This window comes from Sorex fumeus, unplaced genomic scaffold, assembly GCF_029834395.1.
Source record: "Sorex fumeus unplaced genomic scaffold, SorFum_2.1 ptg000001l, whole genome shotgun sequence".
Taxonomy (NCBI): Eukaryota; Metazoa; Chordata; class Mammalia; order Eulipotyphla; family Soricidae; genus Sorex; species Sorex fumeus.
Genome location: NW_026606058.1, coordinates 2,464,745 through 2,532,973, shown reverse-complemented (window position 1 = coordinate 2,532,973; position 68,229 = coordinate 2,464,745). Strand labels below are relative to the sequence as shown.

General features: G+C 57.9%; 3 protein-coding genes across 4 annotated transcripts; 2 read left to right on the top strand and 1 right to left on the bottom strand.

Moving 5' to 3' along the window:
- The first annotated feature begins 6,184 nt into the window (after positions 1-6,184).
- On the top strand, positions 6,185-11,713 carry RFX5 (regulatory factor X5). Its single transcript, XM_056117735.1, has 10 exons — positions 6,185-6,208; positions 6,833-6,961; positions 7,194-7,227; positions 7,587-7,669; positions 7,895-8,014; positions 8,277-8,396; positions 8,489-8,570; positions 8,764-8,965; positions 9,120-9,220; positions 9,368-11,713. Exons 2-10 carry the CDS (start codon positions 6,846-6,848, stop codon positions 10,343-10,345), a joined length of 1,836 nt encoding a protein of 611 aa, XP_055973710.1. The 5' UTR covers positions 6,185-6,208; positions 6,833-6,845; the 3' UTR covers positions 10,346-11,713.
- Positions 11,714-29,048: 17,335 nt separating this feature from the next.
- PI4KB (phosphatidylinositol 4-kinase beta) lies at positions 29,049-46,772 on the top strand. Of its 2 annotated transcripts, XM_056127340.1 has the most exons (11): positions 29,049-29,997; positions 34,752-34,793; positions 37,325-37,552; positions 38,435-38,662; positions 41,540-41,649; positions 41,996-42,100; positions 42,246-42,369; positions 42,837-43,102; positions 44,933-45,065; positions 45,227-45,347; positions 46,009-46,772. In XM_056127340.1, the coding sequence occupies exons 1-11, from the start codon at positions 29,080-29,082 to the stop codon at positions 46,188-46,190; spliced, it is 2,457 nt and encodes an 818-aa protein (XP_055983315.1). In that variant the 5' UTR covers positions 29,049-29,079; the 3' UTR covers positions 46,191-46,772. The 2 variants fall into 2 exon arrangements, with proteins under 2 accessions (XP_055983315.1, XP_055984067.1); XM_056128092.1 differs by lacking the exon at positions 34,752-34,793.
- Positions 46,773-46,976: 204 nt separating this feature from the next.
- ZNF687 (zinc finger protein 687) lies at positions 46,977-53,990 on the bottom strand. Its single transcript, XM_056122063.1, is given in 11 exon segments — positions 46,977-47,775; positions 47,852-47,993; positions 48,097-48,209; positions 48,289-48,630; positions 48,721-48,883; positions 48,953-49,129; positions 49,224-49,402; positions 49,493-50,486; positions 50,488-51,203; positions 51,205-51,539; positions 53,877-53,990. Coding segments are annotated over 10 exon segments (3,603 nt in total). The 5' UTR covers positions 51,523-51,539; positions 53,877-53,990; the 3' UTR covers positions 46,977-47,316.
- Between the last annotated feature and the right edge of the window lie 14,239 nt (positions 53,991-68,229).

Genomic DNA, 68,229 nt, shown 5'->3' with positions numbered 1-68,229 from the left:
CAGACCCCCAAAACTTGGGGCAAAGTTTACCAAGAAAGTAAATGGCCAAAAGTTAGGTATGTGGGAGACACACCCACAAACCACCTCCGGCTCAGCTATATAATTGGAGGCATGGCCTCTCTGGTTCCTGATCGAACTGCTTAATGGCCATGATCCCAGAGTCTCAGAAACGAATCTCGGAACCCAAAGGCTTTGGCAGAAATGCGTCCGGTCCCTGCAGTAGGGTACTGGCGCTGGGCCACTCCAGGTGGGAATAGGTTTCGTGCCTTGGCCTGTTCCCCCTGGTGGCCTGGTGACCACCATCCTCCAGAGGCCACTGGACAGTCAGGTTTGGGCCTGCAGTGACGAGACACATGGGGCCTCACCACATGGGGGTGGACTCTTTCTCCCCATCCCAATGAGACCCCGAGTCGCCGCCCACAAGCGGCCTCTCTGGCTCCTGATCAAGCTGATTAATGCCTATGATACCGAAGACTCAGAAACAAATCTTGAAACCCAGTGGCTTTTGGCAGAAATGCATCTGGACTGCATACAAGGTGGTTGCCAGCTCAAAGCTTATTGGAAAGCCAGGTATGAGCCGGTGGTGAGGGGGCAACTGCAGTCTCATGGGAAGCTAGGGCGGTACCGGCTTGTCCTTCACGCCCTACCGAGGTCATGAGTTGCCCCCCACAAGCAGCTCTCTGGCATAGCCATGGCTCCAGAGGCAAAAGCACTTAATACAGAACCCGGCAGCTTGCGGCAGAATGGACCATGCGTTAAACTACGGAGCCATGCCTCCCCAGGAGGGAAAGGGTGTTGCTCCCTTCTGCCTTTTTCCCCCCTGGCAGCAAGGTGGCAGCCACCTCAGAGCTTATAGGAAAGCCAGGTACAAGCTGGCGGTGACGGGGCAACTGCAGTCTCATAGGAAGGGGGCGGTACCAGCACGTCCTTCACGCCCTATCGAAGTCACGAGTTACCCCTCACAAGCGGCTCTCTGGCATAGCCATAACACCAGACACACAGAAACCAATCTCTTAATTATCTGGCTCTTTGCCGAAATCCAAAATCATGGCCGCGTGACATTATATGATTCTCATAACCAGCTATAGAAAACAGAATATTTTGCAATGCCTTTTCAGTAATTCTGATTGTTTGGAGGGAAATTCTAAACAATAATGATGCATCTTTTGTCAAAATAATGAATGGAATCAATGTAGAGAAGACTTAAGTAGAAATCATCTGCCTCACAGGCATTTGGAGAGGTGGGGGGGGTATACTGGGGTTCTTGGTGGTGAAAAATGAGTCCTGGTGAAGGGGAAGGTGTTTGATCATTGTATGACTGAAATTTAAACCTGAAAGCTTAGTAACTTTTCCCACAGTGATTCAATAAATAAATATAAAAAGAAAAAAAAGTAAGGTGGAGTTCATGCCCAATTCAATCAGCTAATCAGTGACTGAATAAATAGCAGTAGTCCTATAAAAAAAAAAAAGAAGTATTATTTTTCTCATCTTATTCAAGCACCATGGTTTACGAAATTGTTTATGATGATCTGTTACAGACATTCAATGTTCCGACCCCAATCCCGCCACCACTGTTACCCTCCTTCCACCATTGTCCACATCTTCCCAACCACCCCTCAAAGGCTGCCCCCTTAGCAGCCCCACAATAACTTATTTCATATTGCATTTGCAGCCGCACGACCTCTTATTCTCTAATTCTTACTCTCAGAGAACCCGGCAGGCTACTGAGAGTATCCTGCCCGCATATATGCCTGACTGGGAACACCTGTGAAGGTGATTCGAGGCTGCCCCAAAGGCCTCCATCCCTCTCGGAGAGCCTGGCAAGCTACCAAGAGTATCCCACCCGCACGGCAGAGCCTGGCAAGCTACCCGTGGCATACCTGATATGCCAAAAACAGTAACAATGATGGTCCTCATTCCCCTGACCCTGAAAGAGCCCCCAATATGCCATTGGACTACACTAGCACATGACAGGGATGAATGGAGATGTTAATGGCACCCACTCAAGCAAATCGATGAACAACGGGGTGATAGTGATAGTGGATAGTGATATTTCTTTTACTGCTAAGTGATAATAGAATGATTAAAAAATACTTTGATAAAAGAAAATTTATGAAAATTGTTTTATCTCAGTATGCGGACTTTAAGTCCTTGTCTGAGGGTTTGCTAAGCTGTTGTTGCTAGTTGAACCTTCTGTGTTAATGTTTTTGTTAATCAAGCTTAGTTGGCTTCTATATTACATTTCTATCCAGTCTGGTGAGCTCCCATTGGGATGTTAGTACTGTAGAATTTGGAGATGTCATCCAGAAAATCCAGAATGTTTAACTGGGCAGGGAGCTTGTTAAAAATGGCAGAGTCGGGGCTGGAGTGATAGCACAGCCGGTAGGGCGTTTGCCTTGCACGGAGCCAACATGGCCTGCCTGGGTTCGATTCCCAGCATCCCATATGGTCCCCCGAGCACCGCCAGGAGAATTCCTGAGTGCATGAGCCAGGAGTAGCCCCTGAGCATCGCTGGGTGTGACCCAAAAAGAAAAAAAAATGGCAGAGTCAGTGGGACATGGGTGTGGCTTCTGGGAGTATAGGACGTTGGAGGAGGTCGCCCACCCCAACTCCAAGAAGGTTCAGAGTGTTCAGTCAAAAAATAAGGGTGTACCTGAAGTTTCTGGAAGTTCGGCATCTCTGTGGAGCTCAGTCATGCAGTGGTGCAGCCTGGCCTTAGGCATAGCGGCTGCTGTTGGGGTGAGAGTGTAGCTGTCAGGGCTTCAGCCTGCCCCCACTAGAATGGAAACTATTTCCTGGGCAGAAGAATGATAACATAGCAGGTAAGGCACTTGCCTTGCAAATGACCGGCCAGAGTTCAGTCTCTGGCACCACACAGGGTCCCCTGAACATTGCAAGGTGTGATCCCTGAGCGTAGAGCCTGAGCACATCAGGTGTGACAAATACTCATTATAATAAAATAGAAATGAAAAAGAGACCATTGCTTATTTAAAAGCTGACAAGCTGGGGGTTGGAGCAATAGTACAACGGGTAGGGTGTTTGCCTTCCGTTCTGCCAACCTGGGTTTAATTCCAAACACCCCCCATGTTCCCTTGAGCCTGCCAGGAGGAGTGAACTCCGAGTGCAGAGCCAGGAGTAACCCCTGAGCACGGCCAGGTGTGACCCAAAAAACAACACACAAAAATTGTGTTTTTTGTGGAGCTGGAGCAGGGAGCCGGTCCAGGGGCCAGAGAGCTGGTCGTTCCTTGCACAAGGCTTAAGTTCAACTTTCAAGTTCCTGGAGCTCCCCAGGCACGACTGGGGTGCCCTGACGAGCCTCAGTGGTGCTGAGTCCAAGCAGCACTGGGCTGGGCACTGGGCCCTTGAATACTGAACACCTACCACCCTACCAAACACAATGGACAACATTTCTAAAGGTAACCTGGAAACAAATGCAACATCTTCCCAGTATCCGCTACAGTGTAACACCGTTTTTCAAAACGGCAGCTTAAGGCAATGGGAACATTCCTTTGCTCAGAAGTCCGTGAGTTCCCGGGACCCTGTGGACAGTTTGTTCTGCTCTACTGGGTGAGAGCATCTCACGGCTTGCTCTTAGCAGCTGTCCCCAGCGATTCTGGCTGTCCCCTCAGAACTTGCAGGGCCATGTGTCCAGAGAAGCCCTGTTCATGGCCTCCTTCAGCATGCGGAGAGCTTCAAGGGTGTGTTCTGACCAGAGCAGAGAATCGATTCCTGGAAAGCCAGCCCCAAAGCGACAGCCACAATGGTCTTTTTGGGTGCAAAGGAACTGGAAAGAGAGAGTGCCTCTTTTTTTTGGGGGGGGGGGACAGTGTAGATTCCCAAGCAGTGTCAGAAGGTTCGGGGTGATCCTCAGTCAAAAAGCCCGGGGTAGGGCTGGAGCAACAGCACAGCGGGTAGGGCGTTTGCCTTGCACGCGCCCGACCTGGGTTCGATTCCCAGCATCCCATATGATCCCCTGAGCACCGCCAGGGGTGACTCCTGAGTGCAGAGCCAGGAGTAACCCCTGTGCATCGCCAGGTGTGACCCAAAAAGCAAAAAAAAAAAAAGCCTGGGGTTCAATGCAAGGGTCCAAGGATTCTGCTGGGGCCCTGCCTCTGGGGTCCCACCCTGAATTGCCCGGGGGACAGAGTAGTGCTGGCAATCAAACCCAGGCTGGGAGCATGCTAGGAATGTGCACACACGGCCATAGTTTCTCTCCGCCTCAGGTTCTACCCCTGGATGGGAATGTCAACATTCCTCACTGGTCCGTAGAATCAGCAGTAGGGCCATGTTCAGAAAACTCTATTTCCTGTATGTTCAAATCCTATTTTTTTTTTTAATTAACAAAAACTAAGAGCTGGAGAGAGAGAGTACGAAGTTTAAGGTATTTGCCTTGCATGAAGTCAACCTGCTTTAACTCCCTGCAGTGCCAGGAGCAGCCCCTGAGTGTGGCCAGGGGTGGATAATTAAACAGACTAGGTGTAGGAGGCCCGGGTTTTTTTTGCTTTTGAGAGTCACTCAGTGTTTGGGAGTCACTTGGGGGTTCCCACTGGGTGCTCAGGGGAGCATGTGATACTCAGAGTCAAACGGGCTCCAGCTCTCAGGGTCTTCCTACACTCTCCTTTTTTTTCCCTTTGGATTTTGGGTCACACCCACTGTGCTCAGGGCCTACTCTCTGTCTCTGTGCTCAGGGATCACTTCTGGTTGGCTCAGGGGATCAAACCTAGGTCAAGAACATGCAAAGCAAGCACCCTACCCATTGTGCTATCTCTCTGGCCCTCTGTTTATTTTTTTTAATGATCCTCCCTTTCAAGTGCTCAAAGGTTGGGAAGGGAGGAGGCAACATAGGTCAGGACTGCAAATTTAGTTTGGTGGGGTGTAACGTACACCTACGATGTAAAACAAAAGACTTCCATTCAAAAAGTTGTCATTTTCGGGCTGGAGAGATAGCACAGTGGAGAGGGCGTTTGCCTTGCATGCGGCCGACCGGGGTTCAATCCCCGGGATCCCATATGGTCCCCCAAGCACCGCCAGGAGTAATTCCTGAGTGCACGAGGCAGGAGTAACCCCTGAGCATCTCTGGGTGTGACCCCAAAAAGCAAAAAAAAAAAAAGTTGTCATTCTGCAGGGGTGACCTCTGAAGTCAGATGCCAAGTGTGGACTACACTTGGAAAAAGCTTCATTGTTTTCAAATGATCCCTTATCTCCAAAGTCTTCCTGAAGGGAGAGGGTGAAGAATCCCTGCCTCCCTGGGCGTTCCTTGCAGTCAAAACTCATGCGGGCACAGAGCACCTTCAGGGGGAGTCAGTCAAAATTCCAGTGTTCGCTGAGTACTGGACCTGGGTGGGGGGTTGCTGGCTGGCCGTCTGCAGGAAGGTAAAGGACACTGGGGAAGGCAAGGTGCGCGCCTTTCCTCCAAACGCTGCCCTTTCCAGACCTCCTTCCAGGAACCGGAGCCCGTGTCTGCCTTGTCCTGGGCGCTTGCTGTGCACAGGGCGTGGGCAGTGGGGGTTCAACCTGGATTTTTTTTTTTTTGGTTTTTTTTTTTGCTTTTTGGGTCACACCCGGCGATGCACAGGGCTCTGCACTCAGGACTTACTCCTGGCGCAGTTCAACCTGTTTTTGATCAAAGGGGGGGGTCAGGAGACAGTACCGCGAATGCCCATCAGCACTCCCCACGCTCTCCTGGCCACTTGGTCAGCCGTGGACTCTCCTCTTCCAGGAGCCCCGATGACCCAGGGCAAAACGGAACCGCGGGAGAAGGCGATGCCAGGGACGCACGAGCCAACGCCCGGCCCTCTCGCCCCGCGGTCCCTTTAAGAGCAGCACCTCCCGGGCCCGGCAGGCCCGAGGACCCCAGTTTTAACCGAAACCCAGGCCGGACTTCCCCCTCCGGGCTCCGAGCGGCCCAACTTCGGGGCTTCTCCGCCCGCGGCCAATCGGAGCCTGTTGCCAGGCAGACTTGCGCGGCCGCGGGCCGAGCGCGGCGCTCGGGTCTCCGGGCGGCGGCGGCGGCGGCCAATGGCAGGGCGGATCGCCCGAGTATCCGGGCAGATCGGGGCGACGCCAGCCAATCAGAAAAAAGGAACCGGAGCCGCGCACCGGCCGGCCGGGCCGCGCGCGGGGCTGGGCCGGAGCGAAGGTGGCTCCGAGCTAGTTTCTCTTTCCGCCGCACCCGGGGGGCGCCCGAGTCGGGGGGCGCCCGAGCGAGGTAGGGCGCGGGGATCGGGGGCGCGGGGGGCGCGCGGCGGCCCTCCCGGCCCCGCGCGCACGTGCCGGACCCGGGACCCCGCGCCCCCCGCGCCCCCCGCGCCCCCCGCCGGGCGCGCGACGCCCCGCCCCGCAGGGCCGCCCCCCGCGCCCCCGAGGAGCGCGGGGTGGGCGGGGAGCGCCCGGGTGGGGTGTCGGCGTGACGCAGGGGCCGCCTGGGCGCGGGCCGGGGTCCCGGGGCTCCGTCCCGGCCTCCCTGGCCAGTGCGGCCGGGCGGGGGCCGGTGGGGCGCGGGGAACTTTGTTCGGAGGGGCTGGGTGGTGGGGGTCGCGCCGGGAGCAGGGCTGCCCGGGTGCGAGGGGGCAGCGTGGCTGGGGACGCGGGTCCGGCCGCTCTGCGCTGCCCGCTCCGGCCGGCCGGGGCTCTGCGGGGAGGATGGACGTGGCCCGGGCCTCCTTGGGGATGCGCGGGCCCAGGGGTGCGGGTGTCCGTGCATCCTCCTCTCTCTTCCCGGGGGGGAGGACCGAGATCGCTAGGAGGTTTTCTGCGCCCCCCGGGAGGGTCCCCGTGGGGCGCCGGGGAGGGGGCAGGGAAGTTACATCTTCCCGTCCTGGGTCCTCGCTAGCCCTCCTGCTGGGATGGCAGAAGATGAGCCTGATGCCAAGAGCCCCAAGTCCGGGGGAAGGGCCCCCCCAAGCAGTGCCGAGGCTGGCGAGCCCACCTCCCTTCTCCAGAAGCTCCGGGGTACCATCTCGTAAGTACTCTGCGCTGCTGCGCATCCTCCGGTACCCCCCGTAAAGTGCCCAGTCGCGCAGCACTTCCCTTCCTCTGCCTGGGACCTGCCGAGGGGACACTCGAGGGGACACTCGTGGGCTTCGTGGTGGCACCTCTGGTCCACCTGCTGGCGCGTTGGCATTCTCTCCCTCCCCCCAGCAGGGGTGCAGGACAGTGCCCGCCTGACCTCTAGCCTTTTCTTCCTTCCACAGCAAGGCTGTGCAGAACAAAGTGGAGGGGATCCTGGTGAGTGTCTGGGGGCTGCTGGAGAGATGGGGCTGGTGGGGGGCCAGGAAGGCTCAGAGTGGCGGAGGTGGCCCGGGCAGTGCCGTCTGCCCTCGAAGAACATACTCGGCCCTGCTGCTTGCCGCTTCCTCTGGCTGTGACCTCTCAGGCAGGTGCAGGGGAGAAACACAGTCACGGCACCTGCCCCAGTCCCTGCTCCCCCCCGCCACCCCCCAGAGCCCTTGCTGTTCCTCCGATCCTCGAGTCCGTTTCTCTCATCATCTTCAAGCTGGCCAGGCAGGCTGGACATCCGGCGGGGCCTGCCTTGGGTCCTTCCCGGCCCCATTGGGTCCTCTGTCTCTGTTCCTCCCTGCCCCCAGCAAGATGTCCAGAAATTCTCTGACAATGACAAGTTGTATCTCTACCTTCAACTTCCCGCCGGGCCCAGTGCTGGCGACAAGAGGTAAGCTGGGCGCTGGGCTTCTGGCTGTCGGCGGTGCAGATTCTCTTCATTCCAGCTTCTGGAGGAGGGGAGGAGCGAAAGGAACAGTGGTTCCTGCCCAGCGGTCCCTGCCTTGGCATACTGGGAAAAGGCGGACTCTGGATGGACCGTGTCCCGCTCTCTGACATGCTCGGTCTGGTCTGGGCCAGGGCAGCCCTGAGACTCTGGTCCCCTGTGCTCCCACAGCTCCGAGCCCAGCGCCCTCAGCAACGAGGAGTACATGTATGCCTACAAGTGGATTCGCAACCACCTGGAGGAGCACACTGACACCTGTCTGCCAAAGCAGAGCGTCTATGACGCCTATCGGTGGGTGGCGTCCCACACTCCACGGACAGGACTCCAGGCTCCTCCCTGCTTGGGGGTGGGGAGGGGGATGGTTCTTCTCTGCAGAGAGGCTCACCCAGAGTCCACAGCTGCCTCCTCCCTGCCTCGTTGCCCCTGCTGTGGGAACTGGGGTCCCCCCACGGCCATCCCGGACATGCCCCGAGGATGCTCTTCCCCCACCCATGGCTTCCTTCTCTGAATATCTTCTGCATCTGCCCCCCTCTCCATGCCCCCTCTCGCTTAGTAAGTACTGTGAGAGCCTGGCCTGTTGCCGCCCCCTCAGCACAGCCAACTTCGGCAAAATCATCCGAGAGATCTTCCCCGATATCAAGGCCCGGAGGCTTGGCGGCCGTGGCCAGTCCAAGTATCCTTGCTGGAGAGGTTGGGGGGGAGCAGGGAGCCCGGGTGGAAGCGGCTGCCTTGAGGCTCGGCTGCTCCTTCCTTAACTTGTGTCAGATATTGCTACAGCGGCATCCGGAGGAAGACCTTGGTGTCAATGCCGCCCTTGCCTGGACTTGACCTCAAGGGCTCTGAGAGCGTAAGTGGCATCTTTCCCGCGTGGACGTGTGCAGCCACGTTGCCCGGGGCCCTGTGCCTGCGTGGACGGCTGAGGATGGGGGCAGAGGTGGGGCTGCCCCCGAGCCACGCAGGTCTGTGTCAGTGTGTGAGGGGGTGTGAGGGTCCGGACTGCTGGCAGTGGCATGTGACGGGGCCTGTTCTTTCTGCTGCAGCCGGAGGTGGGCCCCGAGGTGACGCCAGCGCCCCGGGACGAGCTGGTGGAGGCCGCCTGTGCCCTGACCTGCGACTGGGCCGAGCGCATCCTCAAGCGGTCCTTCAGCTCCATCGTGGAGGTCGCCCGCTTCCTGCTGCAGCAACACCTCATCTCTGCCCGCTCCACGCACGCACACGTGCTCAAGGCCTCGGGGATGCCCGGTGGGTGCCCCCGCCCCGACGGCCTCTGCTCCGGAGGCTCCCCAGTGCTGCCTTTCGGTCCCTGGCCTCCTCCGCCGGTGGCGCTCAGAGTCACCTCCCCGTCCAGTCTGTGTCCCCCTCCCCTCACCGCTCCCTTTCTCTGGCACTTCTGCAGAAGAGGATGAGCATTCCCCTCGCGAACGGTCGACTAAGTCTAAGAACGGTGTGGAGAGCCTGGGGGGTGGCACCCATAAGAGAGCCGAGAGAACGGCCCCAGTAAGGAGGGTGATGCCTGGGCTGGGCTTGGGTTTGCCCTTCCGAAGGGCGGGGGGGACTCCGTGCTCTTCCCCTCCTGACCCCGTTTCCCACCACGTCCACCCTCCCATCCCACTGACCCCCGATCCTCTCTCTGCACGTTTTCAGCCTCCTAAAGAGCTGGAGTCCCGGGCTGGGACCACGGTCCCAGCACGCGGTGAGCGGAAGAAGAACGTAGCGGAGAGCCCAGCGCCAGCAGCCAGTAACCCGCAGGTGAACGCCCTGGTGGCCCGGCTGCCCCTGCTGCTCCCCAGGGCCCCGCGCTCACTCATCCCGCCCATCAGAGTCTCGCCGCCCATCCTGGCCCCCAAACTGCCTTCGGGGACTCTGAAAGTGGCCACGCTGCCCCTGGCCAGTAGGGCAGGGGGCCCCCAGGCACCTGTGCCCATCATCAACATGATCTTGCCGACTGTTCCTGCTTTGCCTGGGCCGGGGCCCGTTCCAGCCGGCGTCCTCGCCCAGCCCCGGGGCACAGAGCAGAGGGAGGTAGGCGTGAGTGGTGACCCAGACGCCCGTGACAAAGGTGTCAAAAGAACAGCCGAAGTACTTGTGGGTGAGGCCAGTGGGCAGGACCCAGCAGCAAAAGCAGCAAAGCAGGAGACAGAGGAAGTAGGAGGCGATGCCAAGAGAAAACGGGGGCGTCCGCGGAAATCGGGTGGAAGCAGAGAAAGGAATTGCACCCCAGACAAATTAGCAGCTAGCCTGGACTCTGCCCGGTCCTCAAGCATCCCACAGGCACCGGGCACCACCGCCTGGGAAAGCGGCCCAGCTGGAGGCACGGAGAGACCAGGACCTGCAGGGGAAGCCAGGAAGGGGACGCTGCCAAGGCCAGGTCAGGAGCACGGTGCTGCTTCCAGAGCAGGGAAGGGCCCCGGCTCCCGCCATGCCAAAGATGCAGGAGAGGAAGTTCCTCTTGTGGCCCCCAAAGTGAGTGTCATCAAGGGCAGTAGAAGTCAAAGGGAGGCTCTCCACGTGGGGAAGGGGGAGGCAGACAGGTCAGCTCAGGGTAATAAAGACTTGAAGGCACACGTGCTTCATACTTCCTTGTCCCAAGAGCGGAAAGACCCCAAAGCAATACCCCCGTGAGGAGTCCGCGGGGACGTGTTTCTGTCTGCGTATTAACTCCGCCTGCCAGCCTCCCCGAGGCCCCTCGCTGTCCTGCATCTCATCCGACTCTTCCCTGGCCAAAGGAACCCCTGCCCGTCCGTGGAGATCGCCGCCGCGCCCTGGCTAGTTCCACAGTGCCTGCTTCCTGCTTCTGATCTTCGCAGCTCAGTCTGCCCTCTGCTTTTGAGTCACTCAGAAATCAGCCATGGCCTTCTTGCCCAGTCCCTGCTCTCTCCCGTGGAAGGACGGGGTTGGCATATGATGAATGTATAGATCAGAACTATTTTGACTCGAAATCACAGGAAATCTGAGACTGACTGGAAGATCCATTGGCCCGCGTGACTGGGAAACCAGGAGCTAATGCTGGCTCCAGGTAGAGTGGACCCAGTGACCCAGCATGCGTGGCCTAGCTCCAAGTTCTGCCTTTGTGGGTCTTCTTGAGCCCGGGCTACCTCGTGGCTGCAGGGAACCCTAGAACCACACATCCCCCGTGACACACCAAGATGGTGCCAGGAACCCTTGCCAAGGCCTGTGAGGCACTCGTGACTGGGGCCCAGGCCCGTCCCAAAGCAATCACAGGCCAGGAGGTGACCGATGATGGATGCTCCTTGGGGTGGAGGGCTTGGCTCAGCCCCCTTAGAATCAGGTGCCTGGGAGGGAGGAGTTGTCTGGGCTGGGAGCCAGCGACAGACAGCCGTGCCATGACAGCGACAGACAGACATGCCCTAGGCTAGGCAGAGGACAGCTCCACCTGCTCTTTGGACGACAACTGGAACCTCTTCCCACCTTGTTGGCAGCCTCTGAGGAATGAGGGACTTCTCTCAGTGGACTCTTCAGCTTCTCCACAGTACAGCTCAGAGCTGGAGCTCCTTCCTTTCCCTTCCAGAGTGTTCGTTTCCTCCTGCCTCCGTATCCCCTCTGTCTCCCTGACAGTGGCAGTAAGACAATAGGTTTACTTCCCAGTCCTCTTATTAAATGCATTCTGTACCCACCAGGTGTCAGTGTTTTGTCATACATGCATCAAGATGTAGCCAGGATTGTGGGATTCAGGTGGGGTGGAAGGAAGGCAGTGCAGACTTCCAGGTGCTTCCAGAAGAGGAGAGGAGGCTGCAAAGCCATCAGTACACATGGGGGACTTCCTCTGTAGCACAAAGGGCAGCCAGTAGGGCATCTCGATTCTCCAAAAAAAAAAAAAACAACACAGACTTGTCTTTCAAGGAGGCTTCATCTGCTCACTTATTTCCACCACAAGAGACTTTTCAAAGATTATCATATGTAATGCTTGGTATATATATAAAGAATATATTTAACATGAATAAATTATGAGGTGTAATAAACAAGAGCTTATGACCCGCCAGCCAACATTAAAATGGTCTAGTTTCCTGTGTTCCTCCCCTGTGTCCCCCTTGCAGTGATCATGGGCCTGACTTTGATTAATTGCTAAATATTTAATGACGTGTATGAATCCTTAAAAATGTATTTTCAGTTTTGCTTTTTAGGTTGACAAAATGTTCTAGTAATCTAACAGTTAATTTTCTCACATTATTTCTAAGATTCACTGCTGTAGCTATGATGCATTCATTTTCATATATATATATATATAACTCCATCAAGGGCTTAAACCACAAGTAATTTACTTATCAATGGACCTTTGAGTTGCTTCCAATTTTTTGCTATTATAATGCTGCTATGAACATTCTTGTATATGACAGTGCCTTTGTTTTTCTTAAGATTTCTAAAACGGTTTCTAAGATTTTTTCCGTTCATCTGTATATCCTCTGAATTGGAGGCTGTGCCCACCCTCTCACTCTCCGGAAAAGTTTCCATCAGCTTGAAATGAACTGTCAATAATGAACTTGAGTATTTGGTAAAACTTACCTGGTAAGCCATGTGAACCTGGTATTTCTTTGTGGGAAACTTACAAACCTTGACACAGTTTCTTAAATAATTACAGGCTACTTGAATTTTGTTTCTTCTTGAATCAATTTAGGTAAAGTTTTTTTAGGATTTGGCGCACTTCGTGTCTTTATGAAAAGAAGTTTAAGCCTCTGCTAAGTATTCATGTTCTGTTTTCACTTCTATTAACTTGTGGGTTGGTTGGTTGTCCTTCTGATGCCAGGGACGGACCACTGGGTTTTGTGCCTTCAAAGCGTGAACCCCAGCACTGCACCATAGCACCAGCAGGGCTTGAACCTTGTCCCTGCTTAACCAATTACCGCCAGATTTATTTTTCTCTTTGTTGATTCTCTCCTATATGTATGTATTTTTGCTTTCATGAGTGGATCTTATCTATAGTTATTCCTTCTGCTTTCTTTAGATTGAACTTTGGCGTGAGTTTTTGTTGTTGTTGGGGTTTTTTTTTGGGGGGGGGAGTTAAGTTTTTGGACCACACCAACAATGCCCAGGGATTACTCCTGGCAGTGCTTGGGGGACCATATAGGATGTCAGGAGTTGAATTCAGGTCAACCATCTGTAAGGCAAGCGCCCGCCCCACTGTGCTACCACTCTAGCCTCTGAAGTTTTGTTCTTTCATAACTTTTGTTTTGTTTTGGAGACACCCAGCGATGCTCAAGGGTTACTCCTGCCTCTGAACTCAGGAATTGTTCCTGGCATGTTCAAGGGAACTTTTGGGATGCTGGGGATAAAACTCAGGCTGGCCACATGAAAGGCATATGCCCTATCTCTCCAGCCCCCATGCCTAGATATTTTTAAAGATATCTTTTTGGTAGTCGTCGATTTTTATTCGTCGATTGCCTCGAGCAGGCCCCAGTAACGTCTCTTTCATCCTAGCCCTGAGATTATATTCAAGGCTCTTTAGGAGAATGAGACCCATCATTGTTACTGGTGTTTGGCATATTGGGTACGCCACGGGGAGTTTGCCAGACTCTGCCCTGTGGGCTTTTTTGGTAGTAATTTTCATTTAATCATTTGTGTTCAGCGAACAAGGCCTCTCTGGAATTCACTGACATTCTTTCAAATTCATTGGAATTGTTTTCTGTATCTTGGGCATCTAATCCCTCTTCTTATTTTTGACTCACTTCTGCCTGTTAGCTTGTTTGTATCTTTCGTAGTTTTAGGTTTTAAACTTCATTTACCTAAACTGAATCCGTGGGGTTGCCAGGGTTTAAATTGGGAGTATACGTTCTCTAAAGATCTGTATTTGCTCTGCCAGGAGCCATACAAACCCTGCCTTGTGTTAGCCCCCTAAAGACTTTGAGTCAAATGCAGGTATCCCAAGCGATCTCCCCTTCCCAGCCTTCAAGTTTATCCTGTTTGCAATACTGACTCTGGCATTTGCTTCCCCTGAAAATTTACCACTGCATATTTTTATACTCCCCAGTTTTATTTACTGTGGTTATCATGTTTTATGATATTATTATTACATTTATGCTTACAACTGCATCACACCTGCTAAGGAGTGCTAGAATCCCCCGACTGCTGTTCCAAAGATACTGACTCTGCCTCCCTTGGCAGCCTGTTTCCAGCCCTGTTGGTGGCATCTACAGGTTCGTTTCAATTAGGCACAAGCCATTTCTTTGCTTTGCTTCTTCGTACTCCTCCTGCAAGTGAGGGATCACTGGTGTTTGTCTTTCTTCTGACTCACTTCGCCTTGAAGCACGAGACCCTGCACTTCCATCCACGTTGAAATAAACTGCACGCTTTTATGCTTTTTTAAGGTTGAATAGTAGTCTACCGTGGGTATATGCCCCAATTTCTTTGTCTGTCCATCGGTTGTTGGACACGAGTTGGTTCCAGATCCTGGCTATTATAGAGTGCTGCAGTGAACATGAATATGCAAACATCTTTACAAATTCATGGGGGTTTTTTTGTGGGGAGGGGCACCATACGTGGCAATGTTCAGGGCTCACTCCTGGCTCTGCGCTCAGGGATCACTCCTGGCGGGCTTGGGGAACTACATGGGGTGCGAGGTATTAAAGCCAGGTTAGCGGCCTGCAAAGCCTTACCCATTGTTGTAGATTTCTGGTCACTTGTTTTTTAAGTGATAAGCACCGTTAAAAATCAACTTACACTTTGGTCCTCAAAACAGTAATAATCACTGCATACGTATGTGTATGTTTTGTTATAGCTATGTTAGTAATAAGCTCACACAACTGTAAGAGCCCAGAGGCATGGTTTATAGATTAAAAAGACAGGGTGGGACTGGAGCAGTAGTACTGCGGGTCGGGCGTTTGCCTTGCACGAGGCCGACCCAGGTTCAATTCCCAGCATCCCGTTTGGTCCTCCAAGCACCGCCAGGAGTAATTCCTGAGTGCAGAGCCAGAAGTAACCCCTGATTTCTTGGTATGAGAAAAGTATCTGCCGCCGCGTGAGCGTTGGCCCCCTAAAATTAGGCCACGCCCACTTCTACCGAAGCCACGCTCGCTTCTGAAGAGGTCATGCCCCCACGGGTACCTGGTTGGGGGGGGGGGGGTGGTAAAGGCTGGGTGGGAAAGAAGCCCGGCACAGCGCTGGGGACGAAGAGAAAGAGGCTCTGGGCTGCTTTTGTTCCAGGGTTCTAGAGGATGTTAGAAAAGATGAAGTCATGACATTTACACACAAGTGGTACTACATGGAAAGTATCATGCTAAGCGAAATGAGTCAGAAAGAGAGGGACAGACATAGAAAGATTGCATTCATCTGGGGAACAGAAAGTAACAAAATAGGAGACTAACACCCAAGAATAGCCGAGATAAGTACCAGGAGGTTTACTCCATGGCTTGGAGGCCAGCCGCATACTCTAGGGTTAAAGGCAGCTCAGATAGAGAAGGGAGCACCAAACAAAGGGTGTTGTGAGGATCCTCCCAGGATGGGAGATGCATGCTGAAAGTAGACTATAGACCAAACATGACTGTCACTCAATGCCTCTTTTGCAAACGATAGCACCCAAAAGGAGAGAGAGAACAAAAGGGAATGCCCTGCCACAGAGACAGGGTGGGTTGTGGGGGGGTGGGGAGTGAGAGGGATACTGGGACCCGTGGTGGTGGAGAATTGGCACTGGTGGAGGGATAGGTATTCGATCACTGTATAACTGAAACCCAAGCACAAAAATTTGTAAGTCTACAACTGTACCTCATGGTGTTTCACTAATAAAAACTAAAAAAAAAAAAGAAGTAACCCCTGAGCATCTCTGTTGTGACCCAAAAAGCAAAAAAAAAAAAAAAAAAAAAAAGACTGAGGGTGAATTATTTGCAGTAAAGATGAATAGGCAGTAGGTAGATAAATCCAACCCACAAAGCAAGAACAGAACCACATAAAACAAAAGGTAAAAAGCTAATTCATAATACAAATTATACTGCATAAGAACTATGAATTCTTGATTAAGCCTTGAGAATAGAGTTTGAGGAGAAAAAGGAGGATATTGGGATAGGGCGATTAGTGATTTGGGGATGGAGGATGTTACTAAAGGGGTGTGCAACCCAATAAAGTAACCTGCTCGGCAAATGAGATGGTATAACAGCAGTGGGCAATAGTTAGCACATAACCGTGATCGCTATCTGTAAGCTGAGGAATGGAATGAATGGAAAGACAGGAAGCTTGTCCTGGACAACGGAGGAATTTGAGTCACTGGAAGAAGCCTGTTGTCATCACACAGAGGAGATGAGGAGACGAGCTGGACCAGGCAGCTGACACCTGAGAAGGAACAGGATGTAAGAATAAAGATGGAGAGAAAGGACATTCTACCAAGAAGGACGGTTCTTCCCATGGTTGCCATGGGTAGGTTCGGGGATGGACCATTCATACTCCGTTTAGGCAGCCAGGGGATGATTTTTAGATTTACATGAATGTTTGTAAGTGGCCTATTTTAAAACTTTATCTGTCTTTTAAAATCTATCACGAAACAAGTAATTTCTTACGATGTTCGGTAATCTTCCATTTGTCAGATGAAAGATTAAACCAAGATTTGGGAACTCCCTATGATTCCTCTGTCATTCCGTCTGATCTCTCCCATTTCTGTTTGCGCCAGTCATTGTTCGCCCTTACCAGGTCTTTTATTTTCATCCCTGTTATAGGTGAAAAGGTTTATAATTTACTTAAGATTTAAAATCCTTTGTCATTAAACCAAGATAAACTTAACACGCCTCATCTCTGGCCCCAAAGAAATGAATTTAGTGTGTGTGCGTGTGTGGGGTTAAAAATCAATTTTCTGGAGTGGAAGAGATAGTACAGCAGGTCGGACACTTGCCTGGATTCAGTCCAGAGCATCCCATATGGTCCCCTGCCCCAAGTGCTACCAGGATTAATTCCTGAGTGCAGAGCCAGGAATAAGCCCTGAGCATCGTCAGGTGTGCGCCCCCAAAACAAATAAAAATCAATTTTATGGGGCTGGAGAAATAAATAGTACAATGGGTAGGGTACTTGCCCCCCCCTACATGTTCCTCAGAGCACCTCTTGGGTGCTATCAGGAGTGATCCCTGAGCACAGAGCCAGGAGTAAGCCCTAAGCATCATCAGGTGTGGCCCAAAACCCAAAAATAATTAAAATTTTGTTTTGGGGTCAGGCCTGACTGTGCTCAGGGCATATTTCTGGCTCTGTACTCAGGGGTCACTCCTGACAGGCTCAGGGGACCACATGGGGTGCTGGAGACCAAACCTTTGTCAGTCACATGCAAAGCAAGTGTCCTACTTTCCTTACTACTACTCCATCCCCTAAAGAAACATTTACTGAAATAGCATTATATATTGGTTTCAGGTGCTCAAATTACAATTTGATATCTTGTATATTACATTATGAACTCCAGTTAAAATACAGGAGTCTTTTAAAATATTGGGGCCAGGGGCTGGAGTGATAGCACAGCAGGTAGGGCATTTGCCTTGCAAACAGCCGACCCGGGTTTGATTCCCAGCACCCCATATGTTCCTCTGAACACTGCAAGGAGTAATTCCTGAGTGCAGAGCCAGGACTAACCCCTGAGCATCGCCGGGTGTGACCCAAAAAGCCAAATAAATAAATAAATAAAATATAGGGGCCAGAGCAATAGTTATGGCTGAACAGGATTCTATCTCTGACATCCCATCTGGTCCCCTGAACACCATCAGGAGTGATCCCTGAGCACAGAACCAGGAGTAAGCCCTGAGCATCATCAGGTGTGGTCTACAAACCAAAAGAGAAAAAAAAGAAGAAAAGAGGGGGGGAAGGAAGAGGAAGAGGTTAAAAAATAAGTTCAGGGCCCAGAGAAATAGTACAGGACACTTGCCTTGCATGCAACTAACCCTAGTTTTATTCGTAATCAGGTGCCCTAAGCACTGCCAACGGTCACTGCTGAGCATAGAGCCAGTAATAACCTCTGAGAATCACCTGGTATGGAAAAAAAAGTTTATTAGGCATAGTAAGGAATTTTAGAGCATGTCACAATATTTTGCTTTGAAAATGGGACACATGAAGAGCCAAAGAGATAGTACAGCAGGTAGGATGCTTGCTTTGCATGCGGCCGAACTGGGTTCAATCTCCAGCATCCCAGATAGTTCCTGTCAGGAGTGATCCCTAAGTGCAGAGCCAGGAGTAAGCCCTGAGCAATGTCAGGTCTGGTCCCAAAGCAAAAACAAAAAATGGGAAACATGAGAAGTGTTGTTTTGGGGCTGGAGAGATAGCACAGCGGGTAGGGCGTTTGCCTTGCACGCGCCCGACCTGGGTTCGATTCCCAGCATCCCATATGGTCCCCCGAGCACCGCCAGGAGTAACTCCTGAGTGCAGAGCCAGGAGTAACCCCTGTGCATTGCCGGGTGTGACCCAAAAAGCAAAAAAAAAAAAAATTCCTGAGCACCACCAGGAGAGGCTCCCCCAGTAGGAAGCCAAGAGTTACCCCAAAAATTACTTGTAAATAAAATAATAGATTGCTTTTGTCTATTCCTGATAGCACCTGGGGACGACTTGTAAATATTTTAACTTAATTCATTTATGAAGTGTATCTCCCCCTAAAAAAATCAATAAGACAACTGGCCTTGCTTTATTCTGTTCATTTTGAGGCTACACCCAACTGTGCTCCTAGCTTACTCCTGGTTCTGTGATCAGGGATCACTCCTAGAAGTGCTCAGAGGGCACAAAGTGGTGCCAGGGAACAAGCTGGGGTCACCAGGTCACTGTGTCACCGTATGAAAGACAAGTGCCTTACCTCCAGCACTGCATTTCACTTCATTTTTTGGTGGGGGTGAACCTTCCAAGTGGTACTGAGGTGTCCAGGGGTCACTCATACTCTGGAAATGTCAGATGGGATCTCCAGGCTCCAGGTCCATAGCTTGTGGTGGCCAGGAGCCATGTGGTACTGGACAGCAAACTCAGGCCAATCCTGTTCCATCTCCCTGGTCCCTGCTTTAGATTGTTCAAAAATCTCGGACTGGACTCTCTTATCTGCTTCTGCATTTACTCTGTTGCTTCTCCCTCATGGTAGAAAGCATTTTCCTATGGATACAGCTAGAATACGAAGATGAATCCAGTCCTGCCTTGAGTGTCTCAGACTAATGTGGCTACAGACTCAACTGGAATAAAAACTCCAGAAGGAATAAAGATACGTCATAATGAGACCCAAAAGGGCCAGAGAGAGAGTGGAGGAATCAAGTCTTGGCACTTGCCTTGTATGTGCCCAACACTGGTAGGATTCCCAGCATAACACAGTGCCCCGAGCACAGAGTAACTCCTGAGAACTGCTTGTGTGGCCCCCCACTGAAAGAGAAGAGGGCCGATGAGACAGACCAACAGACTGAGCACACGCTTTTGCATGTGGAAGGCCTGAGTCGCTCCCTGACACTGTATAATCCTCAAGCACCACTGAGAAAGCCCAACACACACACACACACACACACACACACATACACACACACACACATCCTGCCAAGAACAGGGCTAGGAACAGCCCCCAAGCACTGACAGGTATGGCCCAATAACAACACAAGAGCAAAAAGTCACAAAGAGATGCAAAACACACACACGCACACACACACACACACACACACACACACATATACACATTTGAGCAGTTAGAGGGATAAACACAGAAAACGTTAAACAATTCTCTGTACGTAGAAATTAAGAGGTGGTTAAGAAAAGTTAACAGTGGGGGGCTAGAACAACGGAACAGCAGGGAGGGCACCTGCCTTGCGCAAGGCCAACCCAGGGTTCTATCCCTAGCACCCCATAAAGTCCCTCGAGCACCACCAGGAGTGACTTCTGAGTGCAGAGCCAGGGATAACCCCTGAGCACAGTTGGATGTGGCCCAAGAACAAAAAACAAAAAGCAACTAATCTTGAGGCCCTTTGAAACCTATCCTTGGAGTGTGATGGATATATGACATTTTATGTACATTGGTTTTTAGGGCATACCTGGCGGAGCTCAGGGGATCCTGTGGGATTGAACCCAGATCAACCACATGCAGGACAAGCACTTTAAACAGACTTTTAAAAATTTATTTTTATTTTTGCTTTTTGGGTCACACCTGGCAGTGCACAGGGGCTACAGGGGTTCCTCCTGGCTCTGCACTCAGGAATTAACTCCTGGCGGTGCTCGGGGGACCATATGGGATGCTGGGAATCGAACCCAAGTCTGCCACGTACAAGGGAAACGCCCTACCCGCTGTGCTATCGCCCCAGCTCCAGGACAAGCACTTTAGCAGCTGTACCATTGCTCTGGCCCCAGTACTGACAAATTACAGCTATCTTTGGCACTCTCAGCCTCTTTCCCTCCTCATCTCTTGTTACTGTACTCTGACTCTAACCAATCTTAACCGCTTCCCTCATATATGCTGTGAGCAAACTGCTATTTCTCTTCTTCAATATCCTGGGGCTCTTTAGTTCAGGAGCTGTGCTCTTTTAAGATCTGCTGGATCATACACAATACCTTTGAACACCGAAGAGAATTCCTGAGAAGTCTTCATTCATTCATTCATTCATTCACCAGATACTGAGCAGCCAGGCCTTTCCTAGTAACGGTGATTCTCGATGCTCCTTCAGCATTAAGTACCCCATTTGTTCTACTTTTTGCAAAAACACATAGGTATTTTTAAGCGATTACTCTTTATTCTGCCTCCTGGTTAGATGTGAGGCAGGGGCCCTCCTTCCTTTCATCATTTACCTGACATCTAATAATTGCAGGAGAGGACTCAGCAATGACCTGGACCCCCTGTCCTGGCAGAACCCTGGTCAAGTGGGGTGGGAGCGAGAGAGAGAGAGAGGGGCCAGGGCTTCGGGCCCGTGCCCTGCTTGCGGCTGACCAAACCAAGAGAAAGCCCGTCAAGCGTGAGGATTCCTGGGTCCACTCTGCAGACATGGACACTGAGGCCCGAGCTCCTTCACTCATTTCGAATCAGATGGACCGTGGCTGCAGGGAAGCGGGCGCCCGAGTGGGCCCATGCAGGGTGAGCGCGGGCACAGGTGCTCGCGGGGCGTCCCGGGAGGGCCAGCTCCAAGCCAGTCCATCCCGCGAACCCACGCACGTCCCAGGCTGGCGCAGATACACGCGTGGGGCGCGTCTCACCGGCTCCTTTGGGAAAAGGACCGCGCTCGGCGGGCCCGGTCCCCTCGCTCACCTGCTGCCCCGATCCGGCCCTGACCGGCGCCTCCTGGACGGACAGGCGGACAGACGGCCGCGTCCGGGGCGCCGGGCGCTGCGGGGCTGCAGGGACCTGGACGCGGAGCTCGGCCCGGCGGACGCGGGGGCGCGGCTGCCCGCCTCCCGGCCCGCCCCGCCAGGCTCCCGGGGAGGCCCGGGGAGGCCGCGGGGAAGCCGGCCGCTGCCTGCCACGGGCTCACGGCCCGTTGTCACCCGCAAGTTCTCGTCCTCTGGGCAGCGGCGGGGCGAGTCCCTCCAGCAGGGCTCCCACGCGCGCCTGGCTGGACGCAGCTGATTGACTTCCGCGGCGCCCTCGGCCCCGCCCCTCCGGCCCCAGGCCCCGCCCCAATCTCCGCCCTCATCGGGCAGGCCCCGCCCCAATCAATCTCCGCCCCTCATCGCCCAGGCCCGCCCCAATCTCCGCCCTTCATCGCCCAGGCCCCGCCCCAACCAATCTCCGCCCCTCATCACCCAGGCCCCGTCCCTCCCGCCTCAGGCCCCGCCCCAATCTCCGCCCTCATCGCCCAGGCCCCGCCCCAATCTCCGCCCTCATCGCCCAGGCCCCGCCCCAATCAATCTCCGCCCCTCATCACCCAGGCCCCGTCCCTCCCGCCTCAGGCCCCGCCCCAATCTCCGCCCTCATCGCCCAGGCCCCGCCCCTCGTCGCCCAGGCCCCGCCCCGGCCCCGCCCTCCGCGGCCACAATCCTCGGCCCCGCCCCCTTTCCCATTTCTGAGCAGGCACGTTCCAGGCAGCCCACCCGACTCCTTCCATTCCTATGGGGCCGGCGGGGTCCTGAGACCCGGCGGCGCTGGGAGGCTCGGCCCGAGGAGCGTTCGGCCTGCGCAGGACCACCGCGACCGGCGGGGGCGCGTCCTGCCTCGGGCCCCGGCCGAGCGGGCGGCGGCGGCGGCGTCCGGGCGGCCCGGGGCAACCGGCGGCGGCGCGAAGGACCCTCAGGCGGCGCCGCGGGCAGCCCCGCGGCCGGGGCCTGGTGCAGCCGCCGCGGCCGCTGTCAGGGAAGCGCGGGCGGCCCATGGAGCCCGGGAGCGTCCGCGGCTGCTGAGGCGGCGGCGGCGGCGGCGGCGGCAGCCCGACCCCGGCCGCCGCAGCCCCTCGGCGGGGCCCCCGGAGGTGAGAGGCTCGGCGGGCCGCCGCCGTGCGTGCTCGTGTGCGTGTGCTCGTGTGCGTGTGCGTGTGCGTGTGTGTGGGGGGGGGGCGGGGGCGGCCCCCCCGCCGCGGCCCACGCAGCCCCCCGCCCCCACCCCGGGTTCGACCACGAAACTGCCCCCCGCCGCAGCTGCACCCGCGCCCTCGTCCACCCGCGGCTTTGCGGCCCCGGCGTCCCCCCGGCCGCCCCCTCCCCCCCTCCCTCCCCCCCGGCCGCCCGCTGCCCCGGCCCCGGCCCCCCGCGACCCCTCCGCGTCGCCCGCGCTGCAGGGCAGGGCCCGGGGGCGCCCGGCTCCCCTCTGCCGTCCGCTCCGACCTGTCCAGGCCCGGCGACAACTTTCTTGCACTTGCCCTCCCTGCCCTCCCCTTCCGCCCCTCCCCCAACCCCCCCCCCCCGCCCTCGGGAGGGCCCCGGAGAGGCGCGACCCTCCCCCCACCCCCCACCCCCCATCCCCTGTGCTTGCTTTGGGTCCCCGGAACCGGGCTGTCACCCCCACCCCCACCCCCCCACGGGCCTTTCTAGACGGAAAAGGTGTTTCTTGCAGGGTTAGAACAGGCTCCTGTCCGGGACAGCTTGCAGGGAGGCCTCTGGGTCAGCCCCTCGGGGGGCTTGGGCAGCACACGGGGGGTTTCCAAGTGGGTCTGAGCCTCTTGAATTTTAAGGCTTTTCCAAGGCGAATTGCAGCACCTGCCCAGCACCGAGAGAGGCTTTCGCTTAACTCTTCTCCTGGCTTAGGAATATCTGGGTTGGATTTAGTAAGAATTTGAGCAGCCCCGGGGCTGGGGGAGTTGGGTGGGGTGGGGGGCCACGTTAACTGGGGGAAGGAACGGACTTTAGAGGCTTTAGCGTTTGCAGGTGGAAGCTTCAGGTTCAGGTTCAGGTTCAGGGGTGCCGCCTGTGACCTCCTCACTTGACACCCCACCCCGCCCCCCAGCCTGGTTAGGAAAGTGGCCCACTCTCTAGGCCCGCCCCTGGCTAGGGGTGGCCGAAGGTCAAGCTGATGGATTGTTTACAAACATCTGGGTTCCTCGGACCGAGGTATTTATTAGCTGGGGGCTGGTTGTTATGCGGCCGATCTCGGTCACCCGGTTGGCCCTTGGTGGCCACAGGAGAGTGGGACAGCTGGGAAGGGACTCTCCAGGCCTGCTGCCTTCCTCTTTGCAAAGCCCAGAGCTGCTTCCAGGGTGTCCAGCGGCCGCCCACCTGCGCTTGCTCCGCCCTGGGGTCCTCTGGGTGGAAAGGATGTTTGCAGGACAGCGCTTTGGGTAAGGTCAAGGAACAGAGAACTCGGAGCATGTCGGAAGCTCAGCTGCTTCCCCGGGAGCCCACGGCAGGGGAGAGGACGGTGGTCTTCCTCCAGCCTCGTGCTGCCTCGGTCCCCCTGCTCCGTCCCTTCCTCGGCAGCAGGGTGCTCCCATCCTCCCTGTCTTCAGAGCAGTGTCACTGCCTGAGAGCCCCTCTCAAGAGAAGTCCCGGGGCTGGAGCGATAGCACAGCGGGGAGGGCGTTTGCCTTGCACGCGGCCGACCCGAGTTCGATTCCCAGCATCCCATGTGGTCCCCCGAGCACCGCCAGGAGTGATTCCTGAGTGCATGAGCCAGGAGTAACCCCTGAGCATTGCCGGGTGTGACCCAAAAAGCAGTAAATAAATAAAAAATAACAGCATTGGGGCTGGAGAGATAGCACAGCGGGTAGGGCATTTGCCTTGCACGCAGCCGACCCGGGTTCGATTCCCAGCATCCCATATGGTCCCCCGAGCACCGCCAGGGGTAATTCCTAAGCGCAGAGCCAGGAGTGACCCCTGTGCATCGCCGGGTGTGACCCAAAAAGCAAAAAAAAAAAAAGAGAGAGAGAGAGAAGTCCCGTTCCCTCTCATTCCCCTTGGCTTCCTTCTGAGAGCCAAGCTCACGGGGGATCATGTTGGGTCTCATCCTCCCGACCCCGAAAGAGGCTCGAATGTGGTGCTTCTTAAAGTCTCAGGGCTAGGACGAAGGAGACGTTACTGGGGCCCGCTCGGGGCAGTCAATGAACAGCAGGATGACAATGATACATGTTTGCTGAAGCAGCAGGCTGGGTCAGGGAACAAGTTGAGGGGAGACCTTCAGTGACTGGCGTGGGACTCGAGGGCCTTGTCCAGGTACGTTGGGGCCTGTGGCAGGGAACTCCGAGAGGTTTTAGTTTTTGGTCTTAGGGGGATCGCCCGGGATGGATCCCAGGTTGGCTGCCTTCAGGACAAACCCCTCCCCACTGTCCTATCTCCAGTCCCTACCTTCTCTGCAGCCACCTAAACTAGTGCTGACTGGCTTGGGTCTCCTTACCCGGGCCCGTGCAACTATGGTGATAACAGAGTTTCTTAAACATAGTCCTTAAACTACGGTGATAACAGAGTTTCTTGGAACCACTCATGGAATTCTCTGCTGGACTCAGTGTTGACTTCTGGGGCTCCAGCCCACAACTGCCCTCCCCAGGGTCGCTGAGAATGCCCTTTCTTCCTCCGGACACCTTCCCATCACCTGGCTCACCTTGGGTGAGCCTTTATCTGCTTTCTGGCAGGGCTTGAACCTGCTTGACTGCTCAATCCGGAGTTGCTGCTAGAAAAAGACGGCACTAAACTCCCGGATCTGCCATTAATGTCTCGGGGGAAAGATGAACCAAGAGCTCCTTCGAGAAAGGTCTGAGGGGCCGTAGTGGGTTGGGTGCATGCCTTGCACACAGCCAGCCTGGGGTCGATCCCTGGCTTCCCTTCTAGTTTCCCAAGTCCCGCCGAGAGGGATCCCTGAGCACAGAACCAGAAGTGAGCCTGGCCATAAGGCTTGCCCCCTGCGAAAAAGGTTTGAGTGAGAGCTTACGTTGTAAGAAAGAGCATCTCACCAGCAGAACTGCGAACTATGGTGATAACAGAGTTTCTTGGAGTCCCTTTCAGAGAGTAGCTCCTTTTTAAGGACACGGGCAGAGGCATCCTCCTTCTCCTCTGCTCTGCGCTTCCCTGTGTCGCCTCACTCGGGCCGTGGAATCAGCCTGTTGTTAGCACTTTCCAGGCTGCCCCTTTCCTGGAAGGCAGCTGTTGGGCTGGGCCCGGGGAGGCCTCTTCGGTTCCCTGCTCCTCTCACTAGGAGATGACCGGAATGCTCCCAGCCGTTAGGACCCCGGTGGGAAATACGGGCCGTGGTTGTGTGACTGTCCTGGGGAGTCATCTGAGAACTTACGGTGTAGTTTTTCTTCTCGGCCGTCTTCATACTCTCTGGTTCACAGGGGAAGAGGGATGCCTGTAGGACCTGTTTCTTCCGATTTTCTGTCCTTTTTTGTCTTTTTTTTTTTTTTCATGTTTTGGGGTCACGCCCGCCTGTGCTCAGGGTTTCCTCCTGGCTCTGTTCTCAGGTATCACTTCTGGCAGGGCTTGGGGGACCATATGGCCAGGGCCTTCGCCGCTGTAACATTTCTCAAACTCAGTGTGGTCATTTATAAGGGGAGAGGGGCCTGGTTCTCGTCACCTCTTGATCTCGTCCATTTCCTTATGTGCAGGCTGCCAGATTCGGGAATCTGCCCAGTGGGAAAGTTCTCTGAATACTGTGATCTAGATTCCTATCTAGGAATGACGGTGCCCTTACCTCCCTTCCTGTTGCCATTAATCATTCTGGTTGTGATCCGTTGCCACAAGTATCTGCTAGATTTTCTAGGGAGGCAGAGCCAGAGCGAAAGTATAGAAGATAGGGCATTTGTCTTGCATGCAAGCCAACCCATGTTCAACCCATATGGCCCCCCCAGCAGACCCAGCCAGGAGTGATCCCTGAGTGTAGAATCAGTGATGTTTTTCCTGAGTAAAATAGGGTGTTACTCCCCTGACACCAAAAAGAAAAAAAAAGCTAAAAATAAAAATTAGGGGCCAAAGTGATAGTACAGTGGATAAGGTACTTAACCCTGCACGCAACCGATCCAGCCAAGTTCACCTCCTACTTATCCCCAGCATCCCTTATGGTCCCCTGAGCACTGCAGGAATAATTTCTGAGTGCAGAGCCAGGAGTTGCCCTGTGAGCACTGCTGGGTATGGCCCCCAAAGCAAAATAAATTAAAATTTCTAGGGAGGTCTGAGGTGGTCTGTGTGAGAACACCTTGGAAGAAAAAGACTTTTGGGGTCTTTTGGTGACTTGGCAGCATGTGCAGTATAGGAAAAGGGGGACACGTGCCAAACACAGAAAGATCGAGAAAGAGGAAAAAAAGTATTGGCGCGCCTTTGGTCAGCTTTTCCAGGCAGACACCAGTGGTAGTGATGTCACCTGTACAGGGTGACCCTTGGGCGCAGGGTGCCTGCTGCCATGTGGGGGGGATGGTTGGAGGCTCCTTATTCTGTGCAGCCCACGGAATTATTATTTGCGAGTAGAGACGGATCCATGCAGGTGGCCCTACTGGTTCTGTCGCTCGGGGGGCACCTCCTGCTCTGGGGAAAGAGCATGACGGAAGAATTGCCCCTTCTTACTGACCGAGGTCCCGGCAGCTTCAGAAATCCAGTTCGGGGAGGAACTTCTTCTTGGACAAAGTGAGGAGAAAAATAAACAGAAGGACCTTTTTTGGCCATCTCTGAGAACAGGAGCCGTTTCCACGCGTCTTTCTCTCGAGGTGTGTCTGGGGGCAGGGAGAGGGACTGCTTAAGATTGGCCCGATCAGAGTAGCCTTGACTTTTCACATTTTAGGGCGCCAGAGGCACTGAGAGGGTGGTGGTAGAATCGGCAGCTTCGCTGGTGATTACCAGATCTGCATCTCAGACCTCCTTGTACCCACCCAGAGTACATCTCACTCAAGTTCACGGGGGACAGAAGAAATGCCACCGGGGCTGGAGCAATAGCACAGCGGGGAGGGCGTTTGCCTTGCACGCCGCCAACCTGGGTTCGATTCCCAGCATCCCATATGGTCCCCTGAGCATTGCCAGGGGTAATTCCTGAGCCTGGAGGAACCCCTGTGCATCGCCGGGTGTGACCCAAAAAGCCAAAAAAAAAGAAAAAAAGAAATGCCACCGATAGTTAGGGATGAGCAAGGTCCACTCGGCAGTGCCATCGCTTTCCTCTGGCTTGGATCCTTGACTTGCGTTTTTCGAGCAGGCCTCTTTTCTGCCTAGAGCAGACGCTTCAGGGCTGATCCGGCACTAACAGCGTGCCTTTCGTGGGGCCCTGGGGAAGTGCCTTAAGTGGTGAGCATGTGTACGCGCAAGGCCTCCGGGTGGTTCCCAGGTACCAGTCCTTCCCGATGCCACCAGCAACAGCAGAGCCACAGTGTGCCCCCGCCGACCCCTCACCCCCATCCCCGCTGTGGAAGTTCCTCCTATTCTGCACCGATGCTGCCGTTGTGAACGCGATGGCACTCTGCAGCATCATCCTAGGAGGGCGGGAGGTTTTGTCGGCGGCGTTTCTTTCTGCGATCACCTCCACGGAGGGGCTTGGATTCTGGGATTCTGCTCCCTGCTTTTGGGACAGGCGGGACTCATGGTTCTAGCTTTTTTTTTCTGCTGAGAGTCTCTCTAATTCTTGGAGTGTGTGTGGTAGTGGGGAAGGTCAGGTTAGTACAGACGGGGCTGCTGTAAGTGCTTTTGAAGACTCAAGCAGGGAGTGTTGACGGTGGTTTCCTTCCCGTGTTTATGCAGGCACACGCTGTTCACTAGCATAGGTGCTTGGGACTCAACTAGCATTTACTGACTGCTGCTTCGTGCCGGGGATCCATCATTTTTACACACGTGAATCTATTTATATGTATAGCAGCAAGGAGAAGTGATGTTTTTTCCCATTCTGTAGTGGAGGAAACGGAAACTCAGAAGCTACGTTGCTTGCGTAAATGTTCCCATGACATAATGGCAGAGCCAGGATTGTGAAGCCCACGTGTTTGATTTCATGTCCAGAGCTGCTTCCCCTGGGCTTCAGTTTCCATTGCACTGGAGAAAGAGGGAATGAAGTCATGACGTCATACAGGAGAGTAGTGCCCAGTGTCATTGGGGTTGATGGTGCTGGCCTCCTTAGAGCTGCGTTGCTCTAAGTGGACGTTGGCATGATTTTCTGGGATTTCCTTAATCCTTGGAACTTTGAGTATAAAAGGCAAGGTAAGAAAGTATTTCTAAGGGAAAGAGACAGAGAAGAAAAGCGCCTCCCGTAGAGGCAGGCTGGGGGGTGTGGGATGAAGGGGATGGGAAAGAACCCGGGGACACTGGTGCTGGGAAATTGTACACTGGTGGAGGGATGGGTGTTGGATGGAACACTGTACGACTGAAAGCTAATTCTGACAGCGTTGTAGGGGGTCTATTTCACAGTGATTCAATAATGTGAGGAAGAAAGAATGAATGAATTTCTAAGCATAAAAATATAGCAAGACTTTAATACTAAACAACGGTAAGGTAATTGGACCTGTGTGTGCATTTGAAATATACAGTTTAAAGGGGCCAGAGCAGTGAGGAGTACAGCGGGTAAGGCGTTTGCCTTGCAGGTAGCCAACCCAGGTTCAGTCCCTGGCACCCCGTAGGGCCCCATGAGTCTGCCAGGAGTGATCTTTGAGTGCAGAGCCTGCACCCTGCTGGGTGTGGCCAGAGAACCAAAACAAACGAAGCCAAAACAAAGAACTGTAAGGAGCACCCAAAACAGAAAAGCATTTGAAGAATTAGGGCCAAAGGACCAGAATTGCTTCCCGTCCACCTGAAGAATCTGTAAGCCTAGGCCAAGCGTGTTAAAATAAAAATTACAAACACAAAGTGGAACAGAGGCTAAGTAAGCCGAGTCACTGAATGTAAAAGGAATGAAGAGTCAGATAGTGATCAGAAGTGGAGATAGTTGAGGAAAGCTTCCTGGGCAGAAATCGCTTTTGGTCCGATTCTGAAAGAGGCCAGGATGGCAGCAGAGGAAGCGACTGGGGCTGGGAAGGCCCCGGGGCCCGGGGAGGGTGTGAGGTCGGCACCACTAACCCGTGTGTCTGTCTCCCTTTCTCTCCCCTCCTCCCTCCAGTAGCTTGGAAGCTGGACACCTGGCTGTGGCCATGGGGGACACAGCCGTGGAGCCGGCCCCACTGAAGCCAGCTTCTGAGCCCACTCCTGGCCCACCCGGGAATAATGGGGGCTCCTTGCTGAGCGTCATCACGGAGGGGGTCGGGGAACTCTCGGTGATCGACCCCGAGGTGGCCCAGAAGGCCTGCCAGGAGGTGCTGGAGAAAGTCCGGCTGTTGCATGGAGCCGTGGCCGTGTCCAGAGGAGGCGCGGCCCTGGAGCTGGTCAACGGAGACGGTGTGGACGCGGAGATCCGCTGCCTGGATGACCCCCCCGCCCAGATCCGGGAAGAAGACGACGACGACGACGAGGTGGGGGCCACGGTGGCCTCGGGCACAGCCAAGGGCGCCCGGCGGCGGCGGCAGAACAACTCCGCCAAGCAGTCGTGGCTGCTAAGACTGTTTGAGTCCAAGCTCTTCGACATCTCCATGGCTATTTCGTACCTGTATAACTCCAAGGAGCCCGGGGTGCAGGCCTACATCGGCAACCGGCTTTTCTGCTTTCGGAACGAGGACGTGGACTTCTACCTGCCCCAGCTGCTGAACATGTACATCCACATGGACGAGGACGTGGGTGACGCCATCAAGCCCTACATCGTCCACCGCTGCCGCCAGAGCATCAACTTCTCCCTCCAGTGCGCCCTGCTGCTCGGGGCCTACTCTTCGGACATGCACATCTCCACGCAGCGGCACTCCCGCGGGACCAAGCTGCGGAAGCTGATCCTCTCGGACGAGCTGAAGCCCGCCCACCGGAAGCGGGAGCTGCCCTCCCTGAGCCCGGCCCTGAACGCGGGGCTGTCTCCCTCCAAACGGACTCATCAGCGCTCCAAGTCCGACGCCACCGCCAGCATCAGCCTCAGCAGCAGCCTCAAGCGGACGGCCAGCAACCCGAAGGTGGAGAACGAGGACGAGGTAAGAGGCCGGTGGCGCCGGGGCAGGAGCGTGCGACCCGGGGCTACGCCGTCCTTTTCTCTCCTTCCCTCCCTCTGTTCCATTTCACCGACAAACACCCGGGATGTCGGGCCGGGAAAGACATCAGAAGGCCTGTGTTCCTCAACAGGCCGCCTCCTCTTACGAAGGAAGGACTTGGAGACAGGGGGAGAAAGGGATCTGCCCCAGCACGCAGCTCAGAGCAGGGTTGAGAACGCCTGACCGTCCCAGAGTGCGTCCTCCCTCCACGGCAGCTCTTCTGTTCAGAGCAGCAGGTGCAGGCGAGGAAAAGAGACTGTTCTGTGCTGGGGAGGAGAGACGCTAAAGCCAGCCTCCGGTAGCGCCATGGGCCAGGCCGCTCCTCCCTTGTCCCCGACTCCCTGCAGATCCTACTTTGTCTTGCCAGAGGGTCCATTTCATTCCCTGTTCCCGAGGCGCCCGCAGAATGCTCCCTGCCCAGCTTGCCCTGGGGGGGTGGGCCATCTCAGGGCCAGGGAGATGGTTTGGGAGAAGCACCGAGGAAAAGGGACTCAGTAGGTCGCATGCATGCCCGGTTTGGCAGAGACACGAAGGCTCCGAAGAAGAGGCATCTGCCCGCCACGGATGCCTCTGTCTGATGTACTGACCTTAGGTAGCATGTCCCCGCCCTTTGGCCCACATGTCCACTGAGAGCAGGTGGCCCAGTGGATGACCCAACTGTCAACCTAGTTTCCCTGCCTGCCTGGCCGTCAGCCCAGCCTTGGGAAGAAGGGAGGAAAGAACAAGGAATCCGCACGTGTTGGAAATGTGGATAGTCATGACATTGGCATCTGCTCCTGGCATGGGCGCTGGCCCGGCCCCCACCCACGTCTTTGATACAATAGTACTTTGAAGCAGGAGGTTACAGTGACAGGAGGGAGGGGGACTGCCGTGTCCGCTCCGTCCGTACGGTCAAGGTTTGGCTGTGGGAACTTGGTCAGAATGAGGTGCAGGGAGCCAGCGACACTCACCCAACACTGTGCGGCGGCCCGGCCCGCCGCTTGACATTACTCCCGGACCCGCGTCTCTCACCAGCAAACGGGCCTAGAGCCAGGAGGTGATCCACGCGAGGGGTCTCAGTGGGCAGGGTGCAGCGCCGACCTCCCCGCCCATCGGGGTCCATGCGGGAGGAAGAGCGGGAAGAGTCAGGCTCATCCGGGTGAAGGTCTGGGGTGCTCCCTGTAGGAGCCGAGTGACTCATGGGGCCTCCTGTCAGACTTGCCGATCTGGAGCAGCAGAGCTGCGCCCCCGGGCTTTCCGGCCCCGGTCTCTGGTCTTGCAGCAGGCCGGGCCTCCGAGCGCCCGAGATCCACGTTCGCAGTGTGGGAACCAGCCCGGGCCTGGCTGCTCCCACTGGGGAAGCCGAACGTGGAGGTTGTGGGAAGCCTGGCAACAGGGAAGGCATCTGAATGCATGCGTGGCAGCAGACTCAGCTCAGGGGCCAGAGCGAGGGCGCAGCTGGGCAGGTGCTTGCCTGGCATGTGGCCGACCTGGATTTGATCCTAAATACCCCAACAGGGCTCCCCGCCAGCCAGCACCCCAGGGGTGCTGAGGAAAGAGCTGGAATCAGTCCTGACCACTGCCAGGTCTGGCGCAAGCCATCGCCCCCTACACGCGTGCACGCACACACACACACACACACACACACACACACACATGCACTGTATTTGTGCCCGGCACACTGAGTGATAGCTCCCAGGCCTTTCTGGCAGGGCACTCCAGGGTCAGCATTCCTCAGGTAACGAAGGTGGCGAGCAGGAAGTGGAGGCAGGTCGGCTGGGGGTGGGGGCGGGAATGGGGGGCACTGCCAGCAGGGCACTGGAATCCCCTGGCCCCTCGTGAAGAGGACAGGATAAGGGCGCACAGGTTCTCCCCGCTCTCTCGGGGCCCTTGCCCTCCCAGTGCCGGTACCAACTGGCTCTCCTGGTCCCAGCCATGAATATTCATTCCGTCCACAGCTAGTTGTCGGATCAGACGGAGGGGGGTGGGGTGAGGATGGAGATGGAGGGGGTGAGGAAGCCGAGCACGGAGGGTAGAGTTCTGGGTCTTCTGAGGTCATTTGAGTTTCTGGTTTGTTACTGTTCTTGGTTCGGGCCCCATGTCCAGCTTTGTGCGCGGGGATGACACCTGCCAAGCTCAGGGAGCCATGTGGATGCCAGGGATCACGCCCTGGTGGGCCGCGTGCAAGGCAGGCGCCCTCCCCGCTGTGCTTTCGCCCCAGCCCTTCTGGAGTAATTTGGAAACTGTTAACTAGGGACCTGTTTGGTTTGTGACTCTTGATTCAGTGCCCTGAAACGGTAGCGAATTTATTTGTTCTGGGCCAGAGAAGCAGTTTAAAGGGCTGAGTGCATACGTTGCATGTGGAAGATGCAGGTTTGGTTCCTGGTCCCCCCGAGCGTCAAGCTGGGAGAGATCCTTTGCTCTGTGTAGTCCGGGATAAGAGAGAGAGAGAGAGAGAGAGAGAGAGAGAGAGAGAGAGAGAGAGCTAGAGCGAGCGCAGGCAGTGAAGACTTGCCTAGTTTGCAATAGCTAAGAAGCTTTTGATCCCCAGCACCGTGTATAGTCAGTCCCCTGAGCACTACCAGGGGTCACTGCTGGACACAGGTTCAAGAAAAGCACCATGATGTGTCCAGCCCCCCCCCCAAAAAAAAAGGAAAGGAACTTAGGACTTCTGTTGGATTTCTGGTAGTTTGTGGCTCTTGGAAAGCTGTTCCCTGCACATTAGGAGAGGGGTCCTGTTCCCAGCACCCTCAGTCACACAGTGAGCAGCGTCTCGGGAAGGGCCTGTTGGAGCCTGCTTCCTGACCTGGCGTTCCAAAGGATTCCGAGGGGCGCACCGTTTCTCCCACAGCCCAGGAGCTCTGGGAGAGGCCCCGGAACAGGCCGTGGGGCTGCTTGCACTGCACTGGCTGCGGGGGTCCGCCAGACCTCCCCAAGGGTTCTGCGTCTTTTGTGGAACTCTCATGTTCAGCCCCGGCACCCAGGCACCCACCAGCCTCTTCCACCCTGCAGCCTGCCCCAGAGAGCAGTTTCTCTTTGTTGGTTGGTTTGTGGGCCACACCTGGTGGTGCCCGAAGGTTACTCCTGGCAGGGCTCAGGGGCCCGGGTGGGTTGCCGGGACCTCGGGTCAGCCGTGTCAAGGCAGGTGCCCTCTCTGCACTGTTCTGTCACGCCGGCCCCGTTTGAGCAGTTTTTGATCTGCCAGCTAAGGAACCAGCTCCGTGTTCCTTCCTGTTTGTAACCAAATGGTAACTGGGCAGAGGGAGAGCTGGGGGGTGGGGGTGTTGTGTGTGTGTGTGTGTGTGTGTGTGTGTGTGTGTGTGTGTGTGTGTGAGTGTGTGTGCACGCGCGCTAGTGGTTCTCCCACCCCCACTGCCCCGTGCCTCCTGCCCCCCAGATGGACTTTGGCTGCTGCGACCTTTGTACAGGGAGCCCTGCCACAGCTCAGCCAGGCCCCTGGGGTGATGTCAGCATTTTGGTCTGCGAGCTGTTCCTTGGAGCTGACTCAGTGGAGTGAGTCAGGTTCCAGTGGGAGAGAGGAGTGGGCCGGGCTGCACACCCTGCTGACTCAGACAGAACCTGTCTGGGGTTATCAGCTGCGGGTGCTCCCAGTGCCAGTTTCCGGCCCGCTCGTCCTTCCACGCCCAGCTCCCCAGGAGACACGAAACCCCCAGGCATCTCCAGGCCTCAGTTCTGCCAGCTCCATCCGAAACTGAAGCAGTGTTTGCCTCTGGAGAACGCTGAACCCAGCCTCGGCCCCTGGGGACACCCCCAGCCGCGGTGCCGCCAGGAGGGCCCCCTCCCCCCGTGAGCCAGACTTAACTGTGCCCTTGAGTCCCATCAGGAACGTGGCCGCGCTTGCCGCCCTCTGCCCCGGGAGCTCCCAGGACTTTGTCTCCAAACTCATCCTGTCCCTCCCCTCCTTCGTCCTGTCCCTCCCCTCCTCAGAGGCTCCAGCCCTTTCCCCCTCTGACTCCGGCGGGAGCCGCCACTCACTCCCACCCATGGCAGGAGATCCGAACTTCCCTGACACTTGCGTGCGTGTCGCACAAAATGGCCAGGTGCCCGCGGGGCCTGGGTGTATAGGAGGCGACTTTCTGCCCCTGTCCCTGGACCTGGCGCAGGGCTGGGGAGCCTGGGCACATGGAGGCAGGCCAGCATTAGTTACAAGGCCACTCGAGCGGACATGCCGCCGATGGTTGCGTGGGCGCGTGCGCACACCGCCCCCCCCCCCCCAGAACTACTCCCAGCTCCGTGTTCGCGCCTGGCAGTGCTCAGGGGATCCCACGGTTCTGGGGGTGGGACCCGGGCCTCCAGCAAGCAGGCAGAGTGCACTGTGGCGCCCGTGAAGCCGTCTCTCTCCCCCCCCCCCTTCCTGGGGCCACGCGGGTTTTCCAGCATGGGGGCTCTGCAGCTTGTTTGGTGAGGCCCGTCTCTGCAGGGGGGCGCTTGCTTGTTTGGGAGCGGAAGTGGAGCTGAAGAGAGCAGGGAAGCACCCCGTGGAGGCCGCCCCCGGGCAGGGCCCTAGCCGGAAGCGGTCCACACTGCAGTGAAAGGAAGTGCATCTCCTCGGCCTCTGGCCTTGAGGCCAGAGCTGGCTGCCCGCTGCCTCCCGCACACGGGCAGGGACGTTGGGCAGACGGCGGCCGTTGTGGTCCAGGTCGGAGCTAAATTCTTTCCCTTTGTCTCTTCCCCTCCCCGCCCTCTGCCCTTCCCAGGAGCTCTCCTCCAGCACCGAGAGTGTTAATTCATTCAGTTCCGTAAGTGGGGCCAGGCTGGGACAAGGGGGGCGCGGGAGGGGGGCAGGCTACCCCCACGGCCACGTTTCCTCTCCGTCCCCAGGTCTTCAGGGCTCCCAGGTGCCCTTTCTTCCCGGAGGGCCATGCCCCCTCCCTTAAAGCCCCCGCATCATGCGCAGGCCAACCCGGGCTCAGTTTACCCTCTCCTGGGGTGTGGTGCAGCCCCCAGGTTCTGGGTCTCCGCAGCCAGCAGCGGGGAGAGGTAGAATTGCCCCCGGATTGGAGCCAGGAACCACTTGGCAGAAGCCCCCAGGGTCCTCTTTCCCGCTGCACCCCCACCCCCCTTCCCCATGGCTTCTGCCCTCAGACCATCAAATATTTATTCAGTGCCATCTAAGCGCTGGCATTGCCGGGTCTGCTTGTTCCATGAGCAAACAGGATTTGGCCACAGGACAATCTGAGCTCCCCCAGCCCGTTTTCCCTTTTAACTTGACCTCTTCCTTCCAGGTCTGAGCTCTGCCCTTTTTCCCGGCTTGCGGCCCTTAGCCCGGGCCATTTCTTAACCCTCGTTCTCCTTTCAAACGCCCTTGGATCTACCCCCTGGCCCCCGGACCGTCTGGTGCAGCGGTCACCGGACCTTGACTCTGGGCAGGGACGTGAGAGGAAATGCCGGACCCTCTGGGAGTGTAGATGATTTTCCTACCCCCCTCTTCCCCCCGTCTCCCCAATCCGTTTCCTTTGTTCTGTGCTGATCCCCTTCCAGTCACGATTCCTGTCTCGTCTCCTCCCGTGTGGCAGAACCTTTCTTGATGGCCCAGGTCACTTTCCCAATGTGCCCGTGTCACTCAGGGGGCCCCGACCCATCTGCTGAGATGGAGTGGGGCGAGGGGTCTAGCAGCAGTGACCGTTGGCCGCCCCAGCGGGTGCATTTGGGGCTCAAGTTGAAGAATGGAGCCTCTAAGTTCTCCTCTCTTCCTCTAGCAGGCCCCTGGGCTCTTTTCCGGACGCCAGAATTCGAGTCCAGGTGTCTCCCTGTATCTCCTTTCAGTCCTGCCCCCCAAAGCTCTCCCAACTGATTTATATCCTTACTGCTTGATTGTGGGCGCCCCTGGGCCTGCGCCCCCAGGGCTGAGGCGGAACAGCGAGTTGTCCTTTGAACCCCAGTCTGTAGCACATGAAGAAGCAGGACACACAATCCCAGGTTTCCCAGGAAGCTCGGTCTTTGCAGGGGGGAGGGGGGTGAAGGTAGAAATGCTCCATCAGGGACTGTCCATCAGGGATAGCACAGCAGGGAGGACATTTGCCTTGCACGCGGCCGGCCGACCCAGGTCTGATCTCCGGCGTCCCATGTGACCCCCGAGCAGTGCCAGGAGTAATTCCTGGGTGCGGAACCAGGAATAACCACTGAGCATCGCCGGGTGTGACCGAAAAGGCTAAAACAAAACCAAACCCCTAAAAATTGCTCCATCAGGAAACTTAATAAGACATGGGGAGGGAGGGAGGGAGGGAGGGAGGGAGGGAGGGAGGGAGGGAGGGAGGGAGGGAGGGAGAGAGTGGTGAGGGAGGAGCTGTTGCAACTCGGAGGCGGCTGGGAGGGAGCAGTGGAGTGCGTGGGGCTCTTTCCTGCCCTCAGCCAGCTTGGGTTTGATCCCCAGCACCCGATAGGGTCCCCGGAGGCTTCCAGGAGTTTCCCCTGAGCACAGAGCCAGGAGTCAGCCCTGAGCGTTGCCGGGTGTGGCCCAAAGCAGAACAAATCAACCAAGAGGGGAGGTACTGTTCTTACCTAGCTGAAGGGAGCTGGGGGCGAGGTTGGCAGAACCCCCCCTTGGGTAGAATGACTGAGGCTGGAAGAAGAGACCCCTCCTTTTCTTTCCATCTGGCGGAGTCCATTTTTCCCCACACCCCCAGCTCGTTCCCCAGCTGACTTTGCCCTTTCTGTGAGGGGTTAGAGCACCCGGCGAGGAGTAACCTGGGGACCGTATCCCTGAGAGGTGGGCCGAGGCAGCCCTGGGAGGCAGCAGGCCCGTGCAGCCGTCGCCAGGGCTGAGAGAGGCTCCTGCATCCTTCACCCCCGTCCCTCCCCCCCTCCATCTGCTTTTTCTCTCCCCGTTGAGTTGGTTGTTCCCTCATGAATCCTGAGGCTGCTCCTCCTCCCCCCCCAGCATGTGCCTGAGCTCGAGTAGAGGACCCCGGGGGGGCGTGGGGTGGAGGCCACAGTCGCCTTCTGATGGGTGAACCGGGGTCTCGGCCCCGCCGGGTCATTGAGGAGGCTGAGCTGCCCTGCTGCTTGCTTTGGGACACTGCAGTGGCTGGGAGTCGTCCCTCACCTCCTCGAGGCCTTGGGCGGCTCTCCAGGAGAAAAGGGCAGTTTGCCTGGAGAAGTATCGTGCTGCCTTCTAAGACCCCAGTCCAGCTGGCGGGCGCGGGCGAGGGTCCGTCCCGGAGCCTCGTGGACGTGGGACTCCTGGCCTCCAAGCAGGACCGAGTGCGGGGCGCGTGCCTTTTCCCCTGTGGTTGCTTCACTGTCTCTCTTTCCATCTCGATCCCTGCAGCCCATCCGACTGGCGCCCGAGCGAGAATTCATCAAGTCCCTGATGGCCATCGGCAAGCGGCTGGCCACCCTCCCCACCAAGGAACAGAAGACACAGCGGCTCATCTCCGAGCTCTCCCTGCTCAACCATAAGCTGCCCGCCCGAGTCTGGCTGCCCACGGCGGCCTTCGACCACCACGTGGTCCGCGTGCCCCACACCCAAGCCGTCGTCCTCAACTCCAAGGACAAGGTAGGAGGCCCAGCCACAGCCCTGACCCTGTGTGCTGTGCCCCCCAGCCGCCGGGTTAGGCGCGGGGCCCCGTCGTAGGCAGCACATCTGGGCCCAGCCCGTTGGGACTCTGCATTGGTCCCCCTCTCGGGCCCCGTGAACCAGCTTCCCGCGTGCATATCTCAGACACCTCTGTCTGCTTCTGCTGGCTCTTCGGCCCGTGGGGACATGCACGGCAACCGGGAAGGGAAGGATGTGATGGACGGGCCCTTTCAGAGTGGGTCCGAGTGGGCCAGGGAAGGAGAGAAAGAGACTGCCCCTCGGGGAAGGGCAGCTGGCTGGGAAGGCATGGAAGGGGTTCGGTCCTTCCTTCCAGAGTACCAAGGCAAGAGCCACACGTGGGACCATGCCCAGCTATCCCTGGCCCCACGCCTGCCCTCTGGGCAGGTCCAGAGACCCCCCTGCGTCTTCTAGGTTAGGATTCAGAAATTGGAGCCCGAAGACATCCCCTGTATCTTTTGAAGCACAGCTGTCAGTGTTCTGAAGACGTGTGCCTTCTGTCATGCTGATTATTTATTTTGGGTGTTCATAGGCGGAGTCCCTGCCCCGAGCATGGCTTTCCTCACGTGAGCATAAAGAAGTCACTCACGTAGGGAGCTGGAGCGACAGCACAGCGGGGAGGGCGTTTGCCTTGCACGCAGCCGACCCGGGTTCAATTCCCAGCATCCCATATGGTCCCCTGAGCGCTGCCAGGAGTTAATTCCTGAGTGCAGAGCCAGGAGTAACCCCTGTGCATCGCTGGGTGTGACCCAAAAAGCAAAAAAAAAAAAAAGTCACGTATGAACAGGGTTGAGATTCGGGGCCAGAGGTCAGTGACTAATAGTGTCCGTGTCTTCCTTGTAGGCCCCTTACCTGATCTACGTGGAAGTCCTTGAATGTGAAAATTTCGACACCACCAACGTGCCCGCGCGGATCCCCGAGAACCGCATCCGGAGTACGCGGTCTGTGGAGAACCTGCCGGAGTGTGGCATCACCCATGAGCAGCGGGCCGGCAGTTTCAGCACCGTGCCCAACTACGACAACGACGATGAGGCCTGGTCGGTGGATGACATTGGCGAGCTGCAGGTGGAGGTGAGCGGTGAGAAGCGGTCTGGATGGCGCCGGGTAGAGCTTATCCCCTCGGAGGACGAATCCCGCTGAAGTGCCGGGAGGACCAGAGAGATGGCCGACAGGCTGGCACAGGAGGCCGGCCTGGGTTCGATCCCAGCACAGTCTGGTCCCCCGAGCACTGAGCTGGGAAGTAGCCCTGAGCACTGCCAGGTGTGGCAGAAAAGCCTAAATACAGAAATGTGAAAAGGAAACGACAAGGTCCAGGTGGCGGAGACATAACCAGAAGTGCTACGTTTGCTCTCTTGGGAGACCAGGGCTTGGTAATTGATTTGTTCATTCATTCCACCCGATCGTTATTTTGGAGCTGTCGCTGTGCCCGCCCTTGTGCCAGGTGTCATGAATGAGATACGGCCCCTGCCCGCAGAAGTGGATGAACGAAGAGGACAGCGCAGGCCCTGTGGGCAGGTGGCTGCAGTGTGGTGCCCGTCCTCCAGGTGGCGCCGCCCCATTGGAAGAGCTGGAGATGGTTTTGGGGGTGGGGAGGGTTGGACCCCGTCCTGCAGTGCTTAGGAACGACTCCTAGCTTGGTGCTTGGGTGACCGTCTGGGATGCCGGGGGAGGCAGGATGAGTGGTGAGTGACCTAACCGTGGTGCTCTGGGTGCAGTTTTGTGTTTTGTGTTTCTGGGGTGTGCAGGTAGAAGGGACAAGGCTGAGGGCTGCGCTGGAGAGGTCGGCCCCGGCCGGCCGCGGTGGAGAGACGCTCAGACTGTGTTCAGACTCTAAGGGGAAAACAGGATCTTCTATAGCTGTGACACCCGGACGCTGTCCTGGGGCTCAGTGTCCGGTCAGGGAGGTTGAGGCCCATTTAATTTTGGTGAGGGCATCGTACCAGGCAGTGCTCAGGGGACCAGGCTCTGCCTGCTGGGGTGGAACCTGGGCCTTCCACATGCCTTAGCGAGGTCTTCCTGCCCACCTCACTGTTTCCTCCAGGACCCATAATTAATAATAATTATAAAACCCAGTCTGCTGTGTACAAGCCGTGTGCTTCAACACAGACACATGCTTGGCCCTTGGACACAGGCATTTAAGCAAAAAAAAAAAAAAAAAAAAGTAAGATCAGTAACAGGCTCTAGCAGTTAAGAAGTGATGGGTCCAAAAAAAAAAAAAAAGTGAGGGGTCAAATCAAAACGTTCTGGTACAGAGGAGAAAAGACAGGACTTGACATGGCTCTGTGACCTGGGAAGATGTTTCAGAGGTAGAGATGGGCAGCAGGATTGAAGGAATGGAGCCAGAGAGATGGTTAAGGGTTAGTTAAGGCGTTTCCCTTGCACGTGATGCACCCCAGTCCAGTCGGCAACACTCACGTGGTTCCAAGAGTTCCTGGAGAAAGCCCTGAGCACACTGGCGTGCTGTCGAGACCCAGGCAAACAGAAGTGTTGGAGAAACGGGCCAGGCTTGTGGCTCAGTGGTCGAGCCATGAGTCCCTGTCTTCCTGGCACGCAGAGAAGGATGGTCAGGGAGCTGCTCTGGACCCTGAGGGAGAGTGTGTCCTACCTGGGCCGCTCTCAGTCTGAGGCTGCAAACACCACTTCCTTGATGGCTGTGGCAGGAACTTGAGACTTCAGGAATCTTGTGGAGAACTTGCTGAAAGTTCATACTTTCAGGGGCTGGAGCGATAGCACAGCGGGTAGGGTGTTTGCCTTGCACGCAGCCGACCCAGGTTCGATTCCCAGCATCCCATATGGTCCCCCGAGCACCGCCAGGAGTGATTCCTGAGTGCACGAGTCAGGAATAACTCCTGTGCATCCCCGGGTGTGACCCAAAAAGCAAAAAAAAAAAAAAAAGTTCATACTTTCAGGCTGAAAAGAGGCACCTGGGGCCAGAGGACTAGTATGCTGTCTTTCATGCGGCCAACCTGAGTCCCATCACTGGCACCACATAGGGTTCCCCGAGCACAGAGACAAGAGTAAGTCCTGAGCACCACTGATTGTACCCCCCCCCAAAAAAAAAAAAAAACCTAAAAACACCAGACTAGCAGCACCAGAAAGATAGCTCATTACGATAGCCCAAATCTGGAAACAACCCAAGTGTCCAAGAACAGAGGAGTAGATAAAATGTGGTACATCTATGCAGTGGAACTCTACACAGCTGGAAAAAACGAAGTCCTGACATTTGCTGATACTTGGATGGACATGAAGAGTATTGAACGGACATTTAATGATTGCATTCACTCATGGGATGTAAAGAAACAGAAGAATAATACCCAAAGGCAATAGGAAGGAAGGCCCATTGGACTGGCCCTTGGTTGGAAGTTTGCCACAAGGGGGGAAGGTCAGTTAAGTCAGAGAAGGAACCACTGTGACAGGAATAGCGGAAAGGAAAGTCGTCACACCAGTACTGGGTGCTGAAAGGCGGTGAGGTGACATGCATGGTCCCCTCTCAGTCACAGTACTACAAAACCACTGTGCGTTAGAGGTAAAAAGTACCCACCATAGAGGCAGGAAGGAGTGCAGAAGGGAAACTGGGAACACTGGTGGAGGTACATGGGCGCTGATGAGGAGAATGGTGCTTGAACGTTGTATGATGGAAACTCAGTCGTGAACACCTTTGTATCTCACAGTGATTCCGAAAATTAAAATAAAACAGATAATGCAAGCTCCGATACAGCGAAAGAAAGCAAGTTCAAAATCAGAGATTCTCGTTCATTTCAGTGGCAGGTGCATCTGATCGAATCCCACACTGCTGGGCGGGGGGGGGGGGGCGGGGCTGGGGGTGCCTCAGCGGTGCGGGTGCAAGTGACAGGGCAAGTCTTGAGCGTGGAGTTCGGTGGGGGGGAGGAGGGTCCTGACGGGGGAGCCGCAGGCTCTGGGCGCCCTGACGTGCCCCGCTGTCCCCAGCTCCCGGAGATGCACACCAACAGCTGCGACAACATCTCCCAGTTCTCTGTGGACAGCATCACCAGCCAGGAGAGCAAGGAGCCCGTCTTCATCGCGGCTGGAGACATTCGGTACGGCCAGGCCACGCTGCCCGCGCTCCTCCCCTGCCGCCTGCTGTCTGCTGGCCCTCCCGGCCCTGCCTCCCCGGGGGCCTCCAGAGGGAAGGAGGCCTCAGAGCAGCACTTCTCGGAGTGGGGTCTGCAGCCTCGGGCGCAGGAGAGTCGGAGGAGGGCTTGTAGTCGAGCCTTGGTAGAGGAAATCCGGGGCCTCCTGCCCGACCCACCTGCTTGCCCAGTGCGAGTTCAGCACGAAGCTTTCGGTGCCGTTTGCTCCCGGGAGTGTCTGTGGGGCAGAAGGGCCTTGTCGGGTGGCTCCGGGCCAAGTGCTCCGAGCGGTAACCGTGTTTCTCTCTGCTAGGCGGCGCCTTTCGGAGCAGCTGGCTCACACCCCCACGGCCTTTAAGCGGGACCCAGAAGACCCCTCTGCAGTCGCCCTGAAAGAGCCCTGGCAGGAAAAAGTCCGGTGAGTTGGGCGGTGCTTCGAGGCGGCAGCCCCCCACCCTCCACCCCGGCCGCGGCCTTGCCCAGGGGGTCTGGCCCGAGGAGGAGCTGCCTCTGCCTGGCATCCTGCCGCGAAGCCCACCGCTCATTCCTCTCTCCCCCCACAGGAGGATCCGAGAGGGCTCCCCCTACGGCCATCTCCCCAACTGGCGACTCCTGTCAGTCATCGTCAAGTGCGGGGATGACCTGCGCCAGGAGCTGCTGGCCTTCCAGGTGTTAAAGCAGCTGCAGGTGAGAGGAGGGCGGAGCTCAGCCCCGCTTCCGCCCCGAAGGGTGGCCCCACAGCGGCCCCTTGTGGCCCTTTTGTGAGCTGCGTCCGCCACGCTCTGATGGTCTGTGTGGCAGGTGGGTTGTGGTGGGCAGATACTCAGGCCCCGACCCCCACCTGTCGAATCCCATTTATTTATACGGAATATTTTTGCCCTGTCAAGCAGCTTTCAGGGTCAGAATCCTCTTTCGGTCTTTTCTCCATCCTTGACCCCCGTCCCCTGGGCCCCGCCTGGCTCTCCGTGCGTCTGTCCCGCTGTCTCGTGCCAAGCCTGAGCTTTCAGAGCTCCCTGGTGCTTGTGGGCCTGTTGTCCCTTGGCGGAGTCTTCCACGGCCACCAGGGAAGGGAGCTGCGTGTGGTTGGGAGCTGGAACGTGGCCTCCGTTGCCGGTCGGTCGGTGACAGCCCCTGGGCTCCGTGTCCCCCCACAGTCCATCTGGGAGCAGGAGCGCGTGCCCTTGTGGATCAAGCCCTACAAGATCCTGGTGATCTCCGCGGACAGTGGCATGATCGAGCCGGTGGTGAACGCGGTGTCGATCCACCAGGTGAAGAAGCAATCCCAGCTCTCCCTGCTCGACTACTTCCTGCAGGAACACGGCAGCTACACCACCGAGGCCTTCCTCAGTGCCCAGCGCAATTTCGTGCAGAGCTGCGCTGGCTACTGCTTGGTCTGCTACCTGCTGCAGGTCAAGGACAGGTTGGTGCACCCCCGCCCTCCGCGGCGGCCCTCCACCTTAGTTCCTCAGAACAGAGGTGTCTTCCGGCGGCATGAGGCCCCCGGAGGCGGCTGACCAGGGACCTCCATCACCAGGTTGACAAGTTTCGTGTTCAGGCAGAGACGCGAGCCAGCCTCTGATTAGCAGCAACCCCCGTGGCACTGCGGTGAGGGGGGCCTGTGACCCCCAGCAGCAAAGCAAGGAGGAGGGAGGCCTAGCCTGAGGCGTGCCGTGAGCAGGGGGGGGGGGCGCCAAAGAGACGGTACATCAGGTCGGATCCCGGCACCTCATCTGGGCCCGTAACTCTGCCAGGAACGGGCTCTGAGTGCGAGCCAGGAGGCAGTCCTGAGCACCGCCTGGTGCACCCTCCCCGCAAAAAAGGAAAGTCGTAACATCAGGTGTGGCGGAGTTGGAACTCTTGCTCCCCGCGCTCCAGAAACGCCCGCCTCGTTGCCATCTCTCCCGGTAGCACAGGATCTTCACAGCCCCAGCCCCACTTGCCTATCGCAGAGCGGCACGTTGTGCCCAAGGAACTGCGCCACGGAGCCTGCTGGGTCCGTGCCCCAAGAGCTCCCCTCGCAGTGCAGGGTCACGGTCCTGGGAGGCAGTTAGCGCCCGTGCAGCAGGCCCTCACAGCCGCGGGCAGTCCTGGGCAGCACCTTGGCACCTGCTTGCCAAGGCCCGGTGTTCGTCTGTTGTAAGCAGATGAAAGCCCTGACAGATTGGCCCCGGCGCGTGAGAGAACTCAGGGTCGGACAGCTTCCAGGACTGGCACTTGGTCCCACAGATAACCCCAGTGAAGACGCGTCACTCAGGCGCCGGCAGGAAATGTCAGCTGTTAGGACTCTGGGTGTGCATTTTAGACCCCTGAAGAAGCAAGATTTGAACCCGGGCTCAGAGAGCCCAAGACTGAGCCCCAAGTGGAGCCAGTGGGTAAGAGGGAAGCTGGCGTTTCCCTCGGGATGCAAGGAAGATTCAGATCCGTTCTCCCACGGGCAGCTGCTAACGCAGGAGAGAAGTGGTCGAAGCACTCTGCCAGTGGGCTCGCATGGCTTCCCTTGCTGCTGGAGTCGAAACGCCGGGGCTGCCCTTCTCGAACCTTCGGGTTCCTGTCGCTCGGCGTTCTCGGAGCCGTCTCCACACCTGCGCCATCTCCCGACCTTTCCTGGCCCTCCAGATTGTGCCTGTGTTGCTCACCCAGAGGGGGAGGATCTGGCTGAGGTGCCCGTCTCCTGTCTCCCCTTCTTTTGGCCAAGTGAGGGTGTCCATCGATGCTGCCCGTGCGCCAGACACGCATCCTCCTATCCTCCTGCTGACCCTTCCCTGAGAATTGCAGAAGCCTGGGCTCCATCTCCTTTACCTTTTCCTGCTGCTCCCCCGATGCCATTGCCCTCCCCCCCGCCCCAGGTGTTTTTAGTGGTTCTGCTGACCCAGTGGACCCCATTAGATCACACTGAAACTTCACCTGCTGGCCTCTCTGGTGGTTGCCCCCACCCCCAGGGACCAGCCATCAGCAGGACTCAGGACAGAAACCCATGCATCAGGCTGGCATGGACCGTTCACCCCGCCTTGTTGCTGGCTGCACCCCTGTGGGCCCCGGGTCATGTGGGGGAACTGGGAGACTCTTGTTTTTAAGTTGTTCTGACAAGACTCAGTCCCCATCTGTGCCGTCAGCCATATTCTTTCCCAGTTACCTTCCTTCCCAAGGTGAGCCGGAGGCCCTGGGAGGTTGGACACAGTGAACAGGGCAGGAGGCAGGGCCCACAGCCCGGTGTCCCGCCTGTCAGACAGCTGCCTCTTCTGTCCCTCAGACACAACGGGAACATCCTTTTGGACGCGGAAGGCCACATCATCCACATCGACTTTGGCTTCATCCTCTCCAGCTCACCCCGAAACCTGGGCTTCGAGACATCAGCCTTTAAGCTGACCACAGAGTTCGTGGACGTGAGTCGGGAAGGAGCTGCCTCACTGTGTGCTTTTTGAGTGGGAGAGAGCTGACAGGGACGGCATGCAGGCAGGCTGGGTTTCTGGGGCTTCCTCCGGAGAGTGGGGAGATGGCAGAGTTGGCACGTCCAGAGCCCCACACGGGCGTGTCCCTTTCCCAGGTGATGGGCGGCCTGGACGGCGACATGTTCAACTATTACAAGATGCTGATGCTGCAGGGTCTGATCGCGGCCCGCAAGCACATGGACAAGGTCGTGCAGATTGTGGAGATCATGCAGCAAGGTGGGCACTGGGGCCGCGTCCCGGAGCAGGCGTGGCCCCCGCTGCTGGAACGTCCACGTCCAGCAGGGGATGGGACACCCCGGAGGACTCCTCTCCAGTCTGGTGTCTGGTTTGTCCCAGGGGACCGAGTGGGTGGGGCACGCGAGGCAGCCAGCCGTCTGGGGAGAGCTCTGTCCTCCTCGCCCTCCTCGAGTGTGTCCAGCCGTGACCAGCTGAGTGCTCTTGCCTGGGTCCGCCTCGGCCCCTTCTCCACCAAGCGGTCCATCTCTCACTCCTCTGCCCCGCGCAGTCTGCGCTCACCTGGGTCACCCCCCTCCTCCTCCCGTCCCCGCCCTCACCACAGGTTGTCGCTGTTGCTCAGGAGCGCCCCCGTCTGGCCCCGTGATGACGGTGGCCCAGGTCATCTGTGAGTGTCAGACGTAGCGCAGGCAGAGGCCTGCCATCAGATAAGTGCCCGCCAGGGCCTGTCCCTAGGGCCTCGCCAGCCTCCCCCCGCAGGTGCAGGACAGGGCCCCCCGCCCCGGCCATCGGCCCCACAGACTGCACCCACGCCGCCAGGGTCTCCGGGGGGCGGGGGCGGGGCTCTTGAGCTCCCCCGTGCTCCCGCAGCTAGTGGCCCCCGCCCCCTTTCCGCCCGTGACCTCTGCCGCGCTGCCCCCAGGTTCGCAGCTCCCTTGCTTCCACGGCTCGAGCACCATCCGCCACCTCAAGGAGCGCTTCCACATGAGCATGACGGAGGAGCAGCTGCAGCTGCTGGTGGAGCAGATGGTGGACGGGAGCATGCGCTCCATCACCACCAAGCTCTACGACGGCTTCCAGTACCTCACCAACGGCATCATGTGACGGCCGCCCCCGCCCCTGAGCAGGGACCTTGGTCAGACAAACCCCACCCGCCGCCCGCCCGCCCATCCACCCAAGGGAAACGCCAGGCGAGAAGTACGAAGGATCATGTGGTAACTGCGGAGCTCGCCGGGGTGGGAGAGCCGGCCACGGGGTGCAGACCCGCCAGGCGCCCTGGCCCGGCAGCATTCCCACCGGAGACCTGGGACTCCCCACTCGCTGTCCGGAGAACCGGGGGGACGCCAGAGACGCCAGAGCCTAAGCCTTCCCACAGGCCACCCCCGTAGCTGTCTGGGTCCACGGCGGGAAGGGGTTGGTTCTGGTACTGAGGACTCAGCCTGTGGTAGGCCTCTGGCCACGCTGCTGCCCGACTGTCCCCGCGAGGGGACTGACCGCACCCGAACGCCCCTCGGCAGGTGGGAAGGTGGGCTCGGCCACCCCCAGCACAGGGCCAGGAAGGGACCACCAGACCCTCCCCACAGGGACCGGCCTAGCCATGGGGAGCTCCTTGCCCTGATCCCCCAGGGAATAGCTCTGTTTTTTATTTTTAACTTTTGTTTGAAATAAAGTCCTTAGTTAGCCAAACCTGTGCCACGACTGAATTTGGGGGGATGGGGGCGAGGGCCACCTTCCCTGAGGGTCTCCCCGTCTGCGTCCATGCTACCCAGTGACAAACAGGAGCCTGGCGGGCTTAAACCACGAGCATTTTAATGGTCTGGCTCCCTCCCTCCGCGTCCCCCTCCCGGAATTCCTGAGACCCTGTGTCCCCTTGGTTCCCGAACCCCCGAAGGGCCTCACCGCCACCACCCCGCCCCCTGGGGTCTCTGGGGGAGAAAAATAAACACAAGTAAAAGGCACTGCAGGGGCGAGGGGCTTGAGTGCTGGGGGCTGGGGGGCCGTGCTGCAGGGATGGGGGGCCCGTCCCTGGCCGGGCCCCCCCTGGCCGTCAGCGGGCTCGCGAACGCCCTGTCCGGGCCCGTCCCAGCCTGGGGTCGGTCGGCGGGGTCGGGAAGCCGGGCGGCGCAGGAGGGTCATTAGTGTTGGGCTCGGTGGGAGGCATGGGGCCCGGCGTGGGGGCGGGGGCGGCAGAGGCCTGCGGCGGGGCCCGGGTCCGAGGCCCGGGTCCGGCCTAGCTGTCCCCGGCGCCCCCCTGCCGGGCCCTGATGAAGGCCATGCCGTGCGTGCGGAAGTGGGTCTTCAGGTTGAGGGGGCTGTCGCAGCTCTTGCCGCAGACCTTGCAGGTCAGCGGGCCCCCCGGGGCGGCCAGGGGCGAGTCCCCGCCCTCGGGGTCGGACCGCGCGGGAGCAGCGCCCTCCTCCTCGGCGTCCGCCAGGCCCCGCAGGGCCGCGCCGCCCGCGCCCCGGCGCTTCTTGTGGCTGATGAAGCGGTGGCGGCTCAGGGAGCCCGGGGAGGCGAAGCACAGCCCGCAGTCGAGGCACTGCTGCGCGCCGCCCTCCACCCGCAGGCCCAGCACCGGGCTCGGCTCCGCGGCCCCCGGGGCGCCCCGGGGGGACTTGGCCGGCGGGGTGGTGCTGTCGGGCTCCTCGCTGCACGAGTCCGAGGACTGGCGCCGCTTCCGGGCCTGGCCCTGGGGACGGCGCGAGCGGGTCAGCGCCCCGTGAGACCCGGCGAGACCCCCGCCCCGCCCCGGGGTCGCTGCCTACCTGGGCTCTGGCGGCGGGGCCCTGGGCCAGCGCCGCCCCCCGGCCAGGGGACTGGGCCCCGAGCGGCAGCCCGTGCCGGACCTGGACGTGCTTCTCCAGGATCAGGCGGCTGCTGAAGGTCCGCTTCCCCTCGGTGCAGTACCTGCAGCGGGAGAGGACGGGCTGGGCACGGGCGCCGGCCGCGGCAGGCACGAGCACCGAGACCGGAGACCGGAGGCGGCGGGCGGGCGGGCGGGCCGGGTTACCTGCAGGGGTACACGCGCTTGATGCCCTCGTGGTTGACCCTGACGTGGCGCCGCAGGCTGGGGGCCGAGCAGAAGGAGCGCTCGCACAGGCGACACGGGAACTTCTTCACGGACTGCGAGAGCAGGGGGTGCTCAGGGCCCGCCCGGCCCCGGCCCCGGCCCCGGCCCGCCCCGGCCCGGCAGGGACCTCACCTTGCCGTGCTCCTTCTTCATGTGGGCCACGTACTCGTCACGCTCAGGGAACCAGGAGTGACAAAGGCCACAGGTCCAGCCTCCGGGCCCCCCGCCGCCCCCCTTGACCCCTTTGTTCCCCAGCTCCCTCCGGGGGGGCCGGGGCCGCTTGCTAGGCCGAGGGGGCTCGGGGGAGCTGGGGGCTTCTTCCTCTTCCGACGACGACGAGGAGTCCTCGGTAGGGGCTGCAGCCCCCGCCCGAGACTCGGCCAGCTCCTCGGGCTCAGTCTTGGGGGTCAGCAGGGAGCCCCTCGCCCCTTTCCCGGCAGTGTCCTCCCCCGGGCACCCCGACTGATGGGTGTTCTGGAGAGGAAGAGGAGGAGAGGGGGTCGGGACCCGGCCCGCGCCTGCCCCGCCCGGCGCGCCCGCCCCCCCTGCGCCCCGGCTCAGTACTTTGAGGTGGTCCAACATGGTCCTCTTCTGGGCGAAGAGCAGCGGGCAGGACGGGCATTTGAAGACGCTGACGCGCTGGGGCAGCAGGTGCTGGTCGAAGTGTGAGGACAGGAGTGGCTTGTGCGTGAAGACGGTGTCACACATGGCACACTTGAAGATCATCCTGCGGGGGAAGAGGACAGTGCAGACACCGCCCGGCCCGGCCCCCCCGGCCCCCCGCTGCGCTGCTCACTTGGCCTGCTGCGCGTGGAAGCTGGGGTGCTGGGTGTAGAGGTGGGCGTGGGCGCTGGGGGCGGACTTGAAGGCCATGGGGCAGATGGGGCACTTGTGGAACACCTCGCAGTGCGACGTCTGGATGTGGGACTTGATGGAGTTCACCCCGCCGAACACCACGGCGCAGCTGGGGCACCTGGGGAGGGGGCAGCGGTCACCCGGCGCCGAGGCGGGGGAGGGGCGCCTGCGTCCACGCCCCGCCCCGCGGTCCTGGGGGGCGGGGGCGGCACCTGTAGCCCACGCGGCGCGAGAAGTGCAGGCAGGCCTCCCGGAGGTGCGTCTGGAAGTTGGCTTGCAGGAAGTTGCCCCCGCACTCGGGGCAGACGTGGGGCGGCCGGTTCTTATGCATGCGTTGGTGGGCGCTGAAGCTGCAGCGGTTGGGGAGCATCATGGGGCAGGTGGGGCACACCTGTCACACCAGGGAGCACAGCCGGTGAGGGGCAGGCCGTCCCCGGGCGCCAGACCCCCCCCACCCCCCCCCGGGCGGGAAGACACTCACGGTGCTGGCGGCCCCCGGGCCGGGGGCTCCGAGCTGCTGGAAGTGGGCGGCCATGCCGGCCTTGTCCCGACACTGCTCCTGGCACTCCAGGCAGCGGAAGCAGGAGGACGCGGCGGCGGCCGGGGCGGCGGCAGGCTCGGCGGACAGCGGCAGCACGGGGCCCTCCTGCGCCACCGCGGCGACGGCGGACGAGGAGGTGACGGCGCCCTCCCCCTTGCCCAAGGCCGGCAGGGCCGGGGTGCCCAGCGCGGGGGGGACGGCCAGCAGGGGCGTGATGTCGGGCTGGCCCACCATCTGGTCGAGAGCCACGGGCCGCATGACCAGGTGCGAGCACTGCATGACGAGCCCCTTGTCCTTGTGCTCCCGCGCGTGCAGCAGCAGGCTGCACTTGTTGAAGAAGACCAGGCGGCGGGCGCAGTGGTTGCAGGTGACCTCGATGCGCATGCTGCGGCGGTCGTAGTGGCGGGCCAGGCTCTTCTCCAGGGAGAAGGCGTCCCCGCACTCCAGGCAGCGGTAGCCCGAGGGCGGCAGGGCCAGCCCCGCGTCGGCTGGGGGGCTCAGGTTGGGCCGGTAGGCGGGCAGCAGGTTCTTGGTGTTGAGGATCTTGTTGAAGGCCTCCACCAGGCTGGACTGCGTCCGGGAGATGACCGTGCCCCCGCTGGCGCCGGGCCCGGGGGAGGCCTTGGACGGCTGCACCATCACCACCGAGGCCCCGTTCAGCTTCTGGCCGCCCGGGCCCAGCCCGGCCCGCACCTCGGCCTTGGGCAGGGCCTGGGGCACGAGCCCCAGCACGTTCTTGGCCACCGCTTTGGGGCTGGTGGCGGCGGCCCCGGGCAGGACCACGGCCTTGCGGGCCACGCTGGCCGCCATGAGCATGGCCGTGCTGGCGTTCTGGATGGTGGCCACCGGCAGCACCGTGCCCTTCAGCCGCGTGCCGTCCCCCAGCTGCACGCTCACCACCTTCGGGGGCTCCGGCGCCGGGGGCGCGGGGGCGGGGGGGGCCGGGGTCCGAGGGCACGCGGGTCACCGTCCTGGTGATGTTCCCGCAGGACGTCTTGATGGTCTTGATCCGCACCTTGAGGGGCCGCGAGGAGCCGGACGAGGCCGGGGAGTCGTTGCTCTCCTCGTCGGCGGCCTCGGCGCCGCTCGAGGGGCTGTGGGGGCTGCCCGCCGGGGACTTGTCCACAGGCCCCTCTTCGGCTTCTTCCTTCAGGGGCTGACAGCTGGGGCCTGTGGGGGAGGCAGGGGGGCTCTGGTGCCCCGGGGAATGCTTGATGCAGGGGACCCCCGGCAGGCGCGGCGGCAGGGTGCCCGCAGGAAGGCTGGCGGCCTCGGGGCTGGCTCCCTGCAGGGGCAGGGGGCTGCAGGGTTCTTGCTTCAAGGCCCCGGGGGGCAGGAGGGCGGCGGCGTCCTCCCGGGCCAGCTCAAAGGGAGCGGGGAAAGGAGGGGGGCTCATGGCCCCTTCCCGAGGGGGGGACGGCGCGGCAGGCGGCAGGGGGTCGGGGTGCTCCCCGGGGTCGGAGCCAAAGTGAGCGAAGAGGTCCAGGGGGGCTTTGCCTTCCGAGGCTTTCTCCTTCCAGGTGCCCCCGCTGGGAGGGGCTGGGGAGTGGGGCGGGCCTGGGAGGGAGGGCTCGGGGCCCCCAAAGCCGTTCTGCATCAGCCGCGGTCCGAAGGGCCCTTCCTTCGCCAGGCCCCCGGCCCGCGCCCCCCGCCGCCCCCGAGCTCGCTGGCAGGGCCTCCGCCTGCTCGGGGCACACAGTGTTCTTGACGATGACGCTGACGGCAGAGATGTCAGGCGGCGGCGGCGGCGGGCCGTGCTCGGGGGCCTGGCCGGCGACCCCAAGACCATCCCCCGCAGCTGAGGCCACTGCTTCTGCGGCGCTGCCCTGCGCACTGGGTTCTGGCTTCCCTGAGCCTCCAGGCCCTTCGTTCTCTTCTGGCCCAGAGTGAATGGCTTCATTGGCGTCGATGTCAGGGATGTCAAAGGCGGCGAGAAGGTCGTCAAAGTCCGGGGTCTTCATGTCCCCCATGATGGCAGGTCCCAGCCCTGATGAGCACAGGAGGAGGACACTGAGGGCTCTGAAGGCAGGAGCCGTCACCCAGCCGTAGCCCCAGGCTGCCTCAGGCGCGCCACCGGGACCCACCTCGGAGCCACGTGGACTCGGCCTGGCCAGGGTTAAAACCTGAGGGAGGCTTAAACCATCCGGAGGAAACAGGGGGAAGGAACCTCTCAGAAACTCAGGGGCGCAGAAGAGGGAGCGCTGTGAGGACCCTCGGCCAGCACCAAGCCCAGCCACTCAACTGACCCAATCACGGGTGGGGGAGAAGGGGCTCTGGGGTACCGGGCTCGTTCATGCTCCGGGAGGGCCACAGGGATCTGAACCACTAAGGGGGGCAGTGACCGAGGCCAGGACAGCAGGAAGGACCATCTCCCACTTGTCACTGGCCCTCTACGTTTCTCCGCTGTCTTTCGCTGCTGGACTGAAATAAAGGCAACGTAATCTCAACAAGGACCAATGACATGGCTACACCGGGTCTCCTGAGCATACCCAGAATGTGAACTCTTCGGATTGGGGGCTGGGGAGCCGGGTCCGGAGGCAGCTCAGAGGGGCGGAGCATGCGGGAGCCCCAAGTCTGATCAAGGTCCCCCCAAGCACTGCCAGGAGCGAGTCCCGGGCACCACACTCAGATGGGAATTGCCCCCCAACCCCGAACAAACAGCAGCTGGGAAGAAATGAGCACTGAAGCGCGGAGGCAGTGATGAGAACCAGGGTCACCAGAGGCCAAGTCTAGGAAGCCTGGGGGGGCATCACGGAGGAGCCTGGAACCCTAGGCTGGGTAGCAGGGGCAGGGAGGGCGCCAGGGCCCTGGCCCAGGATGGAAGAACAGGAAGACAAAGAGGACAGAGGAAAAGCCCTGCCGGCAAGGCAAGGCAAGCCAAGCCTGCTCACCGGGGCCCCAGCCTGGGCCTCTCCTGTCACAAACACCTGCCGCTAGCTCACCTCCCGGCCCCTCCCCTCCCCCACCTCCCTCCCTGGGCTAAAACTCCAGAGTCCGCCTCTTGCTGCAGCAGGGACAAAAAAGCCAGGCCCCCTCCCTCCCCGATTGGAAACTCTCTTTCCTCGCCCCTTGCAACAGTAGCCTCGCCCCTTGCAACAGTAGCCTCGGTCCCCTTCACCGGACCCCGGCTGGCCCCGGACCGAGGAGGAAAACCAGGCTGGCCAGACCGCACAGCAGCAAGCAGGGCAACGTGCCTCGCGCGCAACCCGCCACGGCGCTTCTCCCGTGGCACCCACGGGGGTCCCCGAGCCCGCCACGCGCGATCGGATCGGAGCCGAGGGTGGCCCCGAGGCCAACGTCGAATGCAGACGCGCCGCGGGAGGGAGGGGTCCCGACTCGGAGCCGTCTGGGAGGCCGCCCCTGCCGATGTGCGGGCCCGGCCCGTGCCCACCGGGGTGCGAGCCTCTGGCGGGGCCGATGCGCTCACCTGGTCCACCTGGTCCTCGTCCCCCGGGAACAGGAGATGGTCCCAGCAGGTGGCAGCTGGCGCTGCGGGGACCCGGGTGGGGGAGGCCGAGGACGGCCACCCGCTGGGCTCGGGAGGCCCCGGCCTGGACAAAGCGCTTCCCCTGCGCGCCCGCCCCCGCCCCCCACGCGCGCCCGGGCCGCCCCCCACCCCGGCCCGGCGACCTGCCCCCCGGACCCCGGCGTGCGCTCGAGGGGCGCGCGCAGGCCCGGCCGCCGCGGGCCCCGGCCCCTCCGCGCCCCAACGACCTTAGAGGTCACCGATGGGCCCGAGTGGGCAGCGGCGCGCCGGCGGCCCAGGCCCCGACGCACGGCCAGGCCGCTGCGGCGAGGCGGCCGCGCGCTCGGACCGCGTCCCCCGCCTGCCCGCGGCCGGGGCGGGCGGGGGCGAGGGGCAGCGGCCGGACGGAGGCGCCGCGGGCAGCCGCGTCGCGGGAGGGGGCGGGGTGCGCGCGGCGGCGGCGCGGGGAAACTGAGGCGCGCGCGCCGCGGGGCCCCCGGGCGCCCCCGCCGCCCCGCGCCCGGCCGGGCCGCAGCGCCCCCGCCCCCACCCCGGACGCGGGCACCATCTTGGGTCGCGGCACCCGCAGCCGCCGGGCCCCGGACGCGCTGGACCCGGGGCCGCCGGACCCGGGGGGCCGCCGCCGCCGCCGCCGCCGCCGCCGCGTCCCCCGCGAGGAGCCGCGCGCCGAGGCCCCGCGAGGCCCGCCCGCCCCGGGGACCGCAGCGGCGCCCGCGCCTCCCGAGGGGCCGCCCGGGGCGCGGGGCAGGGTGCGTGGCCCGGTGGGGGAGGGGCGGGGGCGCTCGCCCGGCCCCCGGGGGGCGGGGCCGAGGGCGGGTGCTGACCCGGCTCGCTTACTTGCTCCGTCCCCGGCGCGGGCCGGCCCCGGCGGCCTCTCCCCCGCTGCAGCGGCCGCCACCGCCGCCGCCGCCGCCGCCCTCCCCGCGGCCGCCGCTACTTCCTGCTTCTCTCCCGGTCGGCCTCCACTTCCCTCCGCTCCCTCCGCGTTCCCGGGCCGGGCGGCCCGCTTCCGCACTCGCCATTGGCCGGCGCCCCTGTCCGTCAGGGCTGCGCCCCGCCCGGCGCCCCGCCGGGTTGGCTGCGAGCGCTGCCGCTCGGCGCTAGCCCCGCCCGGCCCTTCCAGCCTCATTGGGCAGGGCGCCCGGGCCTTCGGGAGCCGCCTCTCCCCATTGGCCGCGCCGCCCGCTGCGCCTCTCGAGCGCGATTGGCCCCTGCGGCTGCCGCTCGGACGGAAGCCAATCGGCGGCCCCGCTCTCCGCCGGGAGGCGGCGCCCGCGCCCGCGCGGCCCCGCCCCCCCGCTTCCTATTGGACGGGAGTCTCGGAGCCCGCAGTCCGCTTATGCAAATCTCGAGAACGCGGAGCTTCCCTGCGGGGGCGCTCAGCGGAGCGCCCGGAGACTCCGAGGGAAGCCCGGATGTCAGGGTCGCGTGCGCCGCGGGCTCCAGCCGCCGCCGGCGATGCCCTGCACGCACCCGGGACGGGAGGTCGCCCTGCACGCCCCGTGGCCCGTCCACCGTGTGCACGGCGCCCGCGGGCCCGCGCGAGCGCGCGCCGTCGGCTCCTCCCGCGGCGGCCGGCCGGCCGGCCTGCACCGCACCGGGGCGGGCTCTGGAGCCGAAGGAACCGGCCCGGCCGCCCGGGTCGGACTTGCAGACCGGAAGTGGGGGAGAGGTGACGTGCGTGCTGGCGTGGCCCGGGCCATTTGCAGAGGGCTCCCAGGGCGCCTCCCGCAGCTTGGGGCCCGGGGGGCGGGGGCGCCGGCGCCTGGGGGACCCCCGCGCGCGACCCGGCCCGGGATCGCTCTGCGTTCCCCGCGCCGGGGGAGTCCGCGGACGCCGAATTTTCCCGCGCTCGCTGGCCACGCCCCCTGGGGCGGGGAAGGGGCGGGGCCTGCGGAGCCGGAACCTACAAAGTCCCCGCACGTGTCTGCCAGCGCCGCGGAGCTGCGGCCGCGCACGTGGTGGGTCGCGGGCTTTGCGGCTCCCCGTGGGCACCCCGAGGCCCGGGGCTGCGCTGCGAGCCCCGAAGGCTGCGGGACTCCACGCCCGAGATGTGCATGTGGGAATCCGGGGCCGCCTCTTTGCACGGGATCTGGCAAGCCCCCGCGATGCCCCCGAATCTGTTTTCTCGGGTAAAAATTGCAACGACCTAGCACCCCGACGTGGTGGTTTTGTGAGATGCTAAAGTATTTTGCTTTTTTTTTTTTTTTTGGTGGGGGGCGTCTCATACCCGGCGATGCTCAGGGGTTACTCCTGGCTTTGCACTCAGGAATCACTCCTGGGGGTGCTCGGGGGACCATATGGGATGCTGGGAATCGAACCTGGGTCGGCTGCGTGCAAAGCAAACGCCCTATCCTCTGTGCTATCGCTCCAGCCCCCTAAAAGTTTTTTGAAGGGCTTGCATCTCAAAATGCAAAACGCGTTGGGAGAGTACAACAGGTAGGATTGATAATACAGTGGGTGGGATGCTTGCATCTGGGTTTGATCCCAGAGATCTCATGTGGTTCCCCCTTGATGAGCACTGCCAGGAGTAATTCCTGAGCACAGAACCAAGAGTCACCCCTGAGTATCACTGGGTGTGCTGCCCCCACCCACGTTTGATCTCCACCAGGAGTGCTGAGCCAGGAGTAAGCCCAAGAACACCAGGGTGGTTAGAATACAGGAGGACCAGGGTTAATTCCTGGCGGCACTCTCACCCCAAGCACCTCCAGGTATGACCGCACCAGAGCACTGAAGGTTGCAGCCCCCAGACCAAAAGAAATAAAAATAGATGCTTTGGGATGTAAAAGTGCCCGCAAAAAAAAATGGGATTAATGTTTGGGAGCAGAGCGTTCCTCAGCAGTGGACCTCTTACCTTGAATGTGTGAGACCCTGAACCTCAAAAGTACCGAGTGTTCCTTGTTCCTCCAGGTGGGCTGCAGGTGGCCGTCACTGGCTTCCTCCATCGCAGGCAGTAAAGTCCCCTTCTGGGTGTAGCCCACCAGCGCTCCCACAAACGCCGCCTGTGTGTAGGACCAATGGAAGACCGTGATGTTATCTGAACTCATCCTCTTTCCCACCTGCCTCCAGTGTGCTGAGGAGGAAACTGTAGCACTTGGAGTTAGGGACATGGGGAAATTCAGATTCTAAGCCTCTGCCGGGAGGGCTCTAGAAGGGAAATTCATCTTCAGTTCTCGCCACTATTCATTTAAGAGATAGTTTTAAGACCTGGAGCCCGCTCTCTGCATGGCAGGGGTCCTGTGTTCCATCTCCAGTACCTCCTGGTCCCCTGAACTCCACCCTGGAAGTAGCTGCCACCAGGTGTAATGCCCAAAAAAAGCATTTTGGGGGTCAAAGCACTTGGTTTGCCCCGGATCCTCCAGTTCTATCCCTAGCAATACTTAGTTACTAATTACTCCTGGAAGTGGCCCTGAGCCACACCCAGCAGTGCTCAGCGTACCATACAGGGTTGGGGGGGGGCGGTTTGAATCTGGGTTACTGGGGCTGGAGCAATTGCACAGCGGGTAGGGCATTTGCCTTGCACGCGACCAAACCGGGTGCGATTCTCAGCATCCCATAGGGTCCCCCGAGCACCGCCAGGAGTAACTCCTGAGTGCAGAGCCAGGAGTAACCCCTGAGCATCTCCGGGGTGCGACCCAAAAAGAAAAAAACAATCGTGCTTGTGTTTCAGTCATACAATGCTCTAGTACCCATCCTCTACCTCCGATGATTCCGGTATCCCTCCCACCCCCCCTCCTTATTTTTCTTGAGCACATTCTCTGAATAAAGGATTCTTTTACATACTCAGGATGTAGCAATGAAGAAAGGTGGTTTTTCTTTCCCCCTTTGGGTCACACCGGGCTGTGCACAGGGGTTACTCCTGGGCTTTGCACTCAGGAATTAACTCCTGGCAGTGCTCGGGGAACCATAGGGGATGCTGGGAATCGAACCCAGGTCGGCCGCGTGCAAGGCAAATGCCCTACCCTAGTGCTGTCGCTCCAGCCCCATAAAGAAAGATTCTTTTATTTATTTATAGGAAAAGGGGGAGGGGATTTTTGTCTTAATCTGCAGGGAAGACAAGTGACCAATATGATAAGTAAAATATATTATCACATGTTAGAAAATGATAGTTGTTAGAACTGGAACAAGCAATGGTACAGTGGACAGGGCACTCCCCTTGCACATGGACAACCCAAGATCAATCCCTGGCACCTAATAGGGTCCCCAAGCCCACTAGGAGTGATCCCTGAGCCAGGAAGAAACCCTGAGGACTACCAGATGTGGCCCAAAAACAAAAGGAGAAAATGATAGTTGTCCAGGATAAAAGACTCATGGAGGAATGTCTTGCCTGCAGATGACCCAAATTCTACTACCAACAACACATGATCCACCAGGCACTGCAGGTAATGCCCTCTGAGCACAGAGCCAGGAGTAACCCACAAATGAACAAAACAGCTACCAGTGGAAAGCATGAGTGCTGGCCACCCAGCTCCTTGGGGACGGTAGAATAGGTGGAGTGCAGAGGGACTTCCAGAAAGTGAAACAAGTGACAGTGGTGTGAGAATGGATACATTTCCATTTCACATTCTAAGTTTATCGGACTTCCGGGTATCAGTGACAGGGTGGATTTAATAACAATGTGCCCACATTGGTTCATTAGCCGTAGCAATTTACCATACTAGGGCTGAGAGTACAGCAATTAAGGCCCTCGCCTTGCACAGGGCGGACACAGGTTCGATCCCCAGCATCCCCCGAAGAATCCCCGAACCCACCAGGAGTGATCCCTGAGCAGAGCCAGGAGTAAGCCATGAGCACAGCCGTATGGTACCAAAACAAACAGAAACCCAAGACGGTATGGATGAGTTCACTGCGGCATGCCATGACAGAAAAGGGGAAAAATCCAAGGATTAGGTCCCAGGGAATTCCAAGGTCTAAAGGTCAGGCAGGAGAGAGGAGGATGAAAGGAGAAAAGAGGACAGGGAGAGGAGAGCGGGAAGTGGTCAGGGGCTGTGGGTTTAAGAGAAAATGTTTGCTGAAAAAGGAAAGAAAAACATCAACTGCCACTAACAGGATCAAACAGGAAGGCTCGGGGCTGACTGCGTGGTCAAGCCAAAATGGAGGTTTCTGGGGAGACTGGTGGTGGCAGAGCTTCCTGTCAACGGTTCCAAAGAGTGAAGAGGAAAAGGAGTAACTCCGGAAAACTCTTCCAACTTGAGCAGGAAAATGACCGTAGTTAGGCAGAAACGGGGCCCCCGTGAACTATTGATGAAGACATCGCAATGCACTAATACTGGTGGGGAAGAATCCACAGAGGCAACACTGTGACCCAGAAGTTTCTCTAGGGGGCTGGAGCTATAGCACAGCGGGTAGGGCATTTGCCTTGCACGCGGCCAAGCCGGGTTCGGTTCCCAGCATCCCATATGGTCCCCTGAGCACCGCCAGGGGTAATTCCTGAGCACAGAGCCAGGAGTATCCCCTGTGCATCACCAGGTGTGACTCAAAAAGAAAAAAAAAATTCTCTAAAAGAGGAAGAGTGCAGCCACGCATCTGGGCTTGGTGCTCCCAGTACCCCTGAGTGGCCCGCGGCATCTGTAGCAGTGCTCAGAGGCCCCCAGAGGTGTGAGGGTGGACAGCAGGCCCAAAATGTAGAGGCTACTTCTTTCTTTTTTTTGGGGGGGGGGGTTGGTTTTTCCTCCGCCCCTCTCGGAGAGCCCGGCAAGCTACCGAGAGTATTCGATATGCCAGACACAGTAACAACAAAGTCTCCAATGGAGACGTTACTGGGCCCGCTCGAGCAAATCGACGATCAACGGGAGGGCCTTTACCTTTACCTTTGGTTGGTTTTAGTTTGGGACCACACCCAGCTATGCTCAGAGAGCACTCCTGCTCTGCACTCCTGTTGGGGTTCCGGGGACCACAGGGGGTTCTGAGGATCAAACCTGCTTCAGCTACGTGCACAGGGAGCACCCTACCCTCTGCCATGACTGGCTCCCTTAGAGGCGACTTGAGAGGGAGGGAGAGAGTTCACCCACGGTCACAAGAGAGAAGGCGAAGGACGTGGCCAGCAACTTTCCAAGATCTCCAGTCATTCAGTTGTCTTTAAGAAATAAGATCAAGGGGCTGGAGCAATAGCACAGCGGGTAGGGCGTTTGCCTTGCACGCAGCCAACATGACCGACACAGGTTCGATTCCCAGCACCCCATATGGTCCCCTGAGCACGGCCAGGAGTGATTCCTGAGTGCATGAGCCAGGAGTAACCCCTGAACATCGCTGGGTGTGACCCAAAAAGAAAAAAAAAAAGAAATAAGATCAAGGGGCTGCAGTGATAGCACAGCGGGTAGGGCGTTTGCCTTGCACGCGGCCGACCCGGGTTCAATTCCCAGTATCCCATATGGTCCCCTGAATACCGCCAGGAGCAATTCCTGAATGCAGAGCCAGGAGTGACCCCTGTGCACCACCAGGTGTGATCCAAAAAGAAAAGAAAAGAAGATCAGGGCTGGCCTGAGCAGGTAGGGCACCTGCCTTGCACACAGTCAACCAGGTTCCATAGAAAAGGGGAAAAGTATCTACCATAAGGCAGGCATTAGGGGTGGGATACTGAGGACACTGGTGGAGTAACGTGGACACAGGTGAAGAGACTGTATTGTAACACTGTACATCTAGAATTCTATCATGAACCACCTTATAACTGGGGAATTCACAGTGATTCAGTAAATCAAAAAAAAGAAAAGAATTAGAAAGACTTAGTTACATTCCTACTTTGGACAAACTGGCAGGCTATCAAATGTAGCCTGCCCACACGGCAGAGCCTGGCAAACTCCCCGTGGTGTACCCAATATGCCAAATACCAGTAACAATGATGGGTCTCATTCTCCTCAAGAGCCTTGAATATAATCTCAGGGCTAGGATGAAGGAGACGTTACTGGGGCCTGTTCGAGGCAATCGACGAATAACAGGATGATTTGTGATTTGTGATTTGTGAGTTACAAAAACACTGAAATCAGGAATTCTGAAACCAGGAGAAGTGATGGGAAGTACAGGGTGGTGATTCTCTGCCATGCGTGTGCATTTCCTGCTCCCTCGCTCTTGACCTGCCCCAAACGATAAATACTTCTTTTCTGTTCCTGTAACCAGGCTTTGTTGGGACTGGAGTGATAGCACAGCAGGTAGAGCGTTTGCCTTGCACGCGGCCGACCCGGGTTCGATTCCCAGCCTCCCATTTGGTCCCCTGAGCACGGCCAGGAGTAATTCCTGAGTGCAGAGCCAGGAGGAACCCCTGTACATTGCCAGGTGTGACCCAAAAAGGGGGAAAAAAAAAAAGATGCCATGGCTTTGTTCTGCCCATCCATGAATTTCATATAAGTGAGATCTCATAATTTTGCATGTCTAGCTGCTATTTCAACATTTGGTTTGTGAGAGCTAATAAAATTCTAACTTGAGTTTAATTCTTTTTAGTGCTACTTATTAAATTTTATGACTAGCCACCATTTCTCCACTCCATCGTTTTTGGTTTTTTGGGTTTTTTTTTTTTTTGCCTTTTTGGGTCACACCCAGTGATGCTCTGGGGTTATTCCTGGCTCTGCACTCAGGAATTATTCCTGGCGGTGCTCGGGGGACCATATGGGACGCCGGGGATTGAACCCAGGTCGGTCGCGTGCAAGGCAAACACCCTACCCATTGTGCTATCACTCCGGCCCCTCATTTGTCTTTCGAATCTGGGTATGTTTAGCTTTAGTCGGTCCCTGCCAGTTGTCATTAATATTGTTGTGTCCCTACCAGCAGTTTATGAGTATTCCTCTTGCCCTGCAGTATCTCACATGGCTGACTCCTGGCTCTGTGCTCAGGGCAGGATTCACGGGATCATATGGGGTTCCAGGGTCCCAACCCAGGCCAGCTGCCTTGGACCGGAGTGAAAATACGGGCGGGAGGGCACTTGTCGTTCATGTCGCCTATCTAGGTGCGATCCCCCACCACATATCACCCCCCGAGTCCTGCCAGGACAGATCCCTGAGTGCAGAGCCAGGAAACCCAGGGCCTCACACACACATGAGACAAGCTGAAATCAGACAGGACTCAGCCACATACAAATGTTTTACCCCTGGTACTCTCTCTCCACACGGCGACAATGTTTGCATGATATAAAGTTAATTCTGGGGCCAGAGCCGTAGTACCAGAAAGGGCACTTGCCTTAAACACGCTGGGTGTGATTCCCAGGACTCCATGTGGTGCCCCAAGCCCCTCCAGGAGTGATCCCAGAGTGCAGAGCCAGGAGTCAGCCCTAATGCCAGAGGTGGACCCAAAGCCAAATAAATAGATTAAAATGACATCAAACGTATTCGTTGTTCACCCCCTTCCCCTCCCTGTGTTGAGGCAGTGAGGTCAGAGGGTCACACAAAGGCTTTGCTGTGGCACCTGGCTGGGTCCTGGCACTTGAGATGCTCTGCATAAGAGCACGTCGGGTTGACACTCACCAGCCGTCAGTTTCCTGACCTGACGCTCATGGGCGCCCTCACGGCTAGCTGCGCTGCCACCACAGCTAGTTCCTTGCAGGACTCCAGGCACTGTCAGGTGATGCTGTGGCACCCCCTGAGTGTATCGCGACCAGGAGTGCCAGCTACACGCAGTGATGTGGGAGCAGACCCACAGCTTCGGGGCCACAGTGGTTACAGCGTTGCCTTGCCAGGTTTAATCCTGGCACTGCATATGATCCCCCTGCGCCCCGACCCATCCAGAAGTGCTCCCTGACCACAGAGCCAAGAATAATCCCTGAGCACTTGTCTGGTGTTGTCGTGTGTGCCCACCCATCACCAAAAAAATAAATAAATAAATTCCCTACTTTATGCTCACAGCAAGCAGAGCTTTCTCCCTGGAAGATTGGTTGTATCATGTTATGAAAATTATTAAATTATTCCTGGGAGTTCAGAACTACAGTTCTTTCTCTTTTTTTTTTCTTTTTGGGTCACACCCAGGGATGCACAGGAGTTACTCCTGGTCTGTGCACTCAGGAATTACTCCTGGCAGTTCTCGGGGGACCATATGGGATGCTGGGAATCGAACCCGGGTCAGGCCGCATGCAAGGCAAACGGCCTACCCGCTGTGCTATCACTCCAGCCCCTCTCTTTTTCTTTCTTTCTTTCTTTCTTTCTTTTTTTAACTGTGGGAGTACTGCTATTTATTCAGCCATTGATTAAGCTGATTTAATTGGGCATGAACTTCACACTACTTTTTTTTAATTGAATATCCGTGAGAGAGACCATTACAAAGCTGTTCATAATTGGGCTTCAGTCATGCAATGATCCAGCACCCATCCCCCCACCAGCATACATTTCCCACCACCCATGTCCCCCGTTTCCCTACCACCATCCCCCAACACTCCCCACCCCCACCCCCCAGCCTCCCTCTATGGGAGACGTTTTCCTTCTTAAACTCTCCTTTTCCTTTTGTGCCTTATGGTTGGCAATCCAGGTGCTAAGAGGTGTTTGTTCAGGGCATTTGGTATTTTTATCGGGATGGTAAGGCTGGAGTAGCTTTTCAGTTGGGTGGCTGCTTTGGGGTGTAGGTGTGACTGCCGAGGCTTCCAGAAGTACAGGGAGGTGAGAAGTACAGGGAGGTGAGGGAGGGTAGCCCATCCCGGCCCCAAGAAAACCTGGAGATTTCAGTCACGAAACCCGCATACCAGAATTTTCAGCAGATTATATCTTACTGAGGTTCGTCCTGAGACAGTGGAGTTGGGCTGGGGGTCCGCGGCGATTTTGGATTGTGGCAGCAATGAACTTCCACATTGCCGGGGACTCTGCTTGGCCAGGCCCCGGACTGACCTGCCCCCGTCTGATTGACCCCGGTCTGTTCAGCCATACACAGGTCCGAGAGTAACTGTGGCTTTTGATCTCTTTCGAGATTTATCTACGGGTCTCTGAAATAAGGCCAACAAATGAGCTTCTGTAGCTGACCCAGAGGTGGTTTGTGGGTGTGGCTCTCACATACCTAATTTTTTTTTCTTTTTTGGGTCACACCCGGCAATGCACGGGGTCACTCCCGGCTCTGCACTCAGGAATTACCCCTGGCGGTGCTCAGGGGACCATATGGGATGCTGGGAATCGAACCCGGGTCGGCCGCATGCAAGGCAAACGCCCTACTCACTGTGTTATTGTTCCAGCGCCCCCCCATACCTAACTTTTGGCCATTTAATTTCTTGGTAAACTTGGCCCCAAGTTGTTGGTTTCCAGTCAAAAGCACAGCGGCAATTTTGGGGGTATCAGGAAGCCTGAAGGCACCATCAGGCTGCTGATGCACTCGCCCCGCACGTACAGGTTGACCTGCTGGTGGCACCATAACCTCCCCCCCTTTTTCTTTCTTTCTTTCTTTGGGTCATACCCAGCAGTGCTCAGGGCTTAGTCCTATCTGTGCTCAGGAATCTCCTGGTGGGCTCGGGGGACCATATGGAGGCTGGGGACTATATCTAGGCCAGGCCAGCTGCATGCAAGGCCAGTGCCCTCACCATTGGACCATCACTTCGACCCTGGGACTGCAGGTTTTCTCAGGCTGCCCTATAGTTCTTCCCCAAGCTCCTTTCATACATTTGTAAACATCCTTTTAAATAAATTACAATTCCCTATTCCTGGAATACCATAAGGCCTGGAGGTGGCTCCAGTGGCAGAGTACGTACGAGGCCCTGATTGGGTCCCAGCACTACGCAGGCCCCAAGACTACCAGTTGCTCCTCACGATGTGACCTCCAAAAAAAGCAGCAACAGGGGCTGGAGCGATAGCACAGCGGGTAGGGCGTTTGCCTTGCACGCAGCCAACATGGCCAACCCAGGTTCGATTCCCAGCATCCCATATGGTCCCCCGAGCACCCCCAGGGGTAATTCCTGAGTGCATGAGCCAGGAGTGACCCCTGAGCATCGCCGGGTGTGACCCAAAAAGCGGTCACGGTCATGGTCCTCCCGTTGATCATCGATTTGCTCGAGCGGGCCCAGTAACGTCTCCATTGGAGACTTTGTTGTTACTGTGTTTGGCATATCGAATACATCATGGGCAGCTTGCCAGGCTCTGCCGTGAGGGCGAGATACTCTCGGTAGCTTGCCGGGCTCTCCAAGAGGGGCAGAGGACTCGAACTCGGGTTGGCCAGGTTGGCCACTTGTAAGGCAAACGCCCTACCACTGTGCTATCCTTCCAGGCTGGAGTGATAACACAGCGGTAGGGCGTTTGCCTTGCATGCAGCCAACATGACCCAAAAAGAAAAAAAAAAAACCAGCAGCAACAGCAAAAATAATTATGCAGCAGGCCTGGCCCATAGGCCCATAGGGCGTTTGCCTTAGACATGGCCAACTCAGTCCCGAGCACCACCAGGAGTAATTCCTGAGTGCAAATCCAGGAGTAACTCCTGAGCATTGCCGGGTGTGACCCAGAAAAGAGAGAGACTCAGTACGAAAAGAGCTTCTGGTTCAACGCCTTGACATTCTAATTCTTATTTGCAAAAGCAGATCAAATCCAGGGCCTCACACATGCAAAGCAAATTCCCCATCACTCGCCTCCATCCCCAGCACGAAGCCCATATCTAGATCCTCTCCAGAAACCGCATCAAAATTAAGAGTTTTGGGTTTTATAATGCCCCAAATTAGAGAGAGTATTGGGGAAATTGTCTGCCATAGAGGCAGGGTGAGGACTGGGATGTGGGTGGTGGGAAATGTGCACTGGTGGAGGGATGGGTGTTCCATCACTGATGGCTGAATCTCAAACGTGAAAGCTTTGTAACTCCATCACACGGCGATACAATTGAAAAAAAAGTAATGTGGAGTTCATGCCCAATTCAATCAGTTTAATCAATGGCTGAACAAATAGCAGTACTGCTACGTTATTTATTTAAAAACAAAAAAAGAATTTTTTGGTTTGGTTTTGGGGCCACACCCAGCGGTGCTCAGTGCTGACTCCTGGCTCTGCTCTCAGGGATCACTCCCGGCAGGGCTCAGGGCAGTACCAGGTATCAAACCTGGGTCTGTTCCGTAAGCACCTTACCCATTGTGCTATTGTAACAGCCTCCAAAAGAACTTTTGGGTTTGTCTGTCTGTCTGTCTGTCTTTCTTTCTTTCTTTCTTTCTTTCTCTCTTTCTCTTTCTCTCTTTCATTCTTTCTTCTTTTTTTCTTTTTCTTTCTTTCTTTCTTTCTCTCTCTCTTTCTCTCTCTCTTTCATTCTTTCTTCTTTTTTTTTCTTTTTCCTTCTTTTTTTCTTTCTTTCCTATACCCAGCAATACTCAGGGTTACTCCTGGCTCTGCACTCAGGAATTACTCCTGGCAATGCTCAGGGAACCATATGGGATTCCAGGGTTTGAATCCAGGTTGGCCATTCAGAAGGCAAGTACCCTACCCACTGTACTATCTCTCCGGCCCCTTCCTTCCTTCCTTCCTTCCTTCCTTCCTTCTTTCTTTCTTTCTTTCTTTCTTTCTTTCTTTCTTTCTTTCTTTCTTCCTCCCTGGCTCTGAGCTCAGAAATTACTCCTGAAGGTGCTTGGAGGACCATACAGGGTGCCAGAGATTGGACCTGGGTCAGCCATGTGCAAGGCAAACTACCCACTGTACTATATGCCTCCAGCCCCTGAATTTCTTCCTTCCCCATTGTCTTCCCTGTAGCTGCTGTTTTCAGATGACCCGAAGGAGCACACTCCTCCGCAGGGCTCTCTGGAGCTTACACATGTTAGACGTGGGGCAAGAGCTTCCAGACATCAGAGCTGCCTGACGTGCACTCAGCACAGGGATGGGAGTCAGAAGGGAGCCTCAAATGTGTGGTGTCATGCTTGCAATTCAGGTGCTCCACACTGAGCCCAGAGAGGGAATTTGGTGTCGGGGCAGGTGGGGGAAGACTGGGCCACACCCAACAGTGCTCGGGGGTTAATCCTGGCTTTGTCTTTGGGGTCACTTATGGTGATGCTTGGGGGCCCATATATGTGACAGGGGATCAAACCTAGATCAGCAGCATGTAAAGCAAGTGAGTGAACCTCTGTTCTATCTCTCGGGACCTGCATCTCATTTTGAGGGGGGCCACACCCAATATCCCCAATGGGGCTGGGACATACTCCCAGCTTAATGCTTGGAGGCACTTGTAGTGTGAGGGATAAAAATGGACCTCCCGTAGGCAAAGTATTCGGTCAACCCATGGGGTTCGTTCTATTATCTCTCTTTATTTGGGACCAATGGGCTGGAGCGATAGTACAGTGGTGGGGCGTTTGCCTTGCACGCAGCCAACATGGCTGACCCAAGTTCGATTCCTCTGCCCCTCTCAGAGAGCCCGGCAAGCTACCGAGAGTATCTCGCCCGCACGGCAGAGCCTGGCAAGCTCCCCGTGACGTATTCGAGATGCCAAACACAGTAACAACAAATCTCATGATGGAGACGTTACTGGGCCCGCTTGAGCAAATCGATGAACAACGGGAGGACTGTGACTGTGACTATTTGGGACCAATATCCCAAATACTGATCCCAAATAAAGATATTTTCAAAAGCATCAGAGCACAAGGACAAAGAGAAGACTAGGTCAAATGATAGAAACAGTTTTGAAAAATGAAAGTCCATACATGTGAGAAATTTTTTTCTGTTTGTTTCGTGGAGGGGCACCGGGGACCACATTCCGAAGTGCTCAGGGCCGTGGAGAGAGAGTACAGCCTCTAAGGGACCTTGCCTTGCACCTGGGCAAACTGGATTCAATCCCAGCATCCCATATGGTTCCCTAAGCACTGCCAGGAGTAATTCCTGAGCACAGAGCCAGGAGTAACCGTAAGCACCGCCAGGTGTGGCCCAAACTGCCCCTTCCCCAAAAAAGTAGCTTTGGAACTTAATTCTGACTCTGGTCCAAATCACTCCCTGGGGCTCAGGAAGCCTTTAGGGGCTGCCAGGGGTTGATCCAAGCCCCTTCCCTGCTGTGCTATGTCTCAAGCCCTGGAACATTCCTTTTGGGAGATAGCAGTTCTGGAGGAGAAGCTCACTGATGCCTCACTCGCCTTGAGGCCAGCTGGCCCTCTTGCTTCTTGGTGTTCTGGGAGGACTTACCCAGTGTGCTCAGGGGATACTCCCAGATCGATGCAAGGGGTCAGTCCTGAGGGTGCTCAGGGGTGATCATGCAGTGCAAGGGGTCAAGCCCAGGCCTTTCACACGAGAAGTATGTGCTCAACCTTTGTTTAGCCCTCATACTTAAATAGGATCATCAGTTTCAAACATTAAAGAAAAAAAATCTCTTACAGCCCGAGAGTGGTGAGCACTTGCCTTGCACAGAGCTGACCTGGGTTCAATCCCCAGCACCAAGAGTGATCAGGAGTAAGCCCTGCACTCCACCAGGTGTGGTCCCCAAACACATCTTCTGCAAAAGAAAATGAACAAGCCAGTCAACACACACACACACACACACACACACACAACACACTCCCACATACATGCACACTTCCACTTATACACACACACATACTCTCACACACATGCATTCTCTCTCTCTTTCTCTCATACACACACACACACACACACACACACACACACACACACACCAAACTCCAATGGTGTATCATCACAACATTTCCAAGTAAAATTAAGAGGAATCCCTAAAGGCTTTCAGAAGGAAAAAGCAGACCACATATCAAGGCTACCTGTTACACATTTAGGGTGACACTGAATTTCTTTACTGCGCTGAAAACTAGAAAAACAATGGGGCAAGGCCTGCAAAGTTCCCAAGACATGTTGGTTTTAATCTAGAGTCATATACTTCTCCAAGATGTTTTCAGACATGCAAAACAGGAAATTTATTTTCTGTGTTCCCTTCCTCAGGAAGTGAGCAGATGATAAATTCCACTAAAACATTCTGAAACCAAGGAACATCAAAACACGGTATCCAGGAAGCGCAGGGGGCATGCAGGAGCGACGCAGGGGCCGAGGCGGGAGGGCTAGAGAGAGTCAGCGGGTCCTAGAAAGGCAGCCGGGCAAAGCAGAAACCATCCCGAGGCCGAAGAGTGGGATGTGTGGGATGGAACAGGAAGGCTTACCCTTCCAACAAAGAGAAGAAGTAACCCAAGGCAATACTCAGTTCCAAGAGAATCCAATATGTGCAGAAACGAAGGTAATAATACGCATGTGATTGCCTGTGAGTAAGCTGTATGTCCATGACATATACTCACGTCATACGTGCACAGTGAATGCTCACTCACAGGTCAGAGAGACAGTCGGGGGCAGGG

What these genes read in the sequence shown, in the direction of transcription:
- RFX5 (XM_056117735.1), top strand. Translation starts at nt 6,846, where the DNA reads ATGGCAGAAGATGAGCCTGATGCCAAGAGCCCCAAGTCCGGGGGAAGG. An exon ending in AGCGTCTATGACGCCTATCG is followed by an intron (nt 8,015 to 8,276) that starts GTGGGTGGCGTC and finishes CCTCTCGCTTAG; the next exon opens with TAAGTACTGTGAGAGCCTGG. An exon ending in GAGCCGAGAGAACGGCCCCA is followed by an intron (nt 9,221 to 9,367) that starts GTAAGGAGGGTG and finishes GCACGTTTTCAG; the next exon opens with CCTCCTAAAGAGCTGGAGTC.
- PI4KB (XM_056127340.1), top strand. Translation starts at nt 29,080, where the DNA reads ATGGGGGACACAGCCGTGGAGCCGGCCCCACTGAAGCCAGCTTCTGAG. An exon ending in TCCTCAACTCCAAGGACAAG is followed by an intron (nt 37,553 to 38,434) that starts GTAGGAGGCCCA and finishes TCTTCCTTGTAG; the next exon opens with GCCCCTTACCTGATCTACGT. An exon ending in ATCGCGGCTGGAGACATTCG is followed by an intron (nt 41,650 to 41,995) that starts GTACGGCCAGGC and finishes TCTCTCTGCTAG; the next exon opens with GCGGCGCCTTTCGGAGCAGC.